This window comes from Zosterops lateralis, assembly GCF_965231275.1.
Source record: "Zosterops lateralis genome assembly, chromosome: 11".
Taxonomy (NCBI): Eukaryota; Metazoa; Chordata; class Aves; order Passeriformes; family Zosteropidae; genus Zosterops; species Zosterops lateralis.
Genome location: NC_139771.1, coordinates 17,684,348 through 17,756,436, shown reverse-complemented (window position 1 = coordinate 17,756,436; position 72,089 = coordinate 17,684,348). Strand labels below are relative to the sequence as shown.

At 40.4% G+C, this 72,089-nt stretch overlaps 1 protein-coding gene across 1 annotated transcript; it reads left to right on the top strand.

Annotated features, from left to right (window-relative positions):
* Positions 1-27,235: 27,235 nt before the first annotated feature.
* Positions 27,236-71,361, top strand: MDFIC2 (MyoD family inhibitor domain containing 2; the record flags this gene model as incomplete). Its single annotated transcript, XM_083869313.1, has 5 exons — positions 27,236-27,332; positions 28,002-28,089; positions 62,327-62,395; positions 67,351-67,572; positions 71,102-71,361. The coding sequence occupies exons 2-5, from the start codon at positions 28,002-28,004 to the stop codon at positions 71,359-71,361; spliced, it is 639 nt and encodes a 212-aa protein (XP_083725439.1). The 5' UTR covers positions 27,236-27,332.
* Positions 71,362-72,089: the final 728 nt, after the last annotated feature.

The following is a 72,089-nucleotide window of genomic DNA, read 5'->3' as shown; positions in this document are numbered from 1 at the left end:
CCTGCTGACAAGAGGTGCTGGTGGTTGCAGTGGACAGGGACAATTATGCACATATCACAGGGCTACAGACAACTTCTGAATTACAATTACACCAGGAAACTCACTACAAATATCACAGATGAATACCACTGAAAAACATTATCAGGACTGGCTTGAAACATACGTTGCACTGGTGCTGGGAAGAAAATAAAACATACAACAACTTTGGAAGAGATGCCTGTCCAGGCAACATATATGTTTAAAAATTCCACATTTCTGCAGCCTGTGCAAAGAAAACCCATAAAAAATTAAAATAAAATTCTTGTGCTTCAATAACTACTTTTATTTGAGATGGTTAGAATCAAATGTTACTAATATTACTAATACTTAGTAAGAAAAAGTGTCCAGTTAGAAATTTTTCAAGTGCTAGTAGAAAAAATGCACCCCTGAAGGTTTTCCTGAAGGAGGTAGTCATGACCATGCTGATGAATTCATCAAAAGAGGATGATCAAAGGGTCTTTTACAAGATGTGCTGCAACTTGAGCACATCACTAGGGCAGATGGGCAGGCCAAGACAGCTCCTCATCTGCATCATTCTCAGACTCTCTCACTGGCACTGCCATTTGCCCAGGATTCCCTTAATGTAAGTCCATTTTGAAAAGCAGAGATAGAAAAGGGAAAATAAAATCAAAGCAGAGAAATTATAAACTAACTGGAAAAAAAAACCCATTTCTTTGAGGTGGACTCTGAAATAGGACATTGTGTGGTATTTTCATATCAATATTTTAATATCAAGCAGGATACATGTCCTGGGTGTTTGCTATAATGGATTAAATTGTATTTAGAAAGAGGTAGAGGAGGGAGCAAACTCCAACTGAGCACATCTGTAAAGCCAATTGGAGTGACCTGGCTCTTCTTTGTGTTAAAAAAAACTTGAGTGAACAGAAAAATGACTTAAGAGCAATCTGTACACAGGAAATGTGGAAGGAATAAAGAGGAATAAAATTGGAAGGCGATAATTAAAGAGATGTTAAGAAATCCTATAAATATAGATTCAAAGATGGAAATTTCAGCAAACAAACTTCAGTACTTGGCATTTGTTATTCTCAGTCCAGGTTTCCTTCCATCAGTGGATCTCAAAGTAGTTTACAAATATTAACTGATGAAATTTGTTCTTCTGCCAAGTTCCCATTGACAAAAATCACATCTGTTAATGCAACTAAATAATGGAATATAGTTTTAGTCATGAAAATTTCAAAAGCTTTTGGATATTCAGTTTCAAAATATAACCTCTAAAGTTTTCTGAAGTAGCTGGCCTGGGAAATCAAAGTTTTCGGGCTGCTCTTTACACATACAATTTCCATCAGTAGGGATTTTTTATGAATCCTCCAGTGTCCCAGTAAAAAAAATACTGATCAGTGAGAATAACTATGTGACACACACCTAATGGCCCTTTAATTCAGTCCTTACTTGTTAGATATGAAATAGCTGAGCTTGGAATTACAGAATGCTTTAGGTTCATTGGTCACATCCTCATCTGCTGTAAACTGGCATCCTCACTGATTTCAACAGGGTTCTAATACTTTATTCCTGTTCAATAACAAGACAAATATCACTTATGAACATCCCCACTGGAGTCTCATAGCATGCAAAATTTAAAAGTCACTCTATTTTAGATAGCCACTGTTAAAACAACAACAAAAAAGACACAATATAGCCTAGAGTGGCATAATAGCATTCTGTGATTATGCTACCTTCACATCATTTACCACTTCTGCTACAACCTCTTTTTTTCCTTTGCCATGTTCCCATTCTTCCAGAAAATAAAATCTATAATATGTAATAATTTAGAATTAATATCTTGATTCTCTAGATCCTTTAATGAATTCAAATGCACCTAGGGAATCCAACCAAAGACATCTGTTCATGAATAGTGAGAATTATTACCAAGTCCTGGTGGAGACGGCAAGATGCCATCTCTTCCTGAAGTACCTCCCAGCTGAGAAATCAACTGTCTCCTGGCTGAATTTCCTTGTGTCAAGGTTTCACCGTGTTATGTCTCTTGGGATAACTTACTAACAAGAACTCCCTCCCAAACTTTTACAACCCCCAGAAATAAGGAAGATGAGCCTGGCATTCTTTTTGTTGTCCAACTACACGTGCATGCTACCTTTACCATATAAAATAATGATGGCCTCAATTAATACTAATTACTACTCCAAACTTTCACAAATCCCTTTTTAATCATCTTTGGGTTTAACTGATTTACCCTAAACCCCTCTGACTGCCAAAAAATTAACATTTCATTAGACAAATCATAACCTACTCCCTATTCTCCAAAATCCAACCCATCTGGAAATATTCTACCTCATCAAATGTCAGACTTGCACAGTATAATGGAAGACTATTTTTATTTAAAAACCACACATACATACACATAGCAAGTGTGATGCATCTATACTTATAGATGCAGATCTAGAAATATCACCACACCCACATCCCACCCACCTCTCACTACATTCCAGAAGATGTCCACTGCCTTTACCAGTTACCATCTTACTTCTTCCTCACTCTTTGCAAATCTTCTCTCCCCCTTCCAAACATCCATCAGAGATTAATTTACCTCTACTGTCATAAATGTAAACCATCAGCAGCTTGTTATATTGAAGAGGTTAAATGAAACTTTTGACATGACTTGTGTTTAAAATCCATCTTTAGCTGATGGCATGTCATCAGCTAGAAAATGTGTAATCAGGAGAGCAGACCTGAAAGTCTGAAAAGTCAGAGAATGCAAAGTTCTGCTGGAGGCTTTTCTTTCCTCTTTCTTTTTTTTTTTCTTTAATTTAACAAGTTCTAAAATATATTTTCTATTTTTGGCTTCAAGTGTGGCTATGGTCTGAACAGTGACTGTGTAAAAATGGCACCTTCCTACTCAAAAGATCTGCTCCTTCTATGCATTCTGAGAAAAAAAAAAAATCTGCTTCACAAAAACTATGGACCCAATCTCCAGATGGATAATCAAGGTATGGGAAGCAACATCCGTTCGAGGATGGTTTTCCTGCCTTGCAATTCATTAGGTCCACGTAAATAATAGACATAGAAATGCATGTGCTTTAATTCTTCTCTAAATTGTCATTTTGTCTTTTGTTGGTTTGGTTTTGCCTTTTTGCAAGTTCCTGTTTACACCTGTCAGCAGCACATCTGATGGTACAGGAAGGATGGGACAGTTACAATGTTTTGTTCACACACATCCAACTTTTCGTATCAGGCTAAGGAGCATCTCTTGTGCCTTCCAGCACCCAAAAGTGCTCAGACTCACATGGGGCTTTTACCCAAATTCTACTTCAAATCTTATTACCTGACCATGCATCTTGGCTGGACCTTTATGTCCCAAACACCAGACTCAAAAACGTCTTAAGGACAAAAGTCCTGAGGAACAAATTGCAGTGAGCTTCTCTATCTTCAGGCTGTGGTCCAAGCAGTACAGCAGGTGCAGCTACTCCTTGACCATCAACACACCTCTCAGCACCCCTCACACTGATAAGATCATGCATGAAGGAAGATGATCATGCAGGAGAGCACTGCAGGGCCACAGAGCCCAGGCAATCTGCTTTGCCCTCAGTATGCAAAGCCACTTGCTTTAGCTCAGTCCACAGTGGTTCTTATGAAGACACTGAGGACCCTGTTTCACAGCCACTAGCAGCATTCTCTGGGCTCACACCCACAGGACACCAGCTCCTCACATGTCCCCATTCCAGGAGTTCTCCCTGCATGATTTCTAATGAACCAGCAAGATACAGCAGCGGCAGAATCCCAGAAGACCTATTCCCATTAAAACCCAGACTACAGCCACCATTTAATTCCTGCACCAGCTCCTCTTTGACCCCACTGGCTCACAGCCAAATCACCTCCAATTCATCCCCTGACCTGTGAAGCACAGATTTGGGATGTTCAACCTCTGTTTGATATTATACATGTTCTGATCTGTTCAGTGTTTTTTCATGCTTTCTGACTCACTTTTATCCATAGTACTTTCATTCCCCACTAAATTATCCCAATGCATTTCATTAAAATATCTCATCATCAGAGGTATTATTCTCCACTTTCTACCTCTTTTACCTCATGTGGATTGATTAAATCAGCATGATGGTAGCTGAGTAGTGTTTAGGACTCAGTGTGACCACATCTGATTTGTTCATAAAGGATTTTCCTTTCTCTAGATGCCAGGGGGGTGCAACTTGATATTCACTTATTAGTGCCTTTTCTATTTAGAAAATCAGCTCCCAAAATTGTTCCAGGTTAGTTTGTTTAATCAAAAGCATCAGATAAAATTGACACAATATTGACAGAGAGAGAACTTTAAACTCTGCAACTGTGCCAGTATTAGCTGCTCCAAGGTAATTTTTGCAGTCTCGTTCTAACTTGCAGCAAACTTGGGATAATAATACCTTAATAATAATGATACCTTAAATTTATACAGCAGTTGTTCTCCAGAACTATCCAAAGGCACTTTACTGACTATATATAGTCATTACTTCACCTACCACCAAACTGTGGCTACCTTAGGAAGGAACAAAGCACTCCCAGCTCCCTGCATCTTTTAAAATAGGATTGGAAACGAAAAAGAATTTCTCCATCGTTTCAGGTAACCAATTAAGCACATAAAGGGCTGATCTCCAGGAGAACATTCACAGGACATCTCCCCAATCCTGGGCAGTGTTTCCATACTTGGCTAGAAGTCCCAAGTGCCTGGGATATTTGTGTTTTCGATGTACATAAAATACCTGTTGTCTCTCTTAGTGGGGATGTCTCAACCTGCCACAAACCCACGAAGGGAGGGCAGTGCCCAGAGGTCTAAATTACACCTCAAAGCCCTTAGAATGAATGCCTTTTCCATCTTGTCAGTCCACAAAGCCATGGCTTCCCGATATTTGCAATTCCAAATTTTCTCTGTGTTCAGTTATTTTCATGGTAATTTGCACCAAAATTTGAGCCTTTCACCATGTGCTTGTCACTAACTGCCTTGCTGATAAAAGTGGGAAGATTTCATCTTGTTCCTAAGTCCCTGCTTGCAAAAATACCTCTTTTTCTGCATGCAAACAGCAGAATTTGTTGAGTGAGAAGCCTTATTTCTACATGTGCTCTTCTCTCTCTCTCTCTCTCTCTCTCCCGCACGCCACAGTTCCTACATGGCTACTCTGTTTCTTGGCTACAGCAGCCACCAGCAAGTTAACAACATGTCCCCCTACATGCTTGGCGAGGCTCCACGACGTATCTGCTGGCCCATTCTCCTGCTTGAGAAATGCTAAAAAGCATTGCTGGCATTTACATGTCTTATTGCTGTGCTGCCATCGGCCCAAACACTCTTTCCCTTTCCTTCCTTTCCCTTCCCTTTCCTTCCCTTTCCTTCCCACTGGGTGCCCCAAGCAGCAGGAGCACACCAGGAGCATCCTGCCCCAGCCTCATGTGGTGATCCCAGCCTTGGGATGGAATGGCCAGGCTTGCTGGGATCCTGCTTCTGGAGACAGGGATTTGCAGAGTGCAAGGGTGGCCTGTAGGGAAGAGAGCTGTGGCAAAAATATGGGATGCACCATGATTTACAGCACTGGTGATCTGCCACGAGAAACTGCTTCAGCCATATGGTCTCGCTCCAGAAATAAACTCATTACACCAGATAAATACTGTTTCTGGGCATAGCGGAAGCATTTATCCTCTCTGGAAAGATGCAACATGCCTCGGGACATGGCAAGAAGCCTGGGATCAGATGACCCAGCTGTTCCCACCAAGTGGCATCACCCTGAGCTGGTTGGTCCTTGTAAAATCCCCAGTTCCTATTGTCTCCCCACAACCAGAAGGTCTTGCTGCCTAAGCCTTAATCCCATTTCAGTGTGGGCAACCAGTGGAGCTGGAGCAAGGCTGTATTTAGCCTTTTATGGCCAGACTGAACCAGCGAACAGCCTACTTAAGGCATCTTTCCCCACAACTGAGGCACATGCAATTAGATGACAGCAACAGCATTACAGCATTGGGAAAACGCTTGATCAGAGCACTCCTACCTGTTGGAGCAAAATCCCCATGGGCTGTGTACAAACGGTTTGTCAAAGCAGAGCCCAAAGCATGTACATGGCACACTTTGGAGACACTGCCAGCACCAGTGAAGGAGATCCTGCATTTGTACACACGATTTTCACACTGGAGAGTGAAAAGTGGACTGTGTGAGGTGGCACCAGACTCTGGTGGCATTCAGTGCCACAGAGGTGCCACAAATGTGTCGGGACACCTGGTGCTGGCAGCGAGCTGTGAGTGTCACTGCAGGGCCAGTGCTGCCTCTGCACAGAGCAGGACCTGGATGATTAACTCTTAAAGGAAAGCTGCATTGTGCTCCAAGGTAATTTTGCTCTGGCATTGATTTGAGGTGCAATTTGAAATTCATGACAATCTATGTAAATGTGCTTGTGACACTGAAGAGACACACAGTGCAGATTATGCGTGACATCTTAAGAGCACACAGATTTTTTCATAAATACTTATACAGTGTCTGCCTTTTAGACATCCTGGACGTTCTCTGCTCTCAGGTTACATCCATCACATTTGAAATAACCCCCATGATTATATCAATACAAAAGAATTTAGTTTGGCTTCTAATTCTATCTGCAGATTTAATAATCTTCTCCGTGTAAATGTAGCAGAGAATAAGATATTTAAGGGTCACAGGTACTGATCGTCCATCTTTTAAAGTGGGAAATATAAGAGGAAATGGAAACGGTGAGGAGGGGAAAGGAAAAGCTGGAGAAAGGAGGAGAAAGCAGCACTCCCTCCCTTGTTTTATTTTCCCTCTGCATTGATAAGGCTGCTTGACCACAAAGAGGACAGTGGTGATGTTCTGCTGTTTTTTGACACAGGATGGCCTCCCAAATATCAATAAAACACCCATTAAGAATTAGGGAGAGACAGTGATGTCCTCAGGCAGACTGTGCTGACACTGCAGGCAACCCTAAAGGGGTTAAATCCAAAACGAGTTACAGAAAGAGGCTCTTTCATGAGTGAGATAAATATGACTAAAGCACTTTTACTAGAGACAGTTAAAAAAAAAACCTTAAAGAAGAAAAACCTGTATTCATTTTACCCGACAGACACTATTATTTCTAGATATTTCAGATTCATTTGCAAGTTAGGAAAATTGCGGCTGGGGAAAAAAAAATAAAAAAATGTTAGCAATCCCATTTACAAGCAGAAATTCTACTGTGTTGAGTCATAAACTGCCCCCTTGCCTCAGCTGTATTTCAGCTCCAGAGTTAAATCTATCCTTGTGCTCTTTCCTCACCTCATTTAGCAGTGGGGATATCTTTTGGATTAATTAGAGCAATCTTCTCACTCAATAACAACCAATTGTTTTGTGGTCAACCATCCTTGGTGACTGTTGTGGGTGACCCGCGGGGACTGGGGTTGTTTTGTGTTGTTTTTGGTTGTTTTTGGGGCGCAGTTCCCCGGGCGCGGAGCTGCATCCCGGCTTTGCACCGAGCGGCGGTGCCGGCAGAGGGCAGCCAAGCAGGAATAATCCCAGCCGAGCAGGGATACTGGCTCCAGGTATTCCTCAGATCAAACAACCGGCCTCAAAACCTTCGAATTTTTTTTTTTTTTAATTTTTTTTTTTTTTTTTCCCTCTTCAGTTTTTCCCTCTCTTCCCGACACTCTCATCCCTGGCAGGGCAGCTTGCTGCTTCCTCACCCAGCTCTCTCTGCTCAAAGAAAAGGCACTGCACTGCCCAGATAACTGGCGAGAATTTTACAAAAAATCCTCCCACCCCATCCTGAAGAAGTGACCACCAGCGTGTGTTTGCACAAGCTTCCAGTCTTACCCTGTGACCCAATTCTTATGAACAGCACGAATAAAGTCGTGCTTTTTATCTTCAAATTGTAACAGCAAACAAAGGGGAGTGTGTTTTTGCAGTGGGAGAACTGGTAGATAAATCCTTGCAGGAGGGCTAAGACCTAGGGCTCAGTCTTGAAAACATTAATTCATGGGAAGCTCGAGGCTTGTATGGCTGTCCTTGATGAGCTTTGACATGGATGTCTTCTACAGATATTCATCAATTCCAACATACATATAAGATACATGTAAACACAAAATTCCTTAATCTTTCTCTACTAAATGAAAACTTCTGATTCCTTAAAATTTGTGTGTGTGTATATATATATTTAGAATTTCTTGGATCCTTTTAAGGAAATGTTTCCTTTTTTTAAGGAAAAAATCATATTTGAAATAGAATTTCAGCCATCAGAAAAGAATGTGACATACACAACAACAAAATAACACTACAACATCGGCTATGTTAGGGAAAAGCATTCAGACTACTCCTAGGAAGTTACAGGGATCAAGTTTAAAGGCTCTAAACTACTGGGAATTTTCAGCATAGTTAGAAGTCAATGTGTACTCCAACCCATTTCACTTTAATAGGATAATTGTTTATGAAAATTCCTTACTCTTTGCTCCAGCTTGAAAGTAAATCAAGATTTTTTTAAAAAAATCTTGGTTTAAGCAGCCAATTAATTAAGAGTGCAAACATGACCAAAATACTCACGTTAAGTTGGACATTTTACTCTCTCATGACCACAATTTCCTCTAGCTGTGAAACCTTGAGGGCATGGGAGTGACAACAGGGATGCTGCTGGATGTCCTGTTCTCCAACAGATCCTGCTCCCCAGATCCTGCTCCCCTTCCTCACCCTGGGAAGCCGAGCAGGGCAAGGATTTGTCCCATGATGAACTGTTCTGGCTTGGGTACAACCTCAGCAAAAAACTTCCACCTCTTCCCAAGCTTTTTCCTCCCCAAGTTTCTGGCCCTGTGGTTCTGTTACATCATTTTTTCTTTAGTCAACCAAGCCCAGTACTTGGCTCTGCTTGAGTTGTGTTTGAAGGCAGTAAAGATTTTTTGGGAACAGCAACAAGATCTCACCTCTAACCTTGCTTTAAAATATCAGCTATAGGGATGGGTAAATTGAGGTATTCACAGGCTGTCTGGGATCCAGAGCCACAGGGCCCCCACAGCCCTCCTGCACCTGCAGAAGCAGAGATGGGCCATCATCATCCCCCAAATACCAGCCATGGATGTGGCCCTGGCCTTGCAACACCACGAGGTTATTCCAAATTTTGGCTAATTTTGGACAGAATATGTATTAATTTTAGGTTATTTTACGGGTTCATCACTGAGTGCATCCCTCTATCAGCTCACAAAGAACAATGGTTGTTTTCTTCTCTCCTTTTTATAAGCAGCAAGCAAAGCTCCTGTCAAAAGAATGTTTTTACAGTAGTGGAAATAATCAGTGCAAGGCTAGTTTTTAAAACCTGCTCCTAAAGTGCTTGGAACATTAAACAATTATTTATGAACACTTGAAACATTAGCTGTTCCACTTGAAACCATTGGCAGGGCTTTAATAACAGCCCAAGCAATGCTCTGAAAGCAACACCAAGGACTCTTGCTAGTCACAAACCCTTTATTTCATTTTTAAAGCTGCTGTTACTGCGCACCAAAATTAAAAGGTTTATCACTGTGATTAAAACAAAATCTCATCACCAGCATGAGCATCTATTCCCTTCAATGCTCCACTGAGACATTCCCTTCATTTCTTGACTGTTTGGCATGCCTTTGCTTTCCTTTGCTTCTTCCTGAAACGAGTCATTCCTGGGGAAAGCTTGACTGGGGCACTGCCTACCCTCTCTCCCAGGATTTGGGTGTATTTTCACATCAAGGAGGCCAATTGACACCAGGTTAAATAGATTTTCTAATCAGGACTGCAAACTCTTTGATAATGCAAGTACCCTAAACTTTTACTAAAATAAAACTCTCTCTGGTAAGAGAGGGAAAGGGGAATTCAATGACAGATTTCTCAATGACAGCAAAGACCACACTTACTGAAGTTTGCAGGTGTGCTTGTTCCTGCAGCTTGTGTTGCCCAGGGAAACAAAAGCCTTCAACCTTTTAATTTAATTTATTAACATCAAGATGTTCCAACCCAAAGCAGAATCCTGTTACACGGGGTGCAGCACAAGCACATGGCTCCACACCTAGGATGGCTCCTTTGAAGAGAAAGGAAAGGAAAAGAAGAGGATTTTCCATTTTGTAATGAGGAGATTGAGGTGCAAAGGGACTGAGACCCAGGTAGGGAGGTGGGTGCCTGCCCCCCTGAAGGAAAATCCAATCCTTCATCAACCTGTCTGTGCTCTTGGGTCTGGTACTTCCAAGCAATACACACCTCAAAATTAACCCTTTCATTGTCCAGCAACCTAAACCTGCCCTACAAAAAGACTCAAGGAGGAAGGCATATTACAATCCCCTTTTAAATTTAAACATGCATTACAATTCAACACTTTTGTCCAGAATGTGAAAAAGCTCTGGCCCTGCTCCTGGGACAGCACATCAGACATTGCTCCTGGGCAGCCCAATAGGGCTCTTTAGTCATTCCTCATCTTGTGATTATGATGTTGCTCACAATTAGATTTATTAAATATTTTTTTGCGCAGAGAAGGATGGACCAAGCAGGGGGCAGAAAGGTGTTTCCTACCTTGACAAGAAGTTGTTGGCTGTTCAGTGAAGGAATCAAGCAGTGGTCACTTGACCATGTGTGATAAACTCAAGCCTTACCAGAAAGGCCACATTCTACTGGATCGAAGGGAAAGCAGGCAGCATGGTGTTAAGAAATAACTGAGGCAGAAAAAGCAGCATAAAGAATCTGAAAGACATGAATGCCTGAGGAAATGCAGATTTTGGGGAATCTGTGAGTAAACAGGCATATGACTGACTGAGCCAAAATATATACAGGATTTCACAATATTTAAATCATGGATCTTTGTATTCTTAAAAATAAATTAAAACTATACCAGTGCTTACACATGGGGATCTGACGGAGGCTGGGTGCTACCAAACCTGCAGCCAAGGGCCTCATCCTGAAGCCTCCACAGGGGCAGGGCTGGGAGCTGTGCACAGCCCCTGGGGAGCTCATACCCACACCAGTGGGAGCAGAGGCAAACCAGTGGTGAGTGGCTTTAATCTCCCACACGAAGGGCCCTAACAGCACTTGAGAATCACACAACAGAACGTGCATTATCTGCCGTGGCCCCTGTGCCCTCTTTTTAAGGTGGTTGTTAACTTGGGGAAGGTATTGTGCCAAAGGAGCGGAAAAACGATTTGATCACATTCAGTGATATTGCTGAGAGCAACAGGGAAAGACATTTGAAAAAGTGGCTTGCAGTCATTTATATACCTCTTTCCACATGTTAACCATTTTTACTTTCAATAACCATGCACCAGCGCTCTTGCTGCATTACCTTATAACTCCTTTTCTTCTTTATGGTCCTTTGTGGACACATTTTCACCTGTTTAAATCTCTGCATATCTACTAGGAAAAAATGAGAGGCATATACACAGGTACTCTGTCCTAAGTTATAAATATATTAGGGACATACAAATGTCATCAGAGCCCTCAAATGCAGCTTCACTGGCTCTACAGAGACACATCGTTACTTGCTGGAAATGCACCAGCCAAACTCTGGGAACCTTCCTAGGACTGGTGCTTCTCTCTCACCCAGATTATTTCTTACTCAGTGTGTTTTTGATCTTATTAAAAGAGCTATTCCTTCCTTTACAACTCTTTGCTGCTCTGCTGGTTTTCCCTAAAGAGATGTAAAGCCTGCTTTGCTCATATTGACAAAGGAAGAGTAATTGTTGCAATTTTGCAGTGGAAGTCTTGGACTTACAGACCAATAATTTCTGAAAATTTACCAGAAGTTTGGCCACCTAGATCAAGGGCAAAATTCTCCTAAGCCATGAATTTGCAGACAAAAGACAGAGAGCTACCCATGCTTCCATGTTTCTACTTTCTTCTTAGTTTAGGTCCACTCACTCCTCCTCTCTAAACTCCTCTGTCGTCTCCTGGAGATATTGGACCCAGCTCATCTTGCTCATCCCTGACACAATTATATAAATAACAGAAATATCTGCAAAACCTCTCAGGGTCTTAGTCACCTGCCATTATTCTTGCTGACTTGGAAGAGATTTTGGATCCTCCCTGAATTATATTTTCAGAAAGATGTTGACCCTTCTCTAGACACCTGTGATCACCATATGGTGATCAGCATCTGGAAATGTTGGCTCTTTGGGAGTGTGGCTGAACCTGCCACTCCTGGAGATGCTGACTCTTGTGATGATTTCTACCTCAGCTTTAGACATGGAAAAAGAAGTGGATACACCTGAAATAAGTTCAGATTGAAAAGGCATCTTATAGCTTGTGTAGGACTCTTCCCAAGTGCTTCTGGGATCCCTGGTACTCACATCTTACACGAGGTACTTCTGAGTTTCAAGATACTCCTTTTAACACGACAAACTGCACCACACTCCATTTTCATGATGTCTCTCTAGTCACACTCTCAATGTTGGCTAGAAACACTGCTTCAGATTTCAGCATGATTTTGGGAAAACACCCTGTAAAAAGGGGATGGATTCTTTACCATTTTCTTTACCCTTTCTGATGCAATTCCTGCAAGCAGATTAAGCTGGGAAATCCTTGCACCTATGAGCAGTCCAGTAAGAAGAGCTGAGATCTATGCAGACATTGAAAGTGTTGGGTAAAAGACTTGGTAAAGCAGCCAGAACCACTTTCTTTCTACTCAAATTCCATGTCCTTAGCACTGCCTTCAGTAGAAGATTTTCCTAAAGGGATGGACTGAAAATGCAAATGGGTGGCTGTGCAGCAAATAGCTTTATCAATGATTTCATTTGCAGTCCAGAAGTACCAAAGAGCTTTGCAATTCAAAATGTTAACACACAGTCTCAGACCCAGGGAACTTGCCATTTAAAACTGAAAGTATATGACAAAGAAAAGGAATTAATAAGATGCTCAGGGTGAAAATGTAGAGAATAAATTTAAATTAATCTATATTTTAGGACCCTGAGTGCTAGCTATGGTTCATCTCTTTCCCAGTTATTGATCAAGTTGTAACTTACTAGTTCTTTATGAAGGAGACAAGACCATTATACTACTACGTATGTTTGAGAAATCAAAATATCACCAGCATATGAAGTAGTTGGATTTCCAGTTATGAAACACACGTTTGACTCCTAAGAATGCTGGAGGCTGAATAAAGGTTAAAAACTCAGAAATAATATTGTTCCTGCAACTTTTGCAAAAATCTTTGAGAGATGAATTTAGCAATATGTGGCTTTTAATGGTGTTACATTAAACAGCAGGATTTCCATATGGCGTGAATCTGCTGAATTGTATCGAAGATGGGGATTTTGTTCCAAATTTCTATGGCATTCTGTGATTGTGTCATTAGATACCCGCAAGCCTTTGCTACAATGAAGAGTACAGAATGTGCCAAGTAAAACAATCTTGAGTGTGCCTTCCAAGGGAAAATACTGAGACTAACGCTTAAAATTCCCCAGCCCCATTTTCTTTGAAACGCAGCGAGTTCTTTTTGTTAGAAAAGGGTTAAATGGAAATGTGTCATTTTCATAATAATAATGTGTTTTATATTGAAATTTGTTCTTCGCGTCTTTTCTTTTCAGTGTAAGTGTTGGTGTGTATGAGTGATATGAGGATAAGTTTGTGAGGGCAATTACCCATTATTGTTGAGTAGCTGAGTAGTCCCCTGAGCAAACTCATGCATAATTTGTTTGTTCATAAGATACTGTAGAGCTGAGGCTGCAGTATCTTCTATGCCCCAGCTTATGGGAAAATGGAAGCTTTTTCCCACTACTCTGAATTTCTTACCCTATTGTTTGAACTCTGATCACCCTTCTTGCCCCTCTATTATGGGCACCTTCACTGAATAGGAATCGCATATCAAGCGGGTGAAGGTCAGAAATACATCATATAAAAGGGGAAACAGTAAATTCCTTTTACAAGATTCATTATGATAATCATGTCCAAATACATTATTAGAAGCATTAAAGAAATCCTTTTCTAATTTATTTTTGTGCCTCTTGCTATCTGCATATCCCTGTTATCTAGGAGAAACAGTGTGGTCTGCAAAGTTGAGGTTACAAACGTGCAGTGGTCTTGGGATAGGCAGGACTGGCTGGAGATACAACTTCAATGTTAAACAATTTTCCACATTTTAAAAAAATTCTAATCTTTCCTTACATGGTTTTCTCCCCTTACAGCTCTCTCTTCCTTTATCTGTGAGAGGACTTGCCCTTTTCCTCAGGTAGCAGCATCCCTATTAGCTCCTTCCCTTGCACACACTACAGCAGTGATTTCTTGCTTTACTGATCAGCTCTTGTGCAGCTTCACCCTGGAGAAGCCCCACAATTTAAATGTTGCTGTCTGCAGCCCTTCTTCTCTAAAGAGCTGCACACATTTAACATCAGGCTGTCTGGGCAATGTGTTTTGTTATTAAAATTGCTGTAATAGGAATGTGAGCTTTTCAAAGTGATTCATAAGTGCACTAAGACAACTGTGTGCCTTCATTTGCAAGGGTTTTCCACCCACCTTCTTTGTTTTTAAGCCAAGGCAGTTCTATCCTATACCACAGGGAGGGAGGCTGATAAACAAGACATCTCAGTAGGAGATACAGGTATTTTTGTTGAGACATCAGTTTCTTACAGGATTAACACTTTCTGTTACCCAAACCCCACTTATTTTTGCACAGGGGTCACAATTTTTTTATCAGTAGCTGCTCAGAAGCTGAAGGCAGCACCAGAAACAGGAACAGGGATGCACCAAACTATTCGGCATTGCTGCCATGCCAGATTTTGAAAACTTTTGAACATTTAAAGGGTTTCTACCAATGCTGCTAAGAGATGACATATAAGAACCATATCTACAATTCTTTGAGGACATTTCACTAACTGTGTAACTGATTTGAGGTGAGATTTTCACAAGAGTTTAGCCTTAAAAAACCAGCAGAAAATGTTGACACTAGGTTGGTTTATCCTTCTTTAGGAGCAGTACTAGACCAACACAAGGCACTGGACAACCCCAGCGTTACATTTTCCTGTTTGGACAAAGCATTACCATCTACAATGAATTATATTTATATTCCACCTGTACCAAGCACTTTTTTTATCATGACAAAATGCTTTGTTCTGAAAATAATAATACAAACAGGAGAATGAAGCATCAACATCCAGATGTCAAAACTATATTTTCAAATTGTTGTAAATAAGACAACTGATTGGACAAGACCTTCATTTCTTAATTAGATGCCTTACGTGCATTCCCTCCTGTTGGTAAAGTATATCAGAATCTAGCTGAAGCAAGATCATATCTTTAATATAATTTGCATCAAGTCCTAATGTTTCAGTTTGGAAGAGATGCTGGACAAACAATGTTCATTTGTCCCTTTGCAGCTCTCCTTGGGGAATTTCAGCATAAGGAACATAATTCTATATAAGAAAGAGGGAAAAAAAAATCCATGAAGTGCCTGAATTTGGTTATCAACTTGTAACTGCTTGTAACTTATGAAGATACACTAAGAATCCTCATTCTAGCTCCAGAGAAATAAAATCCTCCAAGAACTTCCAGTGTAGGGCTCTCAGACTTGCTCAGACTGATGAAATTTCCCAATAAATACATTGGGGTTCCAGAGTGAGTTAAATGACAAAGCCAGTCATTAATTTTTGGTACAAACTTTGGATGAGCCCTCCAAGACTTTATGACACCTTCCTTCACACATGGAACTCTGCCACCAGAGCTTTTATCCCCTCTTTTGCTCTGGCTGGTGTTATAAGTACCAGAAATGCTGTTTGGATGGAAAGAGGAAATGGAGGTATAGATAATTTTTTAAATGGTGGGGCCATTAATCCTTTCAGAGGAATATTTGGAGCTCAAGAATGTAGATCCTCTTGAGCTGGTGGGTGTCAGTTATAGATGAGCCTGAGCACGCAGTCTCTGAAGCCAGTCCCATCACTGCACAGCCCTCGGGTGCAAGGACAGATTTTGTGAAAAGAATTTAAAAAATATAAAATAGATTAAAAATATATATATCCTGGGAACACATGGCACACCCAATAGTGTGGTAGAAACAGCCTTTACTGTACAAGACTTATCACCATAAATGGGAAAGGGAAATGGTTAAGAAAATAGCAGATTGTAGAACTTGATATATTTGAAAAGCTTCCTGGTCTTATTTCTGGGGTCAGGGCAGCCTTTTCTGTGGCCCAGAAAGAACTGCCCCTTCTCAAGGTTTTCATCAGCCAACCATGAGCTCCCAATAGCAAATGTCAATGTAGCTATGGGTAGGAAAATTGTTATAAAATGCATTGGTTGTGGATAACCAATTGTTGTGTGCCAAGAACTGAGACATCCATTGAGATCATGAGCAATGAACAGGGAAGTGGTGGGAAAAAAAGGCCTTAAATAAATAATTAACTACTGATAAAATGTACATTTTTTTTCTCCACCATCCTCTTGTGACCCTAAAAATTATTCTGCAAAAGGACCTGATCTTTTCTTAAATAGAGTGTCAGTCAAAGAGCTGTCTGAACTTTGTGTTTCCCATACGGATCTCTAAAGATTTGTATTACTTGGGACAGCAAATTTCCTCACAGAACAGATCCTGAAATTCATAAGACCTTCCCTGTCCACTGTCCTGTTGGCTTTTCTTTTCATTCTTAGAGTTTTGATTTAAACAAATTAAATACCTACCAGCCTGAAAATATACATGGTACTAATTATGATCATCCTAAGGTCTCATGGGTGATTTACACAGCATGCAAATGGTTAAGCAAGGGAATGATTCTATCTTTTCCAGTTTCTTAGCTGGTAGTTGGGACTTGCAATATCACATCTCAGCTCTAAATAATTAGTTACATGAATTTTTAGTGTATTTTAGTGTAATCTTTATCACAAGTCTTGAAACAGTGAAATGAACATGCTCCAAAAGATATGCTATAAAGAACTGCTAGTGGGGAGAAGAAAAATGTTTAGATCACATCACTCAAAGCCATATTTAAGGACTAGAAACTTCTGTGCAATGGCTCCAGGGGCTAAACAGCAACAGGAACAGCCTGACGTAAAGGATGCAGTGTCTGAAAACTTGAAAGTAGCTCTTGGTGTCCAAGACAGTTCTATTCCTCAGCAAGAACTCATAAGAGCTGAGAAGACACTGGGGAATCACTTGGAAAATATGACTTGCAGTTAAGCCCTTGATCAATCAGTGTAGTGAAAGGAGCAGTATCACTCTTCGGAAGTTAATTAGACACTAAGAGTAATACTCTAGAAAGCTTTGAGAGCAGATTGCGTAAAGACAGCTCCCCATATAAATCATTACTATACCTCAAGTCTGAATTTCCATTAATTATTAAAGCTTTCTAGGCAAGCTAAGCAGATATTTCAAGATGCATATTTCAGAAATTTCCACATGTTAAAAATTAAGTACTGTCAAACAAGCTGGGCCAGGCAATGAGAGCCTTTGGAGCTTCCCCACCCCAAGGTACTCATGTCACTCATCTCATCTCTGAGGGATGTGTCAGGATCCACTGTGCCACTGCCCCCTCCAACCAATGCCTTTTGGGCTCTTTTCCCTGTATTTGGGCATATCTGAGGAGGTTCAGAAGTGCTCCCTGCATCTTCAGAGTGCATTGGGTCAGCAGGGTTTTATATCATGGAATAAACTAAAGGAAAAGGGATGTGAAATAGAGGATTAGGCAGAGGGGGACTATGGAGAGCAGCTTGTGTGAAGAACCAAAGCCTGGTTAGATGCTGGGAATGAGGCTCTTCCCCTTGTTCTTCAAATTTCTCTGTGATGGTTTCCTTGCTTTTGTGTTCAGACATGGAAAGAAACAGATCTGGACCAAAGATGCAACTTGAACAAACCCTCCTGGCAAACTCAAACATAGAGAATTCAGACTAAGCTGATCCATGGCTTTTTTTTTTTTTTTTTTTTTTTTTTTTTTTTTTTTTTTTTTTCCGGAGTTTAAGTAGAAGCAAAAGTCCACTAAAATGCTCTCATTTGGGGTGACAGCATTAAGTCCTCTCTAAGTCCAGCTTCCCAGTAAAGTATTGGAGCAGGAGTCTTCTTGCTGTTTTAATTTAGATTTCCAGTATTTCCAACTAAGACTAACAGAAATACAGCTTAACATATTCTGAAATAGATTTGCATAATATGTTAGTATCTCTCATGCTTCTGCAGTTAAATAAAAAGAAGTAAATCAAGAGATTTTTAGTAATTACAAATATATGGGAATGCAATCCTCCTATGGTGGGTCATTTTTTTGCATTAATACAAGTAAACTATTTGTAAATATAAGGTAGTTTTCTTCTTTTCAAAAGCTTGGGGGTTTTTAGTTTTTTTGTTTGGGGTTTTTGTTGTTGTTTTTGGTGGGGGTTTTTTTGTTTGGGTTTTTTTTTTTTGTTGGTTGGTTTTTTGCGTTTTTTGGGGGGGGAGTAGGGTTTGTTTTTGTTTTTTTTTGAACCAGCAAAATAGAAAAAGATCGGCAATGAAAATATTCCAAGGATTTGGAGGGAATAGCAGAGTTTGGATTTGCATGCAAAGCTTTCAATGTGATGAAATGTACCCAAATAGAGTGTCGCAATTTTCGATTATTCAAATCAAGATACTGCAATATTTTTGGACACTCAAGGCTTTGAGCTGTTTATTTATTCATTTTCTTTCTTTACTGCCTTTTTCCCCTGAGAAACCTAACAACTGAAATACAGCAACAGTGCAGAATATTTATCGGAGAATACAGGCACTTAACAGGATTGCAAAATTCCAAGTTCTCAAGAAGGAAAAGCAGTAGGCATTAAAACAAAAGCTGCTGATACTGTACAAGTTTTCATTTCTACAGATAAGACACATCTTCTGCTTTCAAGAAGAGGACTAAGCATAGCTGAATAAGTGTTGGAGTGCTTGTCATCCAAACTGCACAGCAGAAGGAGACCTTTGAAAAAATGTGTAAATCCTATGTTTTACCACCCAGGTAATATTTGAAAATAAAGTCACTGTTGGTTCAGCTAAGGACTAATGACTACTGAGGTAGCAAACCAGTTGTGAAAATAGAACAGCCATGCTGAGTGGTTTGAAACACTGCAGGCGGTGACATCAACAGTACTTTTCAATTGCAGTTTTGGCAAGGATGCTTTACAGGAGATAAAGATAAAAGAGCTGCCTGGTCCCCTGAAGTCCATGGATACCTGTCTGGACAGAAAGATGCTGCCTAATGTGAGAGCCACAGCTAAGAGAAATGTGGATACAGAGGCTACCCTTGGGTAAGAGAGCAGAGGGTCAAGTGCTGTTCCTAAGAAGAGAGAGGGTCTCCATGCCAGGACCTCACAGAACCACAGTTCTCCTCAAAGATTTTTTTCAGGATGGCCACAGACCTCCTGCTTGCTCCTCACACTTCCAGCAAAGCAGGTGAAGTATTTGAAAAGCTCTGAGAGTCTGTCCTCAGACTTTGCACTGCAGGACAAGTTATCTTGCAGGAGTCCTTGTCTGAACCCAAGATCCAGCATGAAATAAGAATTAGCAGCTTCAATCACATGATCACCTCGTATGTTAATGAATGAGGGAGTAGAAATAAGGTTGCCTGAGCAACCTCAGTTCTGGCATTGCTTAATATCAGAGTATTTGGCTAAGCAACAGGAATAATTTCTTTTTACTGCCGAGGGGGTTTCTTGGACAAGTCTAGAGATCACGTTGCATCACTTACTCTGCTGGGAGTGAGGATACAAACATGAACATCTCAATTCCACTACCTCATCCCAATTTAGGGTCTGAGGCTGTCCACAGGGCAAAGCAGCACATCCAAGTGCTGCCTGAACTCATACCCAGGCAAGCTGTTCCCCAAAATAAAACACATTTCCATTCTGCTCTGCCCTTCCATGGTTTCTCTCACTAGGAGCCAACCAAACCTCCAATAATTTTAACAAATTACTTTCAAGTTCAGGATGGAAAGTAATGCTATCCTCAAAACAAAGCAGGGGAAAAAGCCTGTTTCAAATACAGACATGAATTGGATACTATTTCACCTGCGGCACACCTTCCTCCACCTCATTTCAACCTACTACATATTGGAAAGATTTGGATACTTTAAAATACAATACAAGAAATACAATACAATACAAATAACTAATGTAATGATTCTGTTTGAAGTATCATGGTACTCAGAACCAGACAATTCTCCCCTTTTATCTACAGTCCATAGAATTGCACTTTTTTCTTCCTGAAATTCTGTAGAATTTGAAAAGAAAAAACAGTCCCAGTTTAGAATGACAGTGCCCCAAACAGTTCTTGTGTTTTCCATTAATTTTCAGTTGTATTGGTATTCTGTTTCAATTAGCCTCTGTTAGTGCTTCAAAGCTCTATCTTATCTGCAGATAACATCAAAGATGAGAGCTTCCAGCTTTAAATTTGGTTTGTAGTTATTTTAAAAATACAAAGACATCATTTGTGAATAGCTGATCAAATAGAATAAATACTTCCTTGTTTTGGCTCCAAAAGGGCCAGAAAACTACTTTACTTTTTGAAGTTCAATTTCATTTAGACATCAGGTCTTATTTTCAGGGTTCTGTTCTCCTGGAGCTCACGTTTTCTTCAGTTGCAGCTGCATGTGCTCAGGCAGGAAACACATTTCCTCTTAAACAAAACTCTGAGACTTCACAATTTTCACTATTCCATAAAACCATAGGATGGTTTAGGTCAGAAGGAATCTTAAAGATCGTCTGGTTCCAACCCCTCTTCCATGGCCAGGGACAACTTCCCTGAGAACAAGTTGTTCAGAACTCTATCCAACCAGCCTTTAACACTTCCAGGCCAGCTTTTTATTAGTCCAAATCCCAGATCTTTACAAAGAATCTCCTAGAAGCATTAGCAAGAAAGATTCCAGGTAACCCCCTTGACCACCAATGTATTCTCTCCTTTAGGACAATCTCTTTTTCTCTCCTTCCAGACCTGTTTCCCTCTGGCTCGAAGTAAGAATAATCATCCAGAAGGAGTTTGACCTGAGGTTTCTTATACCCCAGAGAGAGTCTACCTGAGAGTCCACGAAGTTGCTGATTTGCCTCTTATCTGGCCTGATCAGGATTTAAGCAAGCCAAACAAACTTAGCAAAACCACAAAATACTTATTTCAGTAATGGTTAGCTAAGAAATAATAGTGCTGACTTCAAGACAACTTCAAATTCCTCTGACACCTTCCTGAAATAATGTAGAGATCTAATTTTGTCTTTTTCTTATAAGAGTAATTTAGACAAATCCCCTCCTTCTCAGCTCTACTCAGCACCTCCGAGAAGCGACCACATTTCAACCACTGTTGGGAAGCAGCTTATTTAAAAGCATGAGGGGAAAACACTCAAGTCAGTTTTCTCTCTGTTTAAAAAGCACAGTGATTTCACTGACATCTTTTCTGGGATAGTGCTGTTTAGGGAGCTGCTGTCAAGCTTTGCCAGTCAGCAAAGGAGTCCGTAAGTGCTCAGGTTCCTCTTCATTAGAAAATACTTGCCACCAGCTTCTTACATTTGATGGAAGACGTAACAAATCACTCTTGTGCCTACCTGGCTCACAAATAATGTTAAAGACAGTGTGATCTGCCTGTCAGTGATCCCAGTAGGCACTTGCTGAAAACAAGAGGGATTATTCTTTGTGTCCCCACATTGGTCATACTGAGGCTCAAGAAGATGCCTCTGCAGTTTATCAGTGAAGAGTCAGAAATGAAAGATATTCATGGATTCCTGAAGGGGAATAAACTGTGGGGGCACATGTGTAGTTTGGGAAGCACAGAGCTTCATCTCTGACTTACTCCAAGCACCCATATTGCAGAGGAAAGGGATTTCCACAGAAATTCTGCAAACGCCCACCAGATGATGGTGGGACCACAACAGGTCAGGGCTGTTAGAGGCTGCTAGAGGACAGGATGGGAGTTCAAAATGACCTTCACAAACCAGGAAAACAGTGTGAAGAAGATTAGGGTGAAATTCTGGAAGAACTGCTGCACAATCCTAAGCTTAACTGGGAGAACACAGTACCATTAAAAAGGAAAACCACTGGTTACATTGCTGTGCTGCAGAACAGAATCTGGGGAACAACATGGATTATAAACCAAACATAAGTCAGAAATTTCATGCTGCCATGAAAGAGACAAACATCACTCTGGGAGGTGCAAACAGGTAGAAAACTTGTAAAACAGGCCAGTAACCTCACTGCTTTATCCCACTTGGGCAAGGCCTTAGGAGGAATGTGACCATTTCTGGACACCTCATTACAGAAAGGTGACACTCCAGCAAAAGTCATGACCACAGGCTAAAGAATGAGATCTAAATATAAGTGTTGATAAAAACTGAGGGAATATGAGATAACATTCCTTCACCTGCTGTAAGGATTGTTGCAAAGTGACAGGAAACTCAGCTTTGCATGAGTGTTTTAGAAAGGATAAGAGTTAAGGGTTAAATCTACAGTGCAGGAAGAGTTAGGATAGACATTATGAGAAGTTCATGTTTTTGTTTCTAGGATTCAAAAGCACTGGATTTCCTGGAAAGGGTATGTGCCTGAGTGTCTTCATGGGACTTCAAGGACAGCTTGTCTGAGCATTAGCAAGACAATCCTGCATTGAGCTACACAATGAGGTGATTGTAAAAATATTCAGCTATCAGCATTGCAATAATCCAAGATATCCAGCTCCTAAAGAGCAGTAAAGAACTGTTTCAATGCAGACGTTACTTTCATTTTTGCATGTAACTCCTGTACACTCCCATAAGAGTCCTGTAACCATGGTTTGCTACAACTCCATGAGATGGTCACGTTCCTGTCTCACTTATACCAGCACATACTGTGATACAGCAGCAATTATTCAGCTTATTTTCCATCTCATTATAACAAGTCTGTCCCAATTTTTGCTGTAATGCCCAAGAAGCTTTCAATTATTTGTCCAGAAGTCTCCTGTAACAGAGATGGATCCCTCCAGGTCAAGGGACATGAGGGGCTTTTTTCCCCTTCCTTTCCAAACTCACCAAACTGAACCTCTAAAATGTCAAATCACCTCACAACACACTATACACCCATGTTTTGAAAACCTTTTGGGTTAAAGATACTTTCCACCTAAATGACAGGGCAAAGCAGGAGGATCTGTAAAGACAGGACACACAGAGGTCGTGGAGAATGTGGCCCATGGTGGACAAAGCATGAGACAGCATGGGAGGGTTTCCTGCTGCAGGCCAGGATGTACAGAGGCACACATAGCCTGTGTGTTACTACAAATTCATTAGAAACTCTGGCCTTGAATTTAGACTGGTAGGAGAGAAAATGGCCCAGAGCCACTACTGCATTCAGAGACCCTCTCCCAGCTTGGACAGGGCTTTCATAGCTCCAAGGCCAGTGACTGGGTCTCTCTGCCCTCCCCATCCCAGCACCACACCCATCCTCAAATTTATTTCACACTGGAGCTTCATCCTCTTTTCCTAGCAGTGTCCCCGTTGTCACTTTTTCCACACAGACACCAACAACAAAAGATGTGCAGTCTCTCTCTTTTCCTTTCTGCTGAGTGGAAATATAGACCATTCTTAATTTCACTTGTTTGGGCTTTCTCCATGGTACTAGTGACCTCTATATTAACCTGCCTTTGAAACCCTTTTCAAGGTTTTATTCCACCCTCCAGCCTAAACACATTCCCATACTTTCACTGACCTACAGTGGCACCGAGTAGAAAAGTGAAATAAAGCCCTGTGTCTCCTCTTGCAGGACACAGAATTATTGAAAAATTATCTGGAGTGTCTACAAGGCAGAGTGATGAGGAGTAAAATCCTGTCTTTGTACTGCTCTGGGTCTCTGCAGCATATAGATCATTTGTCAGTGCCAGTTTGAGGTAGTCTCTCTAAACAGCCTGTTTTGCATTTGAAGCACTCACAGGACATGATGGTTCGGCTAAAAAACCATGCATTTTACATGAAATCACCAGGATAATTTGGCTGTATATCGTGTTCCCATGACTTAATATTCTACCTACAGATGCATGATCAAGAAGAGATTCCTTAACTTTGACAGGGCACATCACATTATACTCACTTTATTATTGGAAATGATCACCCCAGGGTGCAAAAGGGAGCAAAGACATAGCTCCATCACACCTTTTTTTTTTTTTTTTTTTTTTTTTTTTTTTTTTTTTTTCTTAATAAACTGCATTAACTGCAGTGTGGGGCATTCCAAAGCTACAGAGCGCCACTTGCCAGTGGACAAGTGGCTATATTTTACCTGGATTGTGCAAGAAAGAAGTAGCTCCCTAATTTAATGCTGAGCTGTGTAAAATTCACGCTGGAAAATTCAACTTTTAGGCACACAGTTTATATCCTCCAGTGAAAAGTAATTTTAGGTGGTGAAATTAAATATTTTAAATGCTGTACTCATAGATGTAACCAAAAATTCTCCTCACTATTGACTGCACTTCCTCCCTTGTACTCAGGACAGGATCCAGTACGAGACCCCTGAACTCAACATTGAGGAAACTTTAACAGTTTTGATGAACCAACAATGAGATTTTACCTCTGCTTTGATGGTTATTACAACCAATTGAAGTTTCCTATTCTTTAACTCTGCAAAGACTTGACTGCAGTCCCAGTTGAGCAGACCAGAAAAATATACTCTTGAATCTCAACAAGCACTTGATACAGTACATTTATCTGGGTACTGATTGATACCACATCTATTTTGGCATTATGATTTTTATTTTTAATCCTCCATTTAAATACCCTATTTCACAGCCTAGAAGGAAAATGAACATGGGATGGCCCATAGATATTTAGTAGCTATAAAATAAAACCCTATAAAATGAAAGTGAAATGAATTATCAAACCATAAACTAAAGTTCGGTGTTTAAAATGGGCCAGGGCTCTAAAAATTCAATTACAGCTTTAACAGAAACAAGTTTACTCAATATTTTAATAACCTTCTGTCCTAATGTTTTTTTCTTCCTTTTCAAAGCCTGGCATTACTGAGGATGTATGGCAAGGTTGTCTTTCCTCTAACTACTTTAAGATTGATTAGGAAACAGAAATATTGATGCATTTATCCAAAATAACTTAATTAAATGAAGCAAAAAATAGTACACAGGAAAATGTCTCAGTAGAAAACTGGAGCTGATCAAGATTATGAAAGGTTATATTTGATATTCCTGGATTGAAAACATTAGGACCACTAATTGAATAGCAGTAATGGATAATACAAAGAGCAAGAAAGTTATTTAGTGTTTTCTTAACTCACTGGTGGGTTATTACATGTTCAGTAACTTCTGTAGGTTTACAAGCTACCAACACTTGGGGGTCCTGCAGGACAGCAGGTGCAGAGAACATCTCAGAGCACTGATCTGCATCACCTTTGTTGGAGCTCAAATCCAAATGTATAAAACCCCATGAACAGTCAGGTCTGTGTTCGCTTGGTGTTGTCAAATTGGTATTGTCATAGTTTGGGGGACACATTCAGCAATAGGCTGTCTTCAAGCACCACTGGTGCTCACATTCCTGGAGGCTGAGCCCAGGCTCAATCTTGTCTCTCGATGGCTTCAAAGGGAGTTTAAGTGACAAAACCCTTGAAGGACAAGACCTCAGGGGTTGTTATCCCAAGCCACAGCAGTTTTCAGGTCTGTGGTTTTAGAAGGGCTTTCTCCTCATCTGTTTTACTTTCTTTGGGAAAGGCCTTGGGATTTTGACAAAACCTCTAGAAAAACAGTGAGGATATGCAAGATGAACTAGAGAACTTTCACTCTAGTTTAGTTTGGAAACCTCCCATATCTTCATTTTAAACAGTGGCTTCTGAAATGCAGAGTAGCACCAGATCCAAGTTACAACCAGAGAGGTTCAGAGTGCTCTCTGTGGAGCCCAGATGACTTTGTTAGGACCCACCAGGAGCTCCACAGCCTCAAAAATCCAGCTGAAGAACCAACACACTGATAAACTCAAAACACTGCAGATACAACAAAAATAGGTGTTTCTGGGAGAACAAGGAAATGCAATTGTAGACATGATTCTCAAAGCTGCATCCAAGGAGAATGGAAAAAAGACCTTAAAATACTACCCCTAGAGTTTCCCCCCTGTGGTTGCAATTGTTTCTGAAGTACCCTGCTTAAAATAGATTTTCAAACTATGCAAGACTAATCATTGCAATTTGGAGAGGTAAGTAGGCACTTAGCATGCAGTTCACAATTAGCTAAAGATGGTAGAAGAATCTCAGTCAGGTTGGCACAAGAGATTTTTAGAAAAAGAAAAAAAAGAAAGAAAACATTTTTTTTCTAGCGAGAATGACATGTGATGGGAGAATAGAGGAAGATAATTGTCATAACAAAGGGAATATGTTATTATTTATTGGCCACACTTAAGCACTGGAATCCTGGATTATAGTATCTGGTGACAAATGCTGCTTGGAATTTTGTAAATATCACTTAAAAAGTATGATAAATGAGCGATTCTGCACCTACAACCAACCCTTTCAAAATTCAGTCCTGGGAAGCAGAGTGACTTTTTTTGTCCTATCTGAAAAGATGAAATGCCTGAGCACCCTAAAATCTTGTTCTCTTCAGGCTTCACCCTACTCCTACTGCCATTAGAGCAACATTGCTGGTAACTTTGGCAAGACAAATTTTAAAACCAACTAACAAACTGAACTTCGTGGTGCCTTCAAGGCCCGGCATAGCCCACCCAGGTGGTCCCCTGCCCTGTTGTGTTGCTATCAAGCCCACCCAGCCTTGTGCTGTCCCCAGCAGGGATCACTCAGTCCAGGGGCACTGGAGGGAAGGGCTGAGCTGCCCTTCACCTTCCTGAGCTGGGGAGGGTCACAGCACTCAGCTCCCCACGGGCTGAGACCACTTCTTTGCCAAAGTGACAGCTGTAAATAGATATTTAGTGCCTAATTTCTATATCCTCCAGTATCTTAACTTATATTTAGCCAAAACCATGACACATTTATCTGATTTGTTGCTATTAATTTCCTGGTTCCCTTTCTATTTTCTTCCTCCTCTCACAGTTATGGGTTATGAACTGCAGTAATAACATTTCCAAACCAATTTTTTTCTATTTGAAAAGCTTCAGATTTTTTTTATTTATTTAATTTTTTTTTAACCACTCCACCAGTTCTGGGATGCTGATTACCCTCCTCCTTCCATACCCTCCTCATCTCTAGAAGTGCATGCAAACAACAATGTGGAGGGGGGGGGGGAGAAAAAAAATCCCCAAACCCTCAGCAGTAAGTTGGCTGATGCTGGCAGCAAGACAAATCTGGCACCACACAGCAGGCAGGCAGAGAGTTGCACTGCTCATCCTTTCTGTTTGCCGTGTGTGGGAATGCTGGACACCAACACCCAGCGAGGGACTCGGCCGAAAGCTCCTCTCCTCAACGCCTGAACCCTGCTGCTCCCTGCCCCGGGTGGGAGATACAGGTAAAACCAGAGAAATGCTTCAGCTGCCTGCATTCAGTGGCAATAGAGAGCAGTTAGGAGAAGCCCAGGCTGCCTAATGTTATTCCTAGCAGTAAGGCACACTGCAGGGGCTGTGCACGTAATGCCCTCAGGTACCGGGACTGGTTGGGGATTTTTCACTTTGCAGCAAATAAATTGGTGTAAATGGCAGTAAAGATTTCCTTTTTTTTGGGGGGGTGCAGTTTGTTCAAGTTGCCTTTATAAATATTTATTACTATTTATATAATTATAGCTCTCTGACAGCAGGCTTTGCAGCAACTTTGAGCCACAATAAACAGGCAGCCCTGGATGCCTCCTCCTCAGCCTGACCGTACCTATTCTATGTGTTATATGTTTATCTATTACCACCATGCTTTGAGCTTATAATTTATTTCATAATGTAATTTATAGTTACATTAAAAAAAGCTTCCCTTTACAAACAGCAGCCATGTAATATTGATAAAGCATTTAGGGACGGAACATAAATTCAACGGCTCAGATATTATGTAGTATCAATAATCTGCAGGGAAAAAAAGTGTCTGTGTAAGTATGCACAATTTATTATGGCAGGAACCTAAACAGAGAACATCTTTCTCTGTCAAACTTTCTCTAAGAGAACTTGACATCCCTGAATTCTTTTCCCTCCCACAGATGTCAGAGGACAAGACAGACAAGGTAAAAATCAAAGCAGCTGAAAGTTTTGAACATGACAAGCAAAATATTTCTTGGCTGAAAAAAGGTAAGCTACTTTGAGTTATTAGTTACTGGTTTGTGTTCAGACATTTCTCTTTTTCTTAAAAAAAAAAATAAAATTAAACAAATGGATTGAATATGGCCTGAAATTTCTGCCATAAAAATTCCATCGCTTGACTTCTGTGCAATATGCACATACAATTTATTTTGGTACAGGAAGGCCTAAATTACTATATTTTAAAATAACCTGAAAGCTCGTTTTTCTAATGTCCTTGCATTCCTGGGAAAGTTTTGTTGGACCTGAACTATAAGTATGGATGATCATCTTATTTCTGACAAAAAATTTTAATAACCAAAACTCTTACTGAGTTGGATTAGTATTATTAAGTATTATTAATAATAATTTTCTCAAACATGAGTAAAGATCAAGCCTGAATCTTTGGATTTGGCAGCGTTTTATCTTAGAATAAAGTAACGTCGGATGTCAGCGCTTTGGATGTACAGAAACATAGACCCTCAAATGTTGAGAAGTCATGAAAGACAAGTATGGGAACCTTTCAGGTTTAAAAGGCTGTAAAGGAAAGGGCTTTCAGTAATTAATTTGCAAGAAATAGCAGTATTTAAAATATTGCATTCTATTTATTAAGCTACTTTTTTTAAAAAAAAGAAGAAAAAATTGTAACGATTTCCTTATTGTTTGTACACATAAAGAAGGAAGGTTATTAGGATATATCTCTTTCTGAAAAAAAATGATGTGCCTAGTTATAACATAGCCCATTACATCTTTATGCAAATTTGTTGAATTAAATGGAAATTCCAATAGTAGGCTTTCAAGATGCACAAGATAGAAATTAAATGTCCATGACTGGGTGCAAATCATGGTTTTTAATGAAAACAGCTGTATCCTAATCCTAAAAGAAATTATTTTGGGAAGACTCAACAAGTGACCTCATGTTTTGAAAACACCAGCTGTGGGGGTATTGGGCAAAAGGCACATTTATAGCCACTGTTATGTCATCTGCAAGATGTGCATCACTATTTTAAGCTCATGCCATTAGTTGTACGTTAGATCTTTTAGCTGAAAAGGAGTTTGCAGCAAAGCAGGCTTGAATTAATGTCCCTGCCTTGCAGCCTTCCATGTTGATGCAGCATTTGCACAGAATGAAAAGCTCCCACTGGAGCAGGGCTCAGTGACCAGCAGGGCTCAATGACCAGCAGGGCTCACTGACCAGCAGGGCTCAGTGATCAGCAGGGCTCAATGACCAGCAGGGCTCACTGACCACCACACAGGCTTGGCCTGACTGGACACCCAAATCCCTCTGCTTGCAAGGGGTCAGTTCACTTCCACAACAACCCAGCAAGGAGAAACTTTGTAGTTTGAGTGTCCCAGAGAGGGATGGGAGTGAGCAAACAGCAAACATGCAACTGAATTGAGTATTTATTCCATTGCTAGAGAGTAGAACACAAGATATTTGCAACTTTACAAAGGGATATAAAAGTCCAAAGGACTTTAATGTGTCTCTGAACAGGTAAGACTGATGTCAGAGTCCCATATTGTTATTTAGCCTCTGGTCCAGACCTCCTCCAGGAGCCAGGTTCATCCCTCACAGCTGTAGACTACCTGAGCTCATTTCATTAAGTGACACTACTTCACAAGGTTTTATTTCTCCAGTTCCAAAGGAGAGACCCCATGCAGAGTTTCAGTATCATTAGCAACGTTTTGATTGTTCTGTGCTTGGAGGAGCTACAATCTCTCAGAAAGAGCCAAGTGTTGACTGTTGGCACTTCTTTCCAAAGTGCCAGGGAGCAGAATTGGGCCTTGAAAATCTTCTACAGCAGCTGAGTCAATAACTGAATGTGTCTCATGAGGGAAGCAATTTTTCCTTGAAATAAGAATATGGAAATTATTTTATCTTAAATTGAAGTTTGTTTTTTAAGAAAATTGTTGTTGTTTCTTTGCTTTAAGCACTTCTGTGGCATGCACTGGGAATTTAGAATATGGTGAAACAAATTGTCTGGAGCAGAAGCTTAACTTCTATGTTTAAATGTTTTAAAAATACCTCATGTATAGATTTCAGGCATTCCAATAAACAAAGAATTGTGGAGAACAGACTTGCACTGTTTCCATCAGGCACAGTAAGAAGACTATATGTTCTTTTAGCATCCAGTGTTAAAGAAAAGTTATTTTTATTCATGGTTTTCTATTGATTATTTGTTCCTTCTAAAAGAAACAATCATGAACCACATAGTATCAGAAATAAACAACTAGGCTGTGGTTTTAGTGTCTTTCCTAGACTTCAGTTTTTCCTAATGCTTTGCAAAGTAAAAGCTCATGGACTGGTTGTACAGGGGGTCAACAGCAAAATAAGTTATCTATAAATTTTTTGTTTCAGCATTAGAAAATTTAATTGGGGCAGGAAGGGTTTGATCTGGCTGCCAGTTATTTATCTTCTACTTTTTTCTTGAAAGAAGATAATTTACTTCTGTCTTGAACCCTCTAAGAGCAGAAATCAAAGCCTCGTTCTGAGGGAGAACTTTCTCAAAGCAAAACAGAAACCAAACCAGCCTTGTCAAAAGTATTACAGAAAAACAGTAGGCTGAGCATCTAGGGTTGTATCTTATCAGCAGGAAGAGAATAAACAGTTCAGCTCATGGCTCTGCCTCTAAATAAGTGATTTTTACTCACTGATGTGCCCTCGCCCCCCTGCCACGGGTGCACCAGGAAACTGATGGCGGTTAAAGATGACACAGGGACAAAAATGTTGCACAAGTCAGCACAGTCTGGGACAGAAACATGTACATAATCATGGTCTGTATTTTTTTTTAAAGGACAATGACTAGTTTATCCTTTTCTTTTCTGCTTCTACTACAAGCCTTTTTCTGGTGAAGGGTTCTCTACAGTACCTGCAGAATGTAGAACCATAATGAAATAGCAATCAAAATGTAAACAGGGGAGAAGAGTGTTAAATGTGCTTTCTAGATTAACTTACACTTTAAAAAGTCCCAAAACATCTGTCTCCTGAGGCAGAGAGCACTGAAGTCTAGATGTGGATAACATGGAAGACTCCCGGGGCTGAAAGTGAGAACAAAGGTGGTGGAATGTTTACAGTCCTATTCCAAGATGTCTCAGGGTAAGGAATTTATACACCAGAAATGTTTCCCGATAGCATGGAATATTCTCCAGGACTATTTATTTCTAAAGATCACACAACAGATGAGAAACCCTGCATCTGGAGGGGATGCATCAGACCATCACATGCAAATGAACCAGAATCTGTATGAATCAGCTTGGAGAAAAGGCAGTTCTACTTGTCTGACCTTAACACTGATGTGAATCAACCCAAGGAAAGTCTGGGATATAGCAGCAAAACCACACAATGGCTCCTGTTTTGTGTAGAAGTGGAGACAGTTATTGGTGTTTTGGGAAGAAGATGGGAGCTGGTTTTGGATGGAGATACAGAGATCCCCGTGTCAGTGCTTACAAAACATCAGAACAGAATAACATAGGTTCAATTAGCAAAGCAACACTTCAAAAGTTATCTGCCATGAGAAACTGGAGCAGGAATCCTCAGTGCAGGAATCATCACTGCATGTGCTATCCCCACTTATGCACATTTTGCCCTGACACGCACAAAATAACGTAAATGGCAGTGCCTAGAATATGGCACATATAAATAAAGAACAGCCAATATAACTTGAAGATAATATTTGAGAAATGTCCCCTGCAAGGCCTTGCATCCCCACCTGCTTCATGCACTCACAAGGTTCCACAGAGAGAGAGAGTGTCAGGAAAAGTGGGAAGTGTTTTAAAATTTAAAAAAAAAAAAAAAAAAAAAAAAAAAAAAAAAAAAAAAAAAAGAGGAAGAAAGAGGGGATATTAAAATTAGGTGTTAGGAAGAAAATCTTCCCTGTGAGGGTGGGCAGCCCTGGCACAGGGTGCCCAGAGCAGCTGTGGCTGCCCCTGGATCCCTGGAAGTGTCCAAGGCCAGGTTCTTTGGGGCTTGGAGCACCCTGGGATAGTGAAATATGTTCCTGCCCATGGCAGAGGATGGAACTGGATGACCTTAGAGGTCCCTTCCAACCCAAACCACTCCATGATTCTGGGATTCGATGAACAACAAGCAAATCATCACACCACAAACAAGAAGAATCTCTGGGTCTCTAACCCAACATGGCCATGGGAGGGTCCTGTAAACTCTGGAAGCTGCACAAAACATGCTTTCAGAAAGGCAGCACTCAAGGATGAGCAGCACTCTCAGGATGATCTCACTGACTCTGGAATGGTCCCACCTTGCCCAGCACAGCCACATCCCTTCCTCTTCCACATGGGCCAGGAGCTCCTTCCACCATGGCAGTGATTTAGTGCCAGATTAGCAGCCCATCTGCTGGGAAAGGAGGGAGGTCAAAGCAGAGCTAAATTCACACCAGCCTCAGCATGTGGCTTTTGGAGCTCCTTACAAACAAATCTCTTGGTATCCCTCGATGATTGCAGCCATATGGATAGGTGGGAGCGGGCAGGAGCTTTATCTGACGGACGTAAAGCTATAAAAGGTGACACTGATTTTGCACAGGGACCGCAGTGGTCTGTTCACTATTTCTGCATCCACTGCAAATGCAAGGGGAAAAAAAAATAATGTTTGAGGGCCTCACACTGCCCTCCCATGGTTTCATCCCAAACTGGCCACGGCAGCCCAGGAACGCAGATCCAAGTCTCACAGAAATGAAATTTCATTTCAGGATATTTTCACACAAAGCCCTCCTGTTTTATGCTGCCCAGCTGTGTACACAAATGCCCTCCCATATATAACTTCCAGTGAAAAGTTAATGAAATGGCTTCCTTGCTCTCTTGCCAAAAATATAACTGAAAGTCTAATCTCAAGACTTTCTCCAAAATAGCCCCTTTTTGCACTAAAAATCTCATAAATCAGAAACATTTTTGTCTAAAATAAGGCTGTTTTCATTGTCTTGCAAATAGTAAAAAGTCTAGCCCCAATTTCTTTAATCCACTGCTCCAGCCAGCAGATTTTCACTGTAGGGTAAAAATTCAGTCCAGTACTGAGGGTCAGTGCAAGGTCAGCACTTAAACCATAAAATAGGGCTTAAGTGGTAAATAGAGCCTCTGTTCAGGATTATATTTCACCCCTTAAAAGGACTACATTTCATATGAAAAGAGAGATTTACTTATATCATAGACCTGGCTGTAGTGACATTATTCAAATTATGCCTGATTCCAGTATTAATCCCATTGGGTGAGACTGGGCCACAATTCTTCATGGTACATCCCAACACAGGAAGAGACTATTCCTGACTTCACCAAAACTTCCCACAGCCTGGTCTGGGATAAGAGGAAAAGCTTTCTATATGGCAGCACTCAAAAATGCCTTTTTCCAAGAACACTCCTTTCCCATTTACCCAGGGGCTTGGAGAGAATTTTACAAGCATTAATAGAGTGGGAAGGACACAATGCCACGAGACTGGTATTGCAGAAGGAGAATTGTCCCAGAGACACTCAGGGAGTTTCCCAGTTTTTACAACCTCCTAGTTTTATCCCTGGTTTGGGAGGATTGGAGTAAAAGTATGAGGCTTGTACTATTGCTGAGACTATTCTCAGCAGAGTGTTTTGATCTGAATTGCATCCCTTCATTTAGGGAGTTAAATGACATTTTTAGAATTTCTTCCTAAAATTTCACAAGTCAGTGAATGCAATTTTATATACAAGCTTGGACACTTGTTTCCTGAATTTTGCTGACTTGGGTCCAGAAGCTTTTTTCACTCTCTTCTTTCAGCCTGAATTAAGTCATTGCATTGAAAAGCTTTATAGAAGACTGATAGCAAAGAAAGACTTCTCAGTTTCATATAACAGAAAATGCCAAATGCTTCTCAGATGAATGTTCTAATCCAAGCAGACTGTTTCCAGATAAGAACACCACACACACACACAAAAAAAGAGCCCATTTTAAAACTGATGACAAGGATCCCAGGGGGCTCAAATTCCTGGAAGATGCCTTGTCAGCTTCAGGACTATGACCAAATGAATTAATGAAGACAACCCTTCCTTTAAGTTGTAAAACCGCAGATTTAAAGACTCTTCCAATGGAGAGGGAGTATATGAAATCTGCAATGGTCCCAGCTCACTGCTCCTAATTACAATGTTATAAACTGAGGGATTCTTGACCTTTGAGCTGGAAGATCCCTGAAGATGTCAGACTTTGGATGTACAGTGCAGACAGGGGCACTTCTCTGGGTGACAGTGTCAAAGTTTTTCAGGTTTAAAGTCACACTCCTATGTGTGGATATCCTGGATATCTATTACAAAAATGTTGATTTAGGTTTGATTGCCTGGCGTAAATTTGTTCTACAAAGGAAAAGTTTATTTCATTCAACTGCCGGTGCTGGGGAAGATCTGAATGTATTTTTTCATTCACTACTGGAAGTTTTCCAGACCAATTCTCTTCTTTGCTGTACTTGAGCAAAATATTCAGAATTTTTCCCATCATTGTCAGTAGAATGAAACATGAAATAACACTACAGACACTCTTTAGTTGTTGAGTATTTCGGCAACATAAACATTAAAGCAGAACCCACATGTCCAAGGGCCTCCATAGCACTTCCTACTTAAGATGGCAAACTGGTGCGTGGAAAATCCTAGCCTAAGGGTCAGTGTCAAAGAGATGAATAATTCCATTAAAGCAACAAAGCTGCACTGGCTTGCAAAAAATCTGATTTGTCCCAATATGTTTAAGAATAGATACTACTAATCATCTCGTGGCATCACTGCAGCAGCAGGAACAAAGCCATGGCTCATTTTACCACCTCAGTTCATAGAGGGAAGGGTCAAATGCCAAACTGCTGTGCTAGATCTGAGGCAGTGCAAGCCCATCACAACAAAAACTATGTAGGCCTGATTTACTTTGAGTTAGAAGGCAGAATAATCATGGATTACTCAGAGCCAGTTTTCAGGAAGTGTTTTTATAGGCCTGGGAGATTACACACTGGTATGTGGAGCCAAACTGACAGTCACAGTCATACAGAGGTATAGCAAAGTCCTTGTTCTTGGAGCAGTTCAATGAAATATTCAGATTAAATATAATTAGGTTATGAAAAAAAAAAAAAAATAGACCTCCCCTCATCTGACTGCAGATTTTCAATCATTCTGTAAAATTCAACTGCCTCCAAGTACTCAAGACAAAATGCCATGTGGATGGGCTAAATACTGGGCAGGCTGGTGGTCTATGGCTTTTGAAAGATATTACAGGAAAAAATTAGTTTAAACTTTTCTTCTTAGCTGAGATTCAACAGAATTATTTTCCATCTATTTTTTTGAATAAGTATTTAGAATGAAGTCCAAATGGAAAAAGACATTAAAAGTGACTGCTTTAAATGACCAGTAATAAAATCCTGGACACAAACTCCTTCTCAGAACAGCTTGGTGATTAGATCTGGGACTTCAGTTCTGGGCTCAGAGCACATGAACATATGAGAGTACTCAGACTCACTCCTTCCAGAAGAAGACTCATCCCCAGCTGTCAGACACTCTGTGCAATATCATGGTTTGAGGATTCCCAATTGGTTCTGTCTGGAGTGACCACTTAAAGCTCATTGCTCCAGAGAAAGAATGAAGAACACCTGAGTGAAGGGCAGGAGATAGGTGCCAACTCCTGTCATAAAAAGTATTCAGCTCTCAGTAAAAAGTGGAAAATCTTTGAGATTCAACACCCCATCCAACTTTAATTCCTTGTTTCCTCATCTATTCCCTCAACTTATTGGTCCCAGTTGCCTGACCCTCTGTGTGCACTGTGTAGAAGGTTGAACCAGGGGTTTTGCTGTCTGCTGGACAGAAGGGCACATGCAAAAATGAGGTGCTGAAGCCCTCAGTGTCAGCTGAGTTCCTTAATAACTCCTATTACTCCTGAGATTCATCTCTTTGAAGAGAATTGCACAAGGCCTCTTTACGCCCTAAGTGATATTTCAGTGTTGCAGAGATCTTTGTTATCCCTCTAAACTAAATTAATTTTTATTTTATAAGAGTCAGTCTCTTAAGGTCTCTTGATTATATAGTCTCATTCTAATTTCAGTCTTTAATCTGAATAAACACATTAGAAAAAACACAGACACAATTAACTTAATCATAAATTCAGATGGATTGTTTATTATCTGTCTACTTAATGTGCTTATGATTGCAGCAGTTAAACATGATAATGTTGTCTTCTCTCACATATAAACGAATACACACAGCACAGAAATTTGCCCAGGAAGAAAAACATCTCCCTGAATACATCACTGAGCTCCAGATACAGAGAAGTAGATGCACCACTCACTGCTGTGCTCTACAGAAAAACAAACATTGCCATGATATTGTTGAGACATGAGAGAACTGATTACTGACAGATCATGTTCTTCTTGCTGAAATATGTCTACAAACAGCTTCAAATGAAAGAAGAAGCTACTGCAGCAGAGATGCAGCTAGGAACACTCTTTGCTTATATCACTGCACCTGCAATTTAAAGGAAGTGCAGATTTTGGAAAAATAAGACCACTTGAATTCTTCAGAGTGAGATACAGGTCAAATCAGTATCTTCCAACAGAAGAAAACTCAGACAACAGATTTAGAGAACCTTCTGCTTTGTGATCTTTGTAAATATAATTCTCTTATATAGAAGTTAAACCTTTTAGCACCAAAAATTGTGTTTAGTTACATGCCCATGGCAACTAAAACTTGTGCCAAAACGCTTTCATGTATCTCCAAATGCTTGGATGCCAAAATTTAAATCGAAACATGATTCTTCCTGTTCCTACAGCATATTGAATATGAATAATTATTTCAAGCATGCATCCAAGTTAAGTTGGTGATTACTACACAGAACTCTCTGTCACTAGACTAGTTTTTTAATAACCACACTATATACCGTGATTAAGTTTTATTTGCCTTCAGAATATTCAAATTTTAACTAAATTTATAATCACTACACTTTTCTCCCCCAAACAAGAACCACTGAAAAGTGTCTACTATGAAATTTCACAGGCAAAGGGGAAGAGGAGGGAAAATAAAAGAATGGAAACTCAAAAGTCAACTCAAGTCTTTTCAGTTTCACTTTCTCAACTGTTTCTCTCATCTAAATGTTAAAAAATCGAATTTCCTTATTAAAAGAAAAAGAAGTTGTAGGTTAATTTTGAAGCTCTGAAGTCCATGCTTATATTCCAAGAGTGGGTAAAACAATATAAGAGATGATGAGATTAGGGGAAGAAAGCCAAGAGAATCATAGGAAAAAGCAATTATGGCACCTGGTAGTCATTCTGGCTAGATGACGTGGTGACCAAATTTATTGTCAGCAGATATTTTAAGTGCTTACTATTTAAAAAAATACTATTGCTAATATAAAACAAGGCAAATAAAACCTAGCATAAAGTATTTGAACTGTATCCAATTCAGCTTCCAGCTAAGCAATCTTTTTTTTTTTTTTTTTTTTTTTCCTAGTTTATTTATGATTTAAATAAATAAATAACCCATGAGCTTCAGGAAGATATTCACTGCACTCACACTCTTGGTCCCCAACTTTATGATCAGCCCTGTTCCATCAGAAATTGTAACCACTGGGCAAAGAAATTCCAAACAGCAGTGGAAGCTTCCCCAGCTCTGGCTTGGAGGGAATCACCAATACTTGTAGAAAGATAGTACAGTCCCCATGCCTTGAATTTTTTTCATGAAAAATAAATAAAATATAAAAACTCAGCAGTGGTTTTTACAGTATGACACAGCAGTATTACTTGCATTAGGCCAATTTACCACTTATGATAGCAGTAATAGCACTAAAAGCCAATAAAAGCGGTCTGTTCGTTCAGAGATTGGCTTTTATGGCTTATTCTAAATATTATCAAGTGAATCAAAAGCTGTCATTATAGTGTCTAAAAAGCCTTCGTACCTTGTAAGCAAACAGTGTGACTTTGACAAATAATCATTAATATGCCTGTGTGAGACCAGGGCTAAAAGAGAAAGAAAAAGGAAAACCTAATATTTCACTTTACATAAATCATTAAGATCATTACAGTTAAATTTCACTCAGAATAAAACAGATTTATATGTAAAATGCCATAGTTTTCCCAAGTTGAGTTTTTCCTTTTTTTTTATCTCTGTACATTTTCATGAAACAAGAATTTGTCAGAACACTGAGCAATGGATGATTGGACTACAGTCATGCATCCCCATCAGCTCTGGTAAAACAAATGGTGCACGTGTCTAGTCATTATCTTTTGGGCCACATCTAACCTAATCTTCCCTTGACTCTTATCCTGCCTACCAAAAATTTCTTCTCCATCAACCTTACAGGGGTGGTCTCTCAAGGTCACACCTCCCACAGCCAGAAATCCCTGCTAGCTGGCTCTATAATGCCCTCATTTCTTACTGGATCCCCTTGGGCAGGCATTGCCTGGGCTAACTGGAGACAGGGAGGAAGATGGACAAGGTGGAAACACAGCAGGAGCTTCAGGACACCACGTGGGATGGGACATCACATTTGGGAAGGGTGAGCACAGCACCACATAAGAGAGCAGGTATTGGAAAAGCTGGGCATGGATTGTACAAGAGCTTGACTACATAGTACAGGCTTTTATCAATTAAAGAAAAACTGTCAATACACAAAATAATTAAACTAATAACTATTGTTAAGAAAACAACAGTAAAATCTTAGCTGTGCACACATCACGTGTGAGCCCCTTCTGCTCACAGGATGATTTTTCAGTGCAATGCCAACCAAGGAGCCTCAGTTATGCTGAGCACCTTATGAGGAGCCTGCCCTTAGTTCTGTAGGGCACAGCACTTCCTCAGCCTCCCCTGGGCCCCCAGGCCACCCTCAGTGACCTCTTAAACACTCTGTCAGACATCCAGGCTGCAGGCACGAGACTGTGGCCAACTGAGAGCCCTGGGCCAGGCAGGGCCACCTGTCAAGTGCCCTTGACTACAAGGCTTGGGCAGCTGGTTCAAGCATTCCTGCTCCCACAGGTAGTGCTGTGCCTCTGGGAGGTATTTTTTGGCCACTCTATTTACAGTTTTGGGGCTCCCCAGGGATGGCCAGCTGGCATTGACTGTGTTATGTGATCCACTGCCCAGCTGCACAAAGCACGTGGACAAGCAGGAACATGTGGTGCTGCTCTGCCAGGGGAATTTCCCCCCCAACACGGCCCTTCAACAGCCACGTGTGTTTTGCAGGCAATTTATGAGAGCAGAAACCCCACAGACCTCCCATTCCAAGCTTCTAATTTCATTGGCTGGGGGTTTTTTTCCCCATGAAGAACTTTCCAGAAACACTACATTAAGAGCGAGTTAGAAAGATCCCAGGTAAAAACTCTTACTCCAGGTTTTGCCTAAGGTATCCTAAACCTGTTAGGATTTACTACCTGCTTGTGTTTATCCAAGCAGAGGTGTATTATATTCTTTAAATCTACACCAAGTAGAGCTGCTTCCCTAAAAAACCTACCCATTGAATTATGGGCTTGATTGTTTCAACCCAAAAAGTAAAAAAAAAAAAAAAAAAAAAAAAAAAAAAAAAAAAAAAAAAAGCAGGTAAGAGCTGCTTACCTACTTATAATCATAGAATATTTTGGGATGGAAGCAACCTTAAAAAGACTGTTTTGTTGCCACCCCCCTGCCATGGGCACAACCTTACAAGGATAAAAGGACTTTAATCCATCTGAACTTCATCTTACAGGCAGCAACTACCAATGTCCCTCCTAGACCCAAAACACAAATTAAACATCTGCTTTTCTGTGTCCAGGCTTAAGGTGGTTTAACAGAGGGTCAACCATGAATACCTAGAGAACAGAAGCTGCTCACAATTAATTATGAAATTAATAACGTCAATGTTCCTCTCCCAGTGTTTTGCAGTGTTGATTTCAGTCTCCAGCATTCCTATAAAAGGCGAGAAAAAGATTTTGCCGCTCAAAGATTTGAGTTGTTTGGTCTGTTTGGTTTTCAGGCCATGGGTCTGCAATGCATGTATTCATCACACACGGTTTTCCTGTATTATTTTTCCCAAGGCTTCAATCCCCCCCATACTTTAGCCCCACCTTCATTTCTGTCACACTCAAGTTCTCTCTTACTGCTGAAGAAAATCAGAGCACAGGACACTGCAGGTTGCTGTGCAACCCAAAACAACTCATGCACATGCTGACAAAATTAAAACATCAGATATGATTCTTTAGGCCAAGATCTCAAGGGCAAAGTCACCAGAATTACTCATATGCCTGAAGTTAGGCTTGTGCTTAGGCCTGTTGCTGAATCTGCTTCTGATAGAGGATGAAGAATGCCTTGGTTTTGATTAGAGGCCACATCTTGGCTATAGTGTTGCCCTGTTTCTAATTGTTGGGTTAGTCAAGAAACTCTATCCTTCCACTTGAGACCACCTGGAGAAATACATTCCCCACCCCACCCCCCTAAACTTCTCCCAGGAGCTCAAAACTTGGCATTAATATAATACATATTTTCCATTTTCCCCCCGCTAATGAGATGCATTGATATTTTTACCTGCTCGTACTGTATTTTGTTAATGGGAAATGTTTCAAACACTGTGTGGTAATGGGATATGGGATTATATATTTATTAATCTCAAGAGCACTGTGTAGACCATACCAATAAGTTACAAGCAAACTGGCAGCACAGGGTTTGGGTTCTGGCAGGGAAACCCTTCCAAGCCTTGTCTGTTAGGCTGCATTTGGCTCTGCTTTAAAACTTTATGCTGAGCTAGAGCTGCTTGGGTCAACTGTGATGCAAACTGTGATGCACTGACCCCTCTGCTCTGGGTCAGCCCTGTCACAGCCAGGGTGACCTGCTGGCCAAGGAGATGCACTTTGGGCAGCTGATCATTATGGGTTGCTGCATAATATAGAAAGGACCTTGTTATATGCAGAGGAAACAGAAAGAAAAAGTTAGTTGTGGTGTGTTTCCGCTGACAGAAAAAAAGCTCTTTCCACCCTTGGAGATTGTGTTAATATTCAGTGATGTCTAAATCTGTCTGTATGTGAGTTTACACCAGATGCTGCAGTAAAACCTCACCCTCCACCTTCTCTCCTGCCCAGTAGGTCAGCCTAGACTTCTCAGTTTGGTGGCTTTTACAGAGTTAAAAACATTTTTTGCGTGACTGAAAGACTGTCACTTGAAGATGAAGCCTGATTCGCCTCACAACAGAAAGTTAGGGAAAGTTTGGTGGATTTGCCCTCTGTAATATTTAAGTTTGTGTGCAGCAATAAAAGGAAATAAAAACTCATGGAAAGAGACATTTCCTCTAGGATCAAAGCTGAATTCTTCCAAGAATGGATTCCCAGATTTTACTCAGAAGAAACATTTTTGAGGTCAAACGATTCACAAAGTCCAGCGCTGCTCAGGCACCTTGTTCTCCCTCATGAGGTAAAAAAACCTGACAAATTTTTACTTTTCATTTGAGGGTATCAAATAATTTTCAGCACTTAACCACTAAAGCAGCCTATTTGCTCTGTGAAGGTGATTAATAGGAGTGGAGGTGAAGCAATTACTTGGAAGTGTGATTGCTTTAGGTATATGTAATACTTAGATATTCTAAATATCCAACTTTATGGGTAGCTGAGACCCTTGACTGCAGTTTCCAGTGCCCAGCACCTCTTAATGAAGATGAACTCTGAAGATGAACTCTTCATATAGCCAAGAAATAAACAGAAATAATTTTAACACCCAAAATTAATAGCTGGAGATGAGGTAAAAATCAAGCAGTACTGACATTGATTTTAATGAGAGAAATGAAACCTTAATAAAAATGCCAGCACTGAATTTTTAGAACCTGCCTTTCCCTGATTCTCAGTCTCATTTTCTGTTGTTTGTTTGAAAAAATCTTGGGGGGGAAAAAAAAGGGGCAACACCTACTTTTCTGGCCTGTGATAACCTGGATTGTGCAATACCAGCCTGTTCAAAATATTGCATTTCATTTTATCAGCTCTGAACTGAAGCCATAAAATTGGTTTTAAAACTAAAATTTCACTCCACAAAATAAACATTTTTGAGGCAGATGCCCACAGCTTTGTATGTAAATTTTAAGAGGCTTTGCTCCAGAACTGGTCACTCTGATCTCCTTCTCCCATCAGTGTCCCCAATGAAATGCAGGTTTTGTTAAAAATTAGATCTGAATCCTGTAAGTACCTCCAAATCCTGGATTCCCATGGACTGCCAGGGAAGAGACAGCAGTCACCATTAGCCAGGTACCACACTGGAGTTGTTGGCTTGATTCTTGCCTTGGAATGTATGTAAATTTACACTACAGTTATTTAAGCAGCTGATTTTAAACTGCTTTCTTCATCTACATTGCCCATAATGTACATTATGAAATCCTTATTTTCACTATGGTGAAGACTGCCTAAACTCCAGCTGGATAAAGACTCTATTTGCTTTGTCTAAACAGTGCAAGCTCTCCCATATTCAATGACTACTGGAATTATTGTGTGATCTTTTCAGCTTCTAATGCATATTAATTTGTAATATACAAAACCCTTCAATAAATAATTGTGCAGACTGAATAAAAAAGCAATTTAAACTTTTTCCCCCCCCTAACTGGAGACACTTTTTACAAATAGTTCTTTTAAGTAGTCTTAATAGTATCTCTTTAATATTGCCATTAAAATTCACCAGAGTTCAAGAGCAGAGCAAATTTACATCTGTTAAAATAATGGAATTGACACTGATATTACATCATTGCTATTTTAAATAATCATTCTTCATAATTCTAACCTACTTGCTTTAAGTTGCAAATAAAGGGCTTGTTCTACTTTCATCAAAGTCGATGGCAAAACTCCCTTTTGGCTTCCAGGGAGCAGCACCTAGATTTGGAGACAGGGCTCTCTGCTGATGTGTTGGGGTTTGACTGCATTCACTAATGCAGCAAGGAATAAATCCCTCTGAAAGAAAAATTGCTAAGGAGAGTTCTGTGAGCTCCAGACAGAGAGGATAATTGTGCTGGGCTAGTCTGTTCCCCCCAAAAAAATCACAGAGCTCCATAGACTGCTCTGATTTCCAAGGTAGTTACACTTTTGCTTATTTTCACAAGAAAGCAACATTTTATATAGGTGTTTTTTGCCATTTTAGTGCAATTTTGTGGTTTTACTTCCTCAAAATTTTGGGAGAGATTGTTTGAAAAGAAGCATAATGACTACCCTCACAAATTCACTTTCTCCTGGGAGAACATTAGAACTTTCACTGAAATTACGTAAGTGTTCTATGAACAATTCAAACTGAACCTAAAGGAATTAAAAATATACACCATACACAGCTGGAAGGCCACCTAAGAAGGTGAATCAACATAGCTCTTTCCATGATGACAGCAGAAAATGAAGCAAGGATTTTTTAAGAAATATAGAAGATAAAGGCTAGAGCTGACACTATGTAAAACTGGAGGAAAAAATAGACTTTTCATTATCCATTAAGCACTCAAATGAACACAGTTTTGTACCTGACTTTACCTGAGCTGCTTTTGTGCTCTTCAGAAAAAATAAATCTGAGTCCACATTGCAGCTGATCATCTGTAAAATCAGCATAATTCAGCTGTCTATGTAGACCTCAAGTTTTCAGGGACAGAGACGTTTCACCTGTGTCTGCACTGAGCACTAAGTGTGACAGATTTCTGGCCATGGCAGAAATCACCAGTCACTCCAACAACTCTGTGCTAATGCACCACTGAAATATGCTGAACATTTACAGGACAATAACCACCAGCTGAGTCTTAACCATAATTTTGCACTGCAGTAACGGGGCTGTTACATGTTATCTGGGAACCAGAGAACTTTATTAGTAGTGTCATAAAAGCTAAGGCAGAATCAAGCCCTTGTCCCAGCACCGCTGACACTGCCTGTTATAAAATAAGATATCCATCAAGCATGCTTAGGTCCTTACTGAAATGGCAATTGCCTTGGGTGTCTTTAAGGGTAAATTGATTTAAAAGAAAACCACATGAGAGAACAAAATGTGACCCTTTACTGTGAAGAAAAGCATAAGTAAGCAGCACCACCAAGACCAGGAGGAAACAAATTATTCCAGAAATATCAAATTTTGAAGAATCTGCAGTGCTGACTTCTTTACTCCACTTGGAATTACTTACCCATTATATAACTTTCCACTTTCACAATGGGACACCTGCCCTTATGCCTATTTGGGGAAAAGAATGAAACACAGCTTGAATGTTAGGGAAATATTTTCCAAGCAAGGATGATTAGGCAACGCTCTCCCCTAGGAAGTGTTTCAGGCACTGTCAATTAATGATATTTAAGGAGAAATGAGAGGGAAAATACCTAAGGGTTTAGCCCACAGAGATTTTAATGTCATGAATACTGGGTCTAGCAGAACTGAGATCCTTCGCATCTGCATGACCTGTAATTCTTTTTGGCACCATTCCTCAGTTTTAAAATATTCCATCATTCCCCCATGCCAGTGGCCCTAACACAAGATTACATCTGGTGCAACCCAGCCTTCAGGATAGTCCTGAATTACACAGCAAACCAGGGAAGAGAAAACGAAAGATGTTACAAATACGGCTTTTGAAGAAATTTACTTATTTTGTGGCTTTCCAACCACACCAATAGGAGGAAACATACCTGACATGGAAGACCAGCTGTTGCCACAATTGTTCACCACTGGAAGGAGGAATATTCAAACCTATCTAATTAAGCCTATATTATACAGACTATTTTTATAGTATAAACGTACATTCTAGATTCTTCATTCCAACACTATTCTCTTCCAACACTGAAACCTGCTTATCTGAAGAATTCACGCAGCTGAAAAAAAAAAAATTTCATTGGAAGAAATATGTTCTCATGTCATCTATTTTTGGCTTTCCATGCTGTGACAACAGAGGCTGGCCTGGTGTTTCTATATCTGAACATTTCTCAGGTAGCAGAAGAGCTGCCGCAGATTGCCTGGCACCTGCTCGAGGATGAGGTGAACAGAAAGCAAAGGAAATGTATTTTTATTTCATCAAGAACGTTTTGGCCAAGCCATATTTGTAGAAGATGAAAAGCTGAGGAAAGTGTAAACTGATGGGGAATGTAATCTTTTAATATTTTGGGAGCATGAAATGGTGAAATCAGAGTTCAGAACTAGAGCAGGTTTAAGATGCAGTGGAACAAAAGTGGTAGGTGCTGGGGAGAAATATAATTTTCAAGGTAAGTGTTTTCAAGACCTGGTAGTTACATTTTGGTAGTTCTAATCTCCTTTAAACAAAATAATTTATGAAAAGGCAATATAAAAAATATAGAACACAAATGCCAATAGAAACCTACTGCAGGTATAAAACATCAGCAACAAGCCTATGGCTGCTGAGTTAGGAAAAAAAAAATCCCCAATGTCTTTTGCTAATATACTTTTTGAAGATCTGAGTTTTTTAGTAGAGCAGCTATTAAGAGAAACTAATTATGATTTTATTTTTAAGGGCCTGGATTTACTCTTACATGTATCATTCCAGCTCAGGAGAAAGGCCATTCAAGCAAATGAGATGAGGTTGGTGTGAACGAGTTTAAACGATCACACAAAGGCCTCAGGATATTTATGGATAGCATGAGTCATTCCTGTTCTGGTTGGATGATTGCATCAGTGGAGAATTATCATCATGCAGGGTCTGAGCCTCCTTTCTGTTACATCACCATACATCAGGAAACACTGTGTGAAGTTAGTCAGTGTTTCAGTAGCCTAAAACCTACAGGGTGGTAGAACTGAAGCCACAGCCCCAGTTCTACAGAACTGTTGTTCACTGACTCTAAAGAAGTTGCCCCATCTAAATCAGAGGTTGTCTGGTCATTCTTTTTTAGTCTGTTTACCTTAAAAAAACTCATCAAAGTTTAGTAAGACCTGTTCCTCATTTAAAATGTAAAGTAACTGTGGTCAAAGTACATTCTTTTTCTAGCCACACATTCCAAAAAGTAGCTTTTCTTCCATCAGCAACCTGTCTACAAAGGAGACATTAAATAGATAACACAAGTTGAACTACTCAGACTCCTTCTTACGCCAAATGCAGATCTGTGAGACATCTCCAGCAATCCAAATCTTGGAGTATATTGCAATGATTTTTGGGTTAAAGTAAAACAACTATGCCAGGACCAACAGGATTTCTGCCATTTTAGGCACACACCAGGTTTGATGGTGCTAGAACAACATGTGATCCATCCATCTCATCTCTAAGAACAAGCAATGCCAGCTATTCAAGAAGCCAGCTCACAAAGTGTTGTGGTGGGCTGCAGTGACTATCTAGAGTAGATTATGAGAGAAAGAAATGGCTGGAACATCTCCAGCAACTGTTGGAGTTCCCAAGAAGTTTTTTTCCTCACAGTAATGACTTTAAGGCTAATTAGAGGCAGAAAACCAAAATCACAAATTCCCCAGACACCAGGTGTTTACCGGAAAAATCTTCCCCAGCCAGATACCATCCCTGTTCCCGACAGTTTCCGTGAGCCTCTCCTCAACCAGACAGGAGGTGTTTTACCTCCCCAGTATGTCTGTGCACTTCTCACTTTGGAGAATTGGGAAGGCTTAAAATCACCTTCAGGGTGGAGAAAAACCAAGCGTGGATGTTGCCTGGATCCATCTCAGCAACCCCAGGAACTGGCTGAGACCCAGAGTGAGGTTTTTCATGCTGTAGGCACACAGAGCATCATGTCTTACTGCTCCCCTGTCCCTGCCCAGCCAGAAGTCCACCACAAACATGAACCTGGGTTAAAATAATTCCCAGTGCAGTTTTACTTCCTACTATTCCACCTTTTTCTCAAGACATTTAACCACCAAGCATTGCAAGTATTGTGGTTTCATATTCATGTTATATTTTGCTAGTACCTTCTAGTGTTTGTCTGCATTAAGAGGTGTTTTTCCTCTTTTCCCACAAATAAGAGATGTCTGCACCACAACATAAGCTTTAGGCAGCTCTATTCATGTCTAAAGCTCGTGGATTTTTGGGAGAAAAAAAAAAGATTATGTATTTATTCAGAAATTAAATGAGATTAATAATTTTGAAAGCAATTTACAAATAGCAATCAGCCACTGCAATGAAGGTCAAAAGAAAAAGGACACATTAGCAATTGAATCTCTTCCCTTCCTTTAAAGTTTCAATGCTGCATACCTGTTAATAATGGAAAATATTCTTCTTCAAGAGTAGCATTTTCAAAAATTGGTAGGATCCTTTTGCTAATTCTAATCTTCTTTTAATAAAATAATTTGCTAAAAAGGATTATAAAAAAGCATGAAAATGAAATGCCAATGGAAACGTACTGCCTATACAATAAATAGTTAATGTATTTTCTAAATGAATGATTTAAAATAGCTATTAAAGTAAAGAGAATGAGCTTATGTTTCTAGTAATGACTTCTCTGCCTCAGAATGAAATCTGTAAATCCCTGATTGCAATTTCACATCCCAAAAGAACAAGCAGTCCTGGGACCGATGCTCATTGCCTTTATCATTAATACTAGCACGCTACATATGTGATTTTTATATCACTGGTTTGAATATTTAGATTTATACTTGTGTATGCTTTATATTTTAAATCCCACACAGCCATTCTGTCACAAAAATAAAGCTCTCCTTCAACAAGGCTTTTTTGTACGTACATGCATACATGTATACACAGACTTTCAGTATAACTACAATTTTATTCATAAGAGTGCATAATGATTCAGGCTGTGATTGTTAATAAAAATGCATTTCTAACCATCAAATTTGAGTCTATTATTCTAAGTTAATTGCATTTGCCCTAAAGAGACTTGCGACTGGCTGTCAGCCTATTTGTGTCAGTTCCATTTTATTCATCAGTCAATCTTGTCTCCTCTTTTTTCACATCCCATATATTGATCAAATAGATTTGTTAGCATGCCTCTGCAGCTTTAAAAAAGTTTTTGTTATTTGTCAGGTTTATTTGATTACTATATTAGTGGAGTGTTATCTTAATTGTTATTTCAATAGGAAATAAATGCCCTTTGATAGTCCCGCAAGATTCCCATTAAATATAATCCATATAACAAGTTAGTGGATGAAGTGAATGTGGTAAGAAAATAAACACATTAAGCCTATTTTAAGAGATGGTACTAATCTGCAGCTGTATTGTACTTGATCCAAAAGACAGGAATAGAAATAAGTACAGTGTAAAACAATTTTGATAAACATCAGTGCCGTATCATTGCATATTATGCTACATATAAAATACCTTAACAAAAAGATGTGTGATATAAAATAAACTGAGGTCATATCTGGAAGAATGGGGTTTGTGGTTATGTGTGAAATTGAACTGTATTAAATATGGCTTTTGACACTAAAAATTAGGCTAGAGAGGCAGTAAGCAAAGGGAGGTGGAAGTGCTGTTAGATGGGGCAAATTTCTGGTAGGAAGAGAAAAAAGAGAAAACAGCTTTCAGGAAAGTATTGCAGCAAAAGTAAACAAGTATGCAGGTAGCTTCTTCCTCCACAATGGTATGATACTGTATACTTTATTTCACTGTTTAATGAAATAAAGAGTTTAGCTAGATTAATGTTTTGAAACAGCATCTTGTGCACGTAAATCCCTCAGTTTTGGTAATGAAGCCACAATACCAAATTTTTTACCTCAATCTTATCAACGGGGAAGGTAATGCAACCAGTTTTCCCTTATGAACACCTCAGAAACCTGTCCCTCATATCTTCATTATCAGCAAGGTTACATAAACCTGGCTCCTTGCCTAACCTTAAATCTGGGATCTGCCCAGCTGGTACCTGAACTTACATAGTGTCAGAAATACCATCTCATTTTGAAAGATATGAGAAGTCCATATGTTTTAAGATAGCTGCTCAAGATATAGAAACATTGATTTAATAAAAATTTTAGGAAGCAGTATCTACTGCTTTACCTGTATTGAAGTACATTGACTGAACTCATCAATTCCTGAAACTGAGATGAAGAACCTTATGAAAAACCAAGTTTCTCTCATTCTTTTGCCAGGATTAGCCAACCATCTGACTTCAGAGAAGTTTGGGTTCTGGTCTGGATAATTATTTGTAGCCAACTGCAGGGGGAAGGGATGAGAGTAGGGACAAAACCAGACTTTTAAAAAAAGCAGTTTTTTCCTGGCTTAATCTCTTCAGTCAAGATGAGATGACTTGCAGCAGGATGGGCTTGTCTCTCATTGATTTCTGTAGGAGTTTAGGCAAGACTGAACAACTATCCTGCCTATCAGGTAGAGCTGGAATGATGACCACCCTAAGGGGGACCTCTCTCATTAGAGCAGGAGCATTTTTAAGTGCCTATACCTGGCTGAGGATGCTTGAAAAATCCAATTCCCAGACTGTTTTTCATCTGGAACCTCTTTATCAGTATTTCATACTAAACTACCATGCTAAAGCTTCAGATGCCCTTAAAAAACCCTCAAATTTGCAGTCGTCCTAGAGCTGTTAGCAACACTCCTGTGATTCAGAAGCACACGGTGTGATGATAGTTTCAAGCTAAACTGTTATGACCAGCCAGTATGGAACATAAACAGGAACAGATGAGAAGAATACAGCCTCAACATTTGAGACAACAAAGAAAGAGTGAAATGATTGCTACATAAAAGACATTTCAAAGACCTCCCAGAAAAGCAGGCATAAAAATCCCCAATAAAAAGGCTCAGCAAGAAAACTGTCACACCCCCTAATCCTCAGCAGACTCTAACAAGATGTTCGCATGAGCCAGAGATTGTCTCCTTCCCCAGAAGACAAAAGGCACAGAAATCAATACTGTCTAGCATAGGATTAGGAGGCAAGAGATAGATAAAAAGGATTCCTTAACCTTACAATTAGAAACCCCAACTCTCCAGCCAAAAAGATAATCAGAAACAGACTGCAAACCTGTGTCACAATAATTGCTGCATCTTTTGCTCTTTGAAAACTGATATTTTCAGAAGATTTTTTTTATAATTTATTGCCACCCCAAGAAAGGTTTTGATGGCCACTTAGCTACAGACAACTGCTGCGACCAAACCACAATTCAGCACACATGGCAATAGAATTATTTCCCAGTCTTTATGTTTTTAACCACCTCCAACCAAGCAAAAATTATATTACCAATGCTTGCACCAACCTCCCAGTAAATTGTACCACTAAAAGCAAAATGATATGTAATGCACTACTTCTAACAAATGATCAGCTTACTGTGCCCTGAACCAAACACTTACACAGATTCTTCATGCCAAACCTGGCATAAGCATGTGCTCTGATTAAAAAGGAAACAACTTAGTTGTTATAACAAGCGTCTTTAGCTTTATTTGGTATTACTAATGCTTTTAAACAGAAGGCAGGGTACTGGCAAGAGTAAAAAACAGACTTGAAGGGGGAGGAAACCTGCAGGCTGGAAAGAAGCTGCAGCCTCTGAAGTCCGACCCTCCTGCTGTAGATAACGAGTGACCATAAGCTGTGAGAGCTGGAGAAGTTTGCAGCATAGAAATTTCAGACCCTTCCCGAAGCTCAGCAAGGCAGCCACAAAACATTGACAATTTGCAAAGCCTCTATTAGCTTACAACAATGACTTCTGCATCAAATCATATATGTTGAGGTACTGTACGTTCCCACTTTACAGGGGGTTAAGTAGCACAAGCTCTTGTTGATGGACAATCAGAATTTAGTACATCCAATGCTACAAGACTTTCCTGGTCTTCCTGATGCCATCAGAAGAGGAAAAGTCAAAAAATTTCTTTTTTCTCCAAGTGCAAAACACTTACAAATCTTCACTCCATGCTCCTGTGATCCTACTGTCTACTGAACCTTAAATTTCCTGCCTTAAGCTAACTTTCCATAGTCTTGTTCAGTGCAGGTTAGACACTACCTCAGAGCTGCCTCATGTTCTGTGGCAGATGAAATAACCCCTGTAAGTAAACTACTTGAAACCACTTAGAAAGAGGTTGGCAGAGATGCAACTTAAACCACTGTCATTTGTCATGGAAAGACAAACAAATCACCCTTCCCAGAAGAATCGTGGCTCAAAGTAAACACATGGAAAAAGGCACAAATTTCTGTTCCCTTTTTAGCAAGCTCAAAGACAGCATAAAGCTTGTCTTACACATTATTGGAGAATAAAAGGGAGAAATGTTATCTACAGATTTCTGAGTAAATTTTCTAGACCTCAATCCAGATGGGAATAAATAACTCCTTAGTCCACCCCCAAAGGCTGCAGCCAGCAGTACCAGACAGAGCAACCCAAGCTGTGAATCAAACAGGGTGGGAGCAGAGGGCAGTGTGGTCTGCATGGTGGCATAAGCAAATTAATCCCTTCTCAGACACACAGCTCCCCAGGGACTCCATGTCCTGCTTGTGGCAAAGTGTCAGAGACTCACAAGCCTTTGCCTGCAAGCACACTCATCCCCAAGCCACGAGAAGCTTCACTGCTGAAAGGCCAGCTATGCTGGAATTGAGGCTGGGAATAGGACCATGGCACCCTGCCTGTCTTCTGAAAGTTATCTCCAGATAACATTTTGCTCACTTTATAACAAAGCAAGCTACTGGTTGGTACTATTAGAAGAACAATTTGCGACATAATTTGTGTTCAAATCAAGATTTACCAAAGAAATTGCAAAATGTTATTTTAGTGACCTCTGTGTGGCACAAAATCCCACATCCATTGGGAACACAGTGCCACCCAAGTATTCTGCCATTTAGATAAGAATTACATCTTCCCCTGCAAACAGAGGAGAAAGGCACAGTGCTCCAGATATGACCAAGTTTTTGGCTTTGCCAGTTAGAGATTTTGAGATTCTCAGAGGCCATGGTGGTGAAAGGCAGTGCAAAAGACTAAAATACATAAAACGGCAGGAAGCATTGCTAAGCAGAAACCAAGAAAGAAAGAAGAGTGAGCTAAACCTGAACTTTCAACATATCCTAAACACATGGTTCAGAAAACTAGACTAGGGTTAAGTTTAATAACTTATTCCTCTACCTTCAAAAGTCCAGCATCTTTATCTGTACCATTGGTAGCAGCAGGGATGTGATGAAGCATACAGTTCATTATCAGTTGTTGCCTCAGTTGTGATCATTTTAATGAAGATTTTGCATAATTAAGATTCTCATTTTGGTGTAGGAATCAGATACAACACTAGATACGGTTTGCCCTCCAGCCAAACATTTCCATCACCTTTAATGGGCATTAGGATGGTCCCTCATGTATCCAGACAGACTCATTTCACTGGTCAGGTACATAAAGAAAATTCAGACATGGGCTACCCAAAAAAGATAGCAAAAGACAAACTTTACTCACTCAGAAACTCAGGGTTCAAAGCTGCTTCAGTGAATCAGGATCCTCAAGCAGTCTCTGCCCTTTTGGGTAAGACAAGTTGTGTCCACTGTATGAAAATTGCTGTGCTCCCTGGGGAAAACAGAATTATAGAATCATTATGGTTGGAAAACACCTGCAAGATGATCTCAGGTGAGAGAGGCCACAGGACATTGACTAAAGGGAAGGGGTATCTCCCAACTTCTATTAGGAGTTATTTTTAACATACTTGTGAAGTCAATTAGGAGACATAGCTTGACTTTTTTCTCTGATAACAACACAGCTTTGAGGTGCTCACAAAACATCCATGTGGGATAACAAAGGCACATCACCAGCTGAGGAGGTTTTTCTGCTTAGTGAAACTTTCTTTCGCCGTATTTTCTCAAACTAGGCAGCCCTTTAGAAACAAGTAAACCCTTCACTTTCTCAGCTCCTTCTCCCTACAGCACACAGGGCATGGCATCACATCATTTCAGGTACCGAAGTAGCACCTTCCATGAAAAAAATTAAATCAGTAAGTCTAATTCCACTGAGGGATGGAAGTAGCACTTCTTCCTCAATATTTTTCATCTGTTTCAGCCTTCAGCCCAACTTTAAATTGAGATTATTTTTTGTGTTAGTGATGCTGAAGAAACATTCTGAAGTTTACTCAAAACAGCAGAACAAGCACAAAAGTGCTTTGCAGGGGAGCTAAGCCTAAAAACTTTAGAGCATAAGAGCAAGCTCTTAACCTCACCACCATTTTCTTATGAAAATTGAGTAAGAACCCCAAAAGGGTCAGCTTTGAAGACACAAAAAGGCTGCTTATTCCCATTTGAATTACCTCCGTTAACTATTTTGATATCAGGAACCCCCTAAACTGCCTTCTTTCCAGGGCTACTAATTCTGCACATTACCTGGAGAATTGCCATGATGTTTGCCCTCTTTCCTCTGTTTATATACTAAAGGAGAAGCAAGGCCTGTGGCCCTCTCCTCTCCAGCTGAGGATGTTTTCCTTATTGAGGCATCTCATAACAATTTACACCATCTGAAAGCCTTTAGAATGGGGAGATATGCCAATTTATCTGCTTTCTACCCAGCCACTCCAGAAGTGGGTAATGCTTATCTGCTCCAATTACTTCTGAACATGGCATTTGGAGTGTCCCAGCTGGAGCCAACTCAAGAGACCTTTCAGATTTTGACAGTGGCCCTCAGCAGTGCTCACCATGACCATTAATTGGGGTACTGCTGATTAACTGGATGAGTACACCAGGCTGGGCAGCACCCACAGGCTGGGCTCTTCCAGTAGCAATGAGCTGGCCAGCAATGTGTTAGAAATCACATCATCCGAAAATTTTAGAAAGCACCATGGCCCCATTAGAAATGGGCACTCAAGACCCCATTGTTGCAAAAATGGGGTCAAAAAGCCTGCACCCAATGAATTCAGGGTCATGAGGGCCTATAAGAGAGCTGGAAGGGGGCTTTGACAAAGGCATGAAGTGATAGATAAGGGGGAATGGCTTAAATCTGAAAAAGAGTAGGTTTAGACTTATATTAGGAAGAAATGTTTTACTGTGAAGACAGCAAGATGCTGGCACTGGTTACCCAGAGAAATTGTGGATGCCTCAACCCTGGAAATGTTCAAGACCAGGCTGGATGGAGCTCTGAGAAACCTCGTCTGGTGGAAGGTGTCCCTGCCCATGGCTGGGGGCTTGGAATAGTATGATCTTTAAGGTCCCCTCCAAACCCAAACCCAAACCCATGATTCTATTTGTACTGGAAACACACATGATGCAAACTTTCCCTGCTACTTAGAGGACACTAGTGAGGCTTTAGCAGGCAAGGTCAAGATGTTTGCCTGCTCTGATAAAGCGTGAGGAGCTAAATCATCCTGTGCAACTCAAGCCATTCAGATGGTACTTTTGGCATTTCCCCCCCTCCCCTCCTGCTTTTGTTCTGTCAGTCTGAAGAGAACAGCTCGTGTGATGTAATTTAGAATGGAGCTTTTTTAAAGCTTTCACTCAGGAAAAGCTTCAGGAGCTCTGGGGGTATAGCTTAGCTCGGAGAAATAGAGAGAAAGCAAGTTTGCATTGACAGCTTGATCCCAGAGAGAGGTGGCTGCCTGCTTGTCTAACAGGTCCTCTGGGTCTGGATGAGGCAGAGACAGAGGAGCAGTCATATTAAGTGAACGCTCGCTGCCAATGTTAAAGGAACAATTACCATTATTCTGCATAGTTCACTGTTTGCTACTGCTATTTCCTTCAATAAAACCTCTTTTCACTTGCCAATTGGAGCTTGTCATGTAACAATATTTCTTATGCACAATACACATACTAAAATGCCCCTGTGTTTTTAATACATTTATAGTTGTTAACAATAGCAGTATAGCGACAGAAAAACCTGTACTTGCTTTGAATACAGAACAGATTGAAAAAAGAACAAACCAGTGGCCCTGCTCTGAAGGATTAATGGGGGTTAGATTTTGCCTAATCTGTGTTAAAATAGTGACACCTCTTCCATTTCTTTGACACCCACTTCTTCCTCTCACAGCCTGGGCTGTGACCTCCTCCCTCAAAAGGGGTTGTACACCTGAGCCTCGTGCAAAACTTCAGTGAGGATTTTCATGTGAGGGAGTGTTGAGGAGAGCATTGGGCTCTCACCTGCCCCTGTGCCTGGGCAGTCCCGAGGGACACAAAGTGTGCCATTCCTGTGGCCTTGGCAAGCCCAGCCTACTGGAGGCTGCCCAATAACCCTTCAATCCTTGTGAGTGGTGCACAGACAGGTGGGAACTCCAGCAACACCTGAAACTCTGGTGTTCGCTGCCCACATCAGACTAACAAAACTCATTGTGAATGCAGCTCCTGGTGAAGCAGGACAAACAGCTAGCTTTGGGAAGACTGGTACAGCTCTCCTCCAAGAGTTCACACAATGGAGACATTGTGCTGCTACTGCACTTGCCAGTGTCACAAAGCCAGGTGGAAATGACCACAGTGAAGGTGCCACAGTGAGAAGAAATTATGTGTTTGCACTTCTGAGCAGGCTGAACCTCATATTTCATGCACCCAAAGGAACAAGCAGCTGTTCGGAAACCTTTGTAGCACACTCAAGAGGGAAACTTTCTTCTGCCATAGGATTCGTGTTTTCTAAGAACACTATTTTCTTCAGAACAAGTTAATATACACAGGAAAAGACATCTTGAGTGTTCCTGACTCTCCTACACTATCCAGGAATAGTGATAGACTGCGAGTTTAAACACATTCTTCCACTGCACAGTGAGAGAAGTGTGTTTAATGCTGTGAGCAGAACACTTACCATGTTTGCCTTTGCCAGAGCAGGCAAGACTACACCGTTTTAAGAGTACTTATTACATACATAAGTAACAGGGGATGTCATCTGTCTGCCCCTAGAATAGATGTTCTGCATCTTTGGTGCAGGAGGAAAGAAGGATTTGTGAAAAGATACACAGCATGATACATCTTCTGCTTCAGATATTGCTAATTGCTTTGTCTGTGGCTTTTTCTGAGGAAAAGAGAGAAGAAACCCAGAGAAGGCCACCATATTGGAGGCTGGTTTGGAGCCTGATCTGAGCTCCCTGGAATTGTTTTCGTTGACATCTGGTGATACAGGATCAAGCCCTTGCAAAGATAAATAAGTAGTTTTCCAGCATGGTCCAGCACAGCCTGTTCTGTAACACCTGGGGAGGTGCTCAGATGGCAATAAGATTAATAATGTTTATTATAGTGTGCAAATCCAGCTCCCAGTTGTGTTCCAGCATGGCATGCAGGCAAGAGAGAAACAAATGGAAGTGTTTGCTAGGAAAGTCTCATAGAAGACATAAGACTCTCACAGATTGCCACTCACCATTGGGTTCTTAACAAAGTAAAAGTTTTATACCTTATTAGAAGACATGGAGGGTTGTAGTTATATATAGTCATTTGTCAATTTACCACCAGTAGAGCTCTAAGGACTATCTGTGGGAAATGCTACATCTTCTGTGATTTGCAGCTCTGTTTCACAGTGTTTAAAATGTTTGGATTTATTTTAAGAATATATATGGGTTTGATGGTGTTAATATATGTGGGTTTGTTGGTGTTTCCCCCCCACCAAATGAAAATGCTGACAGTCTTGGAGCGGCTCTGGCATTAATGCTGTGCAAGGATATCTTTGTGACCATAACTGTGTGTAATGCCTGCTTTGGGAATAAACTCTTGGCACATAACTTTGGTGTCATTCAGAAAGTGGCACAGTTGTTAAGGACCGTGGGACATGAAAGGAAGACACTGTGCTGTCTTTTCATTGGAAAGTTCACAAATTCTGCCTAGAGATCCCTCTGATATTTTCACTTTTCAATACATAGTGCTTACCAAAAATAAAACTGAGAATTTTAAGTGCTTTCCAAATTTAATGACACAGATTTCTACATGGAAAAAAAATTCTTTTGTAATTAACTCAGCATTTTCTGTTTTAGATTAACTATAAATTTTCCCAACTAAAGAGTGAGCAATTACACAAGGATGTCCATGGGTGAGACCTACCTTTAGTTACTGTGCCAGGGTATTAAATAAAGCCCCATTTACTTCTGGCTACTCAGCTCAGGTTAGGATTTTGTTTCTGAAACTTGATCATATTGGCAGAAAACCTTAACCTCATTGTGGGGTGAGTCATTAACCATGAGAGGAAGGAAGAGTGAATTAATGCAGCAGTGACATCGAGGCAACAACAACAACAATAACAGCTGTAAAGTTTGTTTTTTCTCTGCTTTGAAAACAAGGACAATTCAGATGAGACAATACATCAAACCCTCCAGTTTCACTCTGTGCAGTGAGGAATAAAGAAAATTTGAGAGGTTTGAGTTAGCCCTGCAAAACAACAAGAAGCAATCCCATGAACACTGGGATGGATCTGCCCCAGCACCCACTGAGGGGGGTGCAGGCAGCCCCAGCAGAGAGTGGCCTCAGGGGCTCTGTGTGGTGCTGGGCATCCCAAATCCCAGCCTGGAGAAGAGGACAGGGACTGGCACAACCATATGGTGACTGGGGTGACCTACTGACATTAATAAAAACAAACACTGCTAAGCCCTTCTCTTGGAGGGGGTAGGACAGGGCTGTGTGTTTTCAGTTCAGATTCAGTTTGTGACTTACTTGTTCTGAGTTTTTTAATTATCCCTTTTAGCAAATGTCAGCAGAGTGCAGTTTTAAACAAAAGGAAAACCAAAATAATTTGGAAAGCAGACTTAAGCTTTATTTACAAGACTTCTTAGGGTTGTTTCATATAGCAGGGCCACTCACACCTGCAAGGTCTTCCCCACACCTGGAGTGTTCAAGGCCAGGTTCCACAGGGCTTGGAGCAACCTGGTCTAGTGGAAAGTGTCCCTGCCCATGATGGGTGGTTGGAACTAGATGGTCTTTCAGTCCCTTCCAACCCAAACCACTCTATCATTCAGTAAGACAAAAAAATCCGGTCTGGGGCTTAAATACAACTTCAGGTGTAGCCACTCTATCTCAGCGACTCCCAGAGAGGATGATCTCTTTCAAGACTTGCTGGAAGAACAGGGTGCCAGGATGCTCTGATCATGAAATTCAAAACAGGGAAAGATTTTTTAAAAAATATTACCTAACAGCAAGAAGTGTGTGAAATACCATGAGATCCTGCTGCTCCCTGGACCAACCCAAATCCCTGTAATAGATTCATCTCATGGAAGCCATTTCAAAAAGTCATGACCACCAGGACAGAAATACTGACCTAAAGAAAAAATGTGATAGGGAAAGAAAACAGTGGTTGAAGGGGAATTTGGGAAAACCAACCTACAAACAAGTCCTGAGGGCTCCAATAAGGCTCTCCTGAAGGGTGGACAGCTGTATCCCACATCCAGCCCCATGGGTTTTGGGGATTGCCTCGCCTGTTGACCAGCTGATGTTGTGTTTCTGCTGGGATGCCTTAAGTTTTATCTTTCACGTTTTCCAGATTTTTGTTGCTTAGGGCTGTGGTTCTGAGCCTCACATTCAGTGTCAGTCAGCTGTCTTCACAGAGTAGGTAGACAAAACAAATCCTTTTCTGTTTAAGACCAAGGACAACTTTCAGGCCCAAAAGCACAAAGGGTGGACTGAAGAAGGAAAACAAGAGGGATGATACTTCACACCCCATAGCTGTAATTGGACAATTAAACCTGGACCAAAACTTATAAAAGTGTGAGACCTCGTGACCATTTGTCCATTTTGTGACCATTTTGTGGCTACCGTGGGTGTAGCCCTGGACAGGCTCTTTGTCCTGCCCAATGTATCCTAGAAGCCTTTCAATAAATATCTACTTTGTTCTTCAGCTCTGTCCAGTCTCTGTTCCAGGTCGGCCTTCCCAAGGCATCAGCTGTAGTTGACACTTGATAGCAAAGCTGTGAGGCTCCTGTGCAAATTCAGTGATTTATCTTGGTGCTTATCAGTGAGGGGCTCCTGAGGACCCCTGAGCAGGCTGTGAGAGGGAGCGACGGACAGGAAGGGCTCTGGGCAGGCCCTGCAAACCAGCCAGTGAACACACTGTGAATTTTGCTATTGTGGTCATTTAGAATTATGTCCAGCCTTTAACACAGATGATGATGTCTGATGCAACAGGGACTTTGGACTTAGCACATAAAAACCTTTTCATAAATTGCTCAGTCCCCTTTCTTGCAAAGTCGTTACAACTCCAAGGTGTAAGAGAACAGCATAAAATTCACACTGATCCCTTCAATTCTTTTTTAAGCATCCTTAAATCCAGCTTTTTTTTTTTCCCTGCTATACATCTTACTTTTTATAGTTAAAAGTAATTTTAAAGCAAAAAAGAACATAAACAATATACACTGACTCTTGACACTCCATTGCTTTTTTAAACTAGAATAATAAAAATTTGCAAATGAACAAAAGAGTGGGAGGAAGATATCTGATTTACAATGTTTTTGAGATAAAGAACACTATAAAAAAAGATCAATGTGAATAATAAAGCATTGTTAACTGAGTCATGACATTTCTATTCTCAGTGAAGATTTGAACAGTAGAGCTCTGCAAATGAGCACCTTGTGCCATTTTCAAAGTGGGAGGAAGACATATAATTATAATTTTTAAAGTGAAGAGAATTTAAAAAAAAACCTCTATGAAAAAGTTTATTGAAAAACATATCGACATATCAATATGACATAAATTACTTTAATTTTATTAAACTGGGAGGGGGGAAAGCCTCTTTTTGAAGACTGGCTGCAGAAAGCATTCCTTGAAAAAAATTTTCTTTATTAAAAACTCTTTGCTAAGATGAAACAGCACTGAATGTCAGCACTACCGTATATTTATTCTGTAACTCTTCCAACAGCCGAGATCTATAAAAGAAACATATTTTCAAAACAGTTTTAACCTCCATTGTCTTGATCATTCGTATTAACATTTTTCATGTCACCTATTGAAATCCCTTAAAGGAGCCTTTTATTCCGTCAAAATTAATGAAGCCGTTTTCTTAAACAGCCTCCAAAAAGTAAAAACGACGTAATGTTGTGCATTTTATTTGACATACGTTTTCTGCCATTTCACTTATTTGTGTGATGAGAGCAATACTTCATATTTATGCTATCAAATCTGCAGAGAAAAGTGATTTTGAGAGAGAAGAAAACCAACTCTGCTCTTGCTGTGTGCGCAATTTAAATCCACAGTGAAAATACAGCATTGATCAGATTACCCCAATTGAGTCATTTAGTGCTTTGGCATTCCTGAAGTTAGGGCCCAGCTGTGAAATCATAGTTGGGGCCAAACATTGCTGTTAGGTGAGTGCACATGGCTCCCATTTTCTTCAAAGGGAATGACACACATGGCCAATATTTAGCTTTCACCTCTTCCATTCTTTAGCTAGCAAAGCCAGAACCAGTGGAGTATATGCAGGCAATTTAACAGAATTAAGAATACAATCAAGATTTTCCAGGACTTAGTAGTGATTTGGGATATATAATTCAATACACATCAAAACGCAGATGCTCAGCATATTCTGAAAATCAGGCCATCTCAAATGTCTTGCTTTAAGCAGGTAAAATCATAAATTACTCTGAGTATTTTGGCCATTGGATCCTAACAAACTGGGTGTAGTACAACTCTTCAAAATTATAAACTCCAATTTCTGGCTTGGCTGGGATGTCTGGGAGAATTATGACATCCCAGCCCATTTTTGTTCCTGTGTTGGCAACACAGTTCTCCCCTGCCATTACCACTTGAACTCAGTGCAGGTGCCCTTCTGCAACAGGTGATCCTTAGGGAAAATCCAGGTCCTGGCTCTGCAGGCCCCTTGGGATGCACTGAGCTTCTGGGATGGCCCATAAGACCTTATAGGGTAACTGCCATGGAGAGAAAAAAGGTGCATCCCAAAAATCTAACTGCCCCATGCTGCAGGAAGATCTTCATTTCAACTCAAGGTCAAGTGGAAAACTTTTCTACCATCCTTGCTGACTCTCCTCTTCACTTTCTCCTGACTCCATCTGTTCCTCACCCATCTCCTTCGTTCCGCACTCGCCTCCCTCTTCTTCCTGTGTCCATCTGTTCCCTCCTTCCTCGACACAAGTTGGGGAAGGGAAGTAAATTCAGTCATTCACTGAACAGATTTCAAGATGAACCCCCTCCCTCTCCAGTTCTAACTTCATTCATCATGGTAAAAATTATAATGAATAGAAATGTTGAAGGTGAAAATTTATTAGGGATTGTGTTGCTTTCTTATATGAAAAGCAGTTAAAGCGGCATATAAACATTGGCTCCATTCATTTTTTCTTAATATATGGTATAATTAGTGAGAAATATTAGTGGAAGTGCTTGCTATGCAGTCCATCAACACATGCCTGTCAGAGCTTAGGATCTGGGCCAGAAGTTTTTGCCAGTCCTATGATAGATTTACAATAAGCCTATAGAAGGCTTTACAGTTAGCTGGGTCACTAATTCATGAAGTTAAAACGTATGCAAGGAGGTCAAAAATTCACTATTGATAAAATACCCCCTCCCGGGATTGCACCATTAGCTTTGTTACTGCAACAGCAAAATAAAATAAACCCAAAGCTCCTGTGAATTACCAGTCCATCATCGTAAATCAGTAGTGAAGCACTTCCATGAGTTCATGATGTCATCTGAAGCCCGGGATATATTTATAGCCTTGTGTACTATTTCCTGTTTCCTTACGACAAAAATAAACAGTCTCCAAATCCCCTGCATCCTTCTGCCTGAGCTCAGCAAAATGTAATATGCACGAATCTCTGAAAGCCCCTGTGATATATTGGTGATATATTGGTGAAATATTGGTGATATATTGGTCTAGAGCAGCTCCCCTCTCATGGGCCACGGCGCCCACGCTCCCTCCAGCCTCTCCCATGTGGGCAACAGCAGTTCCCATGGAGTTTTTTTCCATCTGCTGCACTCATTGCTGGGATAGTCCCACACCCCCTTCTACCTTGCCTCCCTGACACTTGGACAGAGAAGGAAAGAAGATTTAAACCTTCAAGCCTTAGGCATGGAGTGAACAGTCTGGCAGGCTCATCCAAGGTGGAGGAGCTCAGCATTGCTCCATGTGGGGACCTGGGCTTGCCACCACAGGGACCTTGAGCATCTTGTCCACCAAGAGTGCCAAGCCATGAAGGCTGGAGTTTGGGGTCAAATTACCTCTATCCTCCTTTGCTGATGATTTGGGCTCCTCATCTAAGGTTTCTGGGGCGTTGGCATGGATGATGCCCACATTTCTTCTCAGACCTCCCAGCTCTCAAATTTCGTGTACCTACCTGAATTGTTGTGTTTGCTGGTGATGCTCTTCACCTCTTCTTGGGTGAAAATTTCTTTGTTTTATTTTTTTGCTTCCTTTCCTGAACTGAGTCAGAGAGTTACACAAACCATGCACCATTTCCTCTGCCAGGAAGCAAGGAAACTTGCTTCTGTTTGACCTCAGAGACCGTCATCACTCCTGAAGTCGATGACTGTCACTAAAGTGGCTGAGGGTGATAGCTATGCCAAATCACATTTATTTGATATTTATCCCTCTTCAATTTTGTTTTCTTCTCTCCACCCAGACCGTCGCACCAGCTCCCTGCCTCTACTGGCCCTCTCTGGGGTGACGCCAAGCAGTGAGGACCATCCAGGTAAGCTGCTGGCCCCATGCATGCAGAGATGCTCCCTCCCTGGGAGACTATTATATCCCTCAAACTATCAAGAAAAATTTATTTGTGGAAAAGAGTGATTTGTTTTTCTTTGGCTTTTGCTGTTTTGAAGCACTGCCGTCAAACCTTGAGGTCTGGGTTTCATTGTTCTAGGAGTCCTTTCAAACCAAGTGAGTTCACATCAAGCCTTCATATGTTCAAGTTTTAATCCATCAGGTCTGATGTAGCTCAGCTTGTGTCATCTCAGGGCTGAATGGACATGGCAGACAGCTCTTTCTGTGATGAGCATGTGATACATTAAACAGACAGGTAGCCACAGCAGGGCACGGGATAGGGAATGGCAGGAAAGGCAGCCTGGCCTTCCCTTGAGGCTTTCCCTGCACTGATACACCAACATGCCTCAGGGGAAAATTAAAAAGTTACAGGTCCTAAACTGCTACAGTTTTCCACACAGTTTAGCATTAACTCTTGGGAATCCTTGCTACAGGGGCATGAGGCAAAGGGCCACTGCAAGGATGGGCTTGGAGCAAATGCCAGTGTTGAGTAGAGCCACAGGCTCCCTCATCCTTTGCTTCTAAGATGTGGCTGAGCCCTAGGAGGGTCAGAGATAATTCTCCTTCTCCTTCAGTGGAGTCTCCCCCTAAAGAGTTGCTCTAAGAGCTGCTTTGGATTACCTTACATTGCTGCAGTCCCTGTCTAGCAGAACAGAGCACCTCTTAAACCCCCTGCCCCTTATCAAAAAAAGACTTAGAGCCCTTGTATGCCTCTATACTAAATCTAATTTCAGAAGCATGCAGGGAAACTGCAGACTCCTCTTCTCCAGGACTGCAAGATGTTGGTTTGTGCCTAAAGCCAATGAAGAGAAATAGAGGTCAGGGGACACACTGCAAATGCCAGTCTTGGTATCACAGCTCCTCCCTATTAACCAGAGGGATCTGGGGCTGACATCAGTGGAAATTAAGTGATTTACTTTGTGCTTTCATGAATTCAGACTCTGTAGCCAGCCATCTGAATCACTCAACTCCAAAAAGAAAAAGAGAAAAGAAATTCCGTGTGAGTATTGAGACTATCTTTTATACAAACATGGGTGAACAATCCCAGTCTGCTACTGCAACAGCCAAGGCAAGTCCCAGCTTCCCTGTGTGAGGAAGAAAGTTGCTACTTCATACTATTTAAAAATGGCACATTGTGGGGGTGTACCTTTAGCAGCCTCTGCTTAACAGTCTAACACTGAATAATCTGAGATTTCTTCATCATGATACACTTATTTTTTTCCTTAAGTTCACGTCAGTGGTTGATTTCTATACATTAAAAACACAGACATATGTGGACATTTGAAACTGAACACAGGCTCTTAAAAGAGTCACAAAGTTTGACCCTCTTCCCATCTCTAATTGTAATTTAGGGAATTTTTTTTTAATATTCTCATTTAACAGTAATCACAAATAGTATCAGTGGTATGTAATATATTAAAGCCTATTTAGCTACATATATTTGTTCCAAACTCTCAACCTACTACTGTTCCATCCAGCAACAAACTGTAATAGGAAAAAAAAAAAGTGCTAACCACCTTTTTTTTTTCTGCTGGTCTAGCACAATCTTTATTTCTTCAGACACTTTGTGCAAACATTAAATTGATAAAAGACATAATGTAGATGGACCCACAGCTGAACTGAAGGTAATTGCATAAAAATGAAATGGAGACCTATAATTGTACACTGCTTTAGCCTCTCCTGCAGTGTTTTCTGGAAGCAAGGATCTCGCTTGTCATAGCAAGTTGCTTGTTACAGTGATTGCATGAAGACTTGATCTAGCTGTACAAGACAAGTATAACATTACTGAAAGGGAGCTTTTCAAACTAAGAGTCTGACACTAAAATGTACTGTATTTTCCAAGATGTAGTATGCTTTAACAAACAGAAGAGTCCCTGAGTGACAGCTTTTGTTACCCTTTTGTTTGATGGTGCTGTATTGAAAAATTCAGGTTATGTCTATGCCTTTCTATTTCTGGTTTTGATTTCTCTTCAACAGCACTTCAAGAATAAAAATTGACTCAAAGTATGAATAGTAGAAGTCGGTGGATACAGTAAATGTTAGTCTGGCATTTACTGATTACTTCTGTCAGACTTTTTTTTTAGTCTCATGTCTTGAATGCTTAAATGCATTCCGTGGGCCATTGTATTGTTGCAGAATTGGGGAGCTCAACAGACATCTCATGAATTAAAACATATCTAGTTTTGATTTTTGGGCAGATTTTGAAAGTGGAAAATAATAATTATTCTTGCCTAAGCCTTTTGATCTGATCCATGTGTACCCAAAGGCTCAGCCTGGGTGTAGCTCTCAGTGTGAACAAACAGGACCCATTTGTAACATTGGCACCTGAATAACAGGTGGAGCTTGTGTCTTTTGGACTCACAAAACCATTGTTATCCAATAAATCTAATGCATAAAGCAGGACATTGTTTCCTCCTGAGCTCTGCTGCTTTAAGCAGCACAAGCTTTCCTGGAGATGGTTTGTTATTGAATGAAAGTGCAGGCAAACTTGTGGAATGTCACTGATCATAGACACTTGAAAAAGATCATGACTATACATGTAAGAACATCCAAAATACATGAGTTTTCACATTCTGGAGTGAAGAGTCTGGCCAAGAAGTCAGAGAGGGAAAAGAAAAAAGGTTTATTTGCTTACTCTGAGGGGAAAACCATCAACAAATCATCACAGATGGGCAAACCCCAACATGCAGAGCCCCGGATGCTGATTTCCTGTGACCAAGTGTACAACCTCAGGGGAGAACTGCTGTGCTCTGCACTGCTGGGTCACACCCAGCAGAGCCACTGACTCTCCTGCCCTTTCCATCTTGCCTGTGGCTTTCCTTCACCAGAATGCTCACAAAAACTGACAGTTATAGGTTTCTGAGACTCCTCTCTGTGCCACTGCTCTCTTAGTGCCTTCACTCCATCATTCACTCCCTGCCCAAGGCCAACCTGTAAACTCTCCAGGACAGGAAAATTCACATTTCCACCATGGTAGACTTTGTTGTCATTACAACTTCAAAATCAGGACAATACTTCTGCCAACACACAATTTTAAAGCAGTGATTTAAAATGAAAATGATAACCTAGTTTTTATGCTTATCTTATCCCAAGATCTTACTCTGCTAACCTCAACCCAGCTCTTGTGCTTCTACATATTTCACTAGGTAAAAGTGATCTAAAGTGGCATGAAACCTGACTACGAGCAGAAATTTAAATAAATTGCTCACTCATTCTGTAAGTGAATGGAGTCATAGAAATCATAGAAAAATTAGCTTGGAAGGGACTCTAGAATCACTTTCTTTGGCCCCTATCGGAAAACTCACAGTAAGAGCAGGTTGCTGGGGTCCATGCCCAGCTGAGCTCTTCACACAGCCACAGCCTTGCTGAGGTCTGTTCTGGTGCTTTGCACATCCCATGATGAGGAATTCATTCCCTGAGCAGTTCTGGTTGTCTTTGCTGCAGCTTCTGACAGTCCCTTCTCCTGGTTTTCTGCCTGCACCCTGCTGGGAGGAGTTGGGGTCTGGTTTCTCTGTTGACTGGGTTCTGGAGGGGAACAAAGCATCCAGCACTGTTCTTTGCCTTCTCCTCCAGGCCAACCAAAGCCAGCTCCCCCAGCCTTTGCTCACAGAGATGGTCTTCCAGACCCCTCATCATTTCAGGGGCCTTCACTAGGCTTGAACTAGATACCATTTATCTCTCAAATCCTTGCTTCCCCCCTCTTCAAGCCTTATAGTTCCACTGGTTTTTCACTTACCCTGCAATCCACCCATCCCATCCACATTTCCTCCTCTCGGCTGCAGCTGCAGTCTCATCAAGGTTTCACTCTCTGTCAGCCTTTCTTTGGTTTTCTGTAACATGTGTCAGAAGTCAAAGGTACCTAAAAACCAAGAGATATGCAGGGCCTCTCTTCAGGCTTCCTGCAGCCAAGTGCAGACAAACCACTTCAGAGCACTTACAGTTCCTCTCAGAAAGTAGCATTTGCAAAACTGAGGTGTTTGTAAAGATTGATTTTCTGTATATAGCTCAAGAGCAAGCATATCACAAGATTTAAGTGAGATAAAAAGTGAGGCTGTGCTTGATGTGAGGTGCAGGAGTTAATCAGCTGTAGATAAGAACTGATGAGGTTTTATCTTCCCACCATGGAGAGAATGACTGTGTGTCTTGGCCACTTGATCACTTCAGAGGGTGAGCGAAACTATATATCAACCCCTGTTTATCTGTGCCTGAGAAGTTCTTCAAGAATAAATTGAACTCAGAACTCTTCTTAACCTTTCCCCTAGTTGGGGCTTAAAATTAAGCTCTCCCTCTGGTTTTTGAGCTGCCTCTCTGGCACGCTGACAGCATGTGAAGTATCCCATCTCCTAGTTGACTTCCAGGCCAACAACACAAGTGGGGATGAAGTTATGAAATAAAGGATCTGGATGCTAAACAGAGACCATCTGGCTGTCTTTGCTACAAGATGAGCCACGGTGAGCTGGCACATCTGCATCCAGGTACTGCCTACATGCACATTGTTGGCTGTTAGTTTAGGGAAACAAAGTTGCAGCTGAAAAATAACAAGGTAATTGTTTTCCCTTCTTTTAATGTCATGAAGTTGGGATATCAAACTCAAAATAGATGTCAGCTGAGGAAATAGCTCTGTTTTCTCTCCAAGCCTGATCCCACCCACTGGAAGTTAATTATTACTTAGCCTCTAAGTCCTCTGGCTTTAAGAGAAAACCTTAAAAGGCAAGTTCACAAATACCTTTGCTATGAATAAACCTCTGTAAAGAGACTGAAATCATTAGGTAAGAAGGGTTAGGCCTTGGAAGTAAACAACTGTAGGTTTGAAAATTCTGCATATGTTATTCTTTCAGATCTCTGCCTTGGTATCACAGTCTCTTTTTTTCCTAATCCCACCAGATAACCAGCTTACAAATGAAAAACACACAGATGAAAAGCCTATGAAAGGTATTGTTATGAGTTCTGTCGCGGAATTCAGCATCACAGACACTTCATCAAAGGGTACCAAAAATGAGAAGAAATTGTCAGATGCAAGCAGATCATCCATTGCTTCCCTGGAGAAATGCAGAGAATTCACTTACATTGAAGATGATGCATCAGTACATCAGAGAGACAGTGATGGTATGTTTTATAAAACAGATCACATTTGAGCTGATTTCTAAATAATGCCCACTGCAAAAGAACTATGTATAACCAACTCAAAATTAAATGTTGAACAGGAGGTTCAAGAACATCGCCAAAAGCAATGTTAAGTTGCCCTGCAGACATTTGTGTGATAGATGAGAATTTCTAGAAGATGATCTTAAATTGTCAGTGATACTAAAGTCATAGAAGAGGAGCTTGGAGCCTATTGTGCCACAGAGCATTTGTACTTTAGTAATGAGTGTTTGCACAGAGGCACCAGTGTCAGTATCAGATAAATCTATTCCTGGTTATTCTAGTGGATGTTAAAAAAAGGCTCTGTGAAGTATTTTAGAAGTTTTTTTTGAGTGCCTTTTGCAATAATGGATTAGTGTGTTACATCCAATGGAGCTGGGATCTGTCATGCATATAATTTAACAATTCCTAAATTAAGCATTTCTAAATACAGATCAATAAAGTGTCCTGTTCTCCAGGAATCATTAACATCTCTATTATGTCACAGATACTTACAAAAGGAATGTCTTTCATACATCCATTGGAATACACTTAATATCAAGAAAGGACCTGAAGTATTTATTTTGATTAGGGGACTTGTCCTCTTGTCCAGACACACCCTGTTTTTGAATTTGAGGACTATTTCAACCATTACTGGCACACAGGTGTGTACCATGTGATGCAAATAACAGATTTCATTCTCCTTAAAAAAGCTAAATGTGAAGGAAATTAACAACAACAACAAAAAAAAACCCAATCTGTGCTTAATTAATAATGTTAAGGGCTGGCTAGAAGCCAAGAAAACCAAAGGAAGACAGATTTGTGGTTGTCACTGCATACTCAGCTCACTCCACTCTGACAACTTATTGCTTATTCCACATACACGAGGCCAAATCCTGTTTGCTGTTGCTTGGAGAACCTCTGAAAGCAGAGCAATAGAAGAGGAAACTGATGATTATTTTGTTCCCTGTGCTCAGACAGAAGCAAATACAACACTCATAGGTCTCACCAAGAGTGACCAGAAAGGCTTCAGCAAGCTTTGGACCAGGGTGGTTCAGAGCATCATCTGTGTGAGCAGATGCCACCAAACAAGAGCAGGAAAACTTAGGGATAAGGCATGCTAGGAAAAAAATTATTATAAATTCTTCTTTTGTGCTAATTAATCTACTAATGTAGAGAATGAGAGCTGAGGTCATTGTTCTCACTGAGATAAACGCAGTAACGCCGTTTGGCAAACAGCAGGGAAAACAGAGGGGAAAACAAGAGATTGCATCTTCTTTTATGCAGTTTGTGGCTAATTTATTTTCAAATATATAAATGAATGCATAGGAATGGATGTCTAATTGCTAATATCTATTATTTATATACATTACCCCACTTAAAACAGGACCAAAAAGCCTCACACATGCAGATTTTTTGAAATGTGTTACATCCATTATCACAGTTCATGGTGTGTGCTCTGATGGGAATTTAAAAGCATCTTTACTGCACATCACAGAGTCTGTGCTGAAACATTACTTTATTATTAAAATCTTGTGCTTTTTGTGTGCTCTCTTTCCTGGATGAAGCCCTAAGAATCATATCTATTGTCTCCAGATTACATAAGCACCATTATGGTTAACACAGTCAGGAAAAAAAAAAACCTGATATTAAGAAATGGGTCTTTGGAGAGGGAGAAAAAAAATGCCAAATCCTTAATTAAAACATAATTTTGAATTCTGTCCCTCACATCAATATATAAGAAAGAAATTTAATAAACATAAGAGATCTAAAAAAATAGTCTTAATTACACCAAGGACTATTGGATAAAATGGTTACATTTTCTACAGTGTAAATTTCATACAATTAAATGCAATGGTGTCACCTTATTAAATGTTTCAATTTTATAATTATTTCAGTTCATTTAGCTAGAAAAAAATATAAGCATGAATTTACTAAGTATCACCAAAATCTAGTCATTCTTATTTGACAGAACTGACTTAGAAGTTAGTTGTGCTTGTCTGAACCTAAATAGATCTTGACATATTTAAATAAGTATTAAAATTGATAACGTTGGTGATGATATGCCACTTAGAAAGAAGTTCAGTCATATGCTATTTGTTCTTGCTACCTGCTTTAACTGCCTTTTTAATAAAGAAGCTAGAATGATTTTATTTTTTTTTTTAAATTTTGTTTTTCATCAAGAAAGCTTTCTAAAAAAAAAGAGCATAATTCTGGAAACTTCCTGGCAGTGAACTTAATGTTACGTGAGCTAGAAAATGCCACAACAGAACCAATGCAGTTGAATGAGTTCACAGTTAGTCATCCTAGGGCAAGAAATGTGGTTATAACCATATGCTTTCCTGAAAGAACCAATGAAAAGGCATTCATATTGTTGAAGGCATTTTTCCTTTCCAAAAACAAGAAAGGAAAAGAAAAAAGAAAGGAAAGGTCTGGGTCTGTGCTCCAACTGGATTCACACAGTTGGAATCTCACACCTGCTGCACCCAAGCAGCCTCCCCAGATGCTGGGGGCTGAGAGGTGCAGAGTTAATTTGTTGATTTTTTGGGAGGGCACAAACATAGCACAGAGTTTTAGTCATGGTGACCAAGTCCTCAGGAATATTCACTGGCTCCAGGCACACATCCTACATAAATTTATTTTCCAAACTTTTATCTCCTTAGAAAAATTGGCATTTGTGAATGAAAAGGTGAGAACCTCATTTGGTGGGGAGCTGGCAGGACCCTGAGCTGAGACTTGGCCACCACACTGCCCTCTCTGAATGCCCTTCTCCATGCCTGATTTCCCTCCTTGTCCTTGGTAGTTTAAGTTTTTTAGTACAAACTCTTGTGAAAATGAAAATAAACTCCAGTGTCACCCGTGGTGGTGTCATGGTTTAATCCCAGGCAGCACCTCAGCCCCACACAACCCCTCACTCACTGCTCCAATGCAGAATGGAGTTACCAAAAGGGTAAAAGGAAGAAAACTCATGGGATGAGATAAATACAGTTTAAGAGGACAGAAAATGAGTAAACAAATAAATAAATAAATTAGAATATATAAAACAAGGAGTACGCATTGCAATTGCTCACCACTCACCAACTGATGCCCACTCAGTTATCTGAGCAGAAACCCCTGCTCATTTTCTCCCTAGTTTATATTGATGCCATATGGTCTGGAATATCTTTCTAGCCAGCTGGGGTCAGCTGTCCTGGCTGTGTCCCCTGCCAGCTTCTTGTGCCTCTCCAGCCTCCTTGCTGTCTGGGCATGAGAAGATAAAATTTGGTTTAATGGGCTTGTTCTTCTGGATTTCACTGCCACAGAATATTTCCATTCAAATTCTTTTCATACAGCTGTTGGTTTTTTCCAGAGCAAATAAAATAGAAAATAAACCTTTCACTTGTCTCTATGGAAGTAGTTATCATTACTGTGTTTTTAGCCCACCCCTTTCACTTCTGTGTAGCCACACTGGGCTAAACCTGGTAACCCCAGCTCACACTTGTTCTTACGTCTCCCTGCTTTTCCTCTCTCTTAGATGAATGTGCAACACTTATCCTGGCCTGCTTGTTCTGCCAATTTTGGGACTTTCTAATAATGCTGCCTGATACCTGTGAACATTGGCTGACAGATACCTGTTGTCCATCCAATAGATATTACCAGACCTCTGACGAAGACCACGGCAACAACGACTGCAACTGTGACTGTGACATTGATTGCAGCCTCTTTGAGTCCTGCCACGAGACTGGGGAGTGCCTGGAACTGGCCATGGAGATTTCAGAAGTCTGCTATCGCTAATAGGAAAATAATTCCTAAAAAAAAAATTTCCTCAGAACTACCTGACAGATCGCAAAGGAGATTTTTTTTTTCTTTTTTCTTTTTAAATATTAATCGTAACCAGAGGTGTTGCCAATGAGGACTATGTGCATCTTGTTGCTCCCTCCCTGGAGGTCTCTATGTCTGTACCATTCTGGTGGCATGATATCACAAACTGCTGAAACCAATAAAGGACAAAAAAGGGTCTTCTCTGCCATAGATGACAACAAAATTCCTAAGTGCCCAGCGTGCTCGCTGCTTTACCCACGGTCAATCCAAGCTTTTATAAACTTTTAATTGCTTTAAACACTGATTTCCCCATTCATAAACACAGAACAAATTAGGACGTTATTTTAGGACTGATATATATATTCATCTTCCTAATGGATTCATACCTAAACATGTATTGCACATTGTTGGTTATTATAAATAATTTACGATATAGCATCATTTTATAATTAAAAATTTATTTATTCAATCTCTTAAAACACTCTTATATACTCAGTATAGGTAGAAAAAAAATCTAAATGAATTAGAAACCATGCTACTGGTAATTACAGCAAATGTCACTAAAAATCTCTAGTGAATTTTGTGGAGGAAGCATTTTCACAGGGTAGTGCAATTTGACGGTGTATTAATGTGCTGGCCCATGGTTATGTAATAACAGGTTATGCCTATTGTTCATTAGTTATAGGAAAGGGCTCCTTTCT